General features: G+C 28.5%; 6 protein-coding genes and 1 long non-coding RNA gene across 10 annotated transcripts; 5 read left to right on the top strand and 2 right to left on the bottom strand.

The window, feature by feature from the left end:
• Positions 1-8173: 8173 nt before the first annotated feature.
• Positions 8174-15818, bottom strand: LOC132926299 (homeobox-like protein HDP1). The gene is made up of 9 exons (XM_060990646.1): positions 14859-15818; positions 10920-11113; positions 10620-10775; positions 10412-10480; positions 10008-10184; positions 9696-9875; positions 9373-9626; positions 9136-9295; positions 8174-8384 (listed from the first exon to the last, which is right to left on the bottom strand). Exons 2-9 carry the CDS (start codon positions 11101-11103, stop codon positions 8233-8235), a joined length of 1332 nt encoding a protein of 443 aa, XP_060846629.1. The 5' UTR covers positions 11104-11113; positions 14859-15818; the 3' UTR covers positions 8174-8232.
• A 993-nt stretch (positions 15819-16811) lies between these two features.
• LOC132925765 (52 kDa repressor of the inhibitor of the protein kinase-like) lies at positions 16812-18256 on the top strand. The gene is made up of 2 exons (XM_060990131.1): positions 16812-16969; positions 17029-18256. Exons 1-2 carry the CDS (start codon positions 16812-16814, stop codon positions 18254-18256), a joined length of 1386 nt encoding a protein of 461 aa, XP_060846114.1.
• An 11659-nt stretch (positions 18257-29915) lies between these two features.
• Positions 29916-32265, top strand: LOC132925764 (general transcription factor II-I repeat domain-containing protein 2-like). Its single transcript, XM_060990130.1, has 2 exons — positions 29916-30072; positions 30566-32265. The coding sequence occupies exons 1-2, from the start codon at positions 29916-29918 to the stop codon at positions 32263-32265; spliced, it is 1857 nt and encodes a 618-aa protein (XP_060846113.1).
• A 580-nt stretch (positions 32266-32845) lies between these two features.
• On the bottom strand, positions 32846-39783 carry LOC132925763 (uncharacterized). The gene is given in 4 exon segments (XM_060990129.1): positions 32846-33213; positions 33216-33467; positions 33556-33717; positions 39636-39783. Coding segments are annotated over 4 exon segments (930 nt in total).
• A 9725-nt stretch (positions 39784-49508) lies between these two features.
• LOC132925762 (uncharacterized) lies at positions 49509-51031 on the top strand. Its single transcript, XM_060990128.1, has 2 exons — positions 49509-49589; positions 49700-51031. The coding sequence occupies exons 1-2, from the start codon at positions 49509-49511 to the stop codon at positions 51029-51031; spliced, it is 1413 nt and encodes a 470-aa protein (XP_060846111.1).
• A 9674-nt stretch (positions 51032-60705) lies between these two features.
• On the top strand, positions 60706-61467 carry LOC132925761 (uncharacterized). Its single transcript, XM_060990127.1, has 2 exons — positions 60706-61236; positions 61369-61467. The coding sequence occupies exons 1-2, from the start codon at positions 60706-60708 to the stop codon at positions 61465-61467; spliced, it is 630 nt and encodes a 209-aa protein (XP_060846110.1).
• A 1474-nt stretch (positions 61468-62941) lies between these two features.
• LOC132927511 (uncharacterized) lies at positions 62942-66614 on the top strand. 4 transcript variants are annotated; one of them, XR_009661750.1, is made up of 5 exons: positions 62943-63387; positions 64334-64618; positions 64866-65922; positions 66012-66172; positions 66260-66614. It is a non-coding gene; the product is annotated as an uncharacterized LOC132927511 (long non-coding RNA). The 4 variants fall into 4 exon arrangements; XR_009661752.1 differs by having other exon boundaries at positions 62945-63387; positions 64866-65107; positions 65483-66172; XR_009661751.1 differs by having other exon boundaries at positions 62958-63387; positions 64866-65107.
• The last annotated feature ends 5475 nt before the right edge of the window (positions 66615-72089 follow it).

Below are 72089 nucleotides of genomic sequence, written 5' to 3'. Positions count from 1 at the left end.
ATTATGTTATTATTACGATTAAAATATAAGAAATTCAGAACCTTATAATTCAATAAAGACTAATAACACTTACCTCAGAGTTATCAATATTCTTTCTTCGGCAGACACACATTCTCTCATATTTGTGTTTATTTTATGTATATTAGGAGTAACCAACTTTAACAATTCCCGGTATGAATCTTTTGACATTCTGTAGAACGCTATAAACTTGGTATCAGTTTGATTCAGTTGTTCTGCTGCTATAAACAGCCTGCATTTCATATTTTTCTCTATATATGGATGGGTCCAATATTCCCTTCGTACTAATTTTCGTTGTCTACGGTACTGATAGTAGTCGATTATATCATCTTCATCAGAACTACTCGACATATTGCAAAAGTTTAATGTTTAACTATAAAAAAACTTTGAAAAACTTTAAAAAAAACGCACGTTCTTTCCGAACATCAATTCGCATACAACTGCGTACACTGGTCGAAATTCGATCGAACTCGTGTGCGGAGTAATACATAAATTGATTGCAAACCAATTGCTCAACAATCGCTCACGCAACTGATTTGAGATTCTCGTTGCAAAACAGTTTTACCGTGTGCGGAAGGCCTAAGACTACTAATGGTGCAGAAAGTTATCACAAACATTATAACAGTCAGTTTTACACTGCTCACCCACAAATACATCAAGTAATTGACGTAATTATTGATATTCAAAGTGAAACTGATTTAAAAATTAATTCGATAAACAATAATATCATAAACTACAAGAAAAAAGAGACAATCAATAAGGAGATACAATTGGAAAATATTTGGAATGAATATAAAAATAAAATAATTGATCGCTTAACTTATATAAAGAAAATCGGACTTGTATGCCACCATACAAAATTAGTATAATTTTATAACTATAATATGCTATTATTACTACTTATTAATAGTATGATTTTATAACCAATATACTACTATAATATTACTTCTTATTAATAGTATAATTATATTTTTATTCAAAACAAAAACACACACATCATGCACATTTTTAATCACGCCTGTACAAAACAGATAGTCCTAAGCCTACATTAAAGTGAGAAGGAAAATGTGCTGTTGTACTCAAACGAATCGTAAAAAAATATGTGTGCGCAAACGAGTTGTACCTTTATTATTTAAACCTAAAATATGTGTGCGCAAACAAGTTGTGATTTTGTGCGAAAACGTGTCGTACAAAAGGCAAATGTGCGCAAACGAGTCGTACCCCGCCGAATACTATCATGTTATCACGCCGTATCGATAAGACATTTATATAAACATTGACCTACACGCATATGGTAGCTGACTTCAACATCTGATGTAGACAAGTTAGCTATCTAGTATTTTATATCTGTGTCATAATCATAGTAGGAGTTTCTACACCCCACGAACCTATGGTAACTGGAATGGTCTATTTATAATAATATACATATATATATTATATACCAAAAACTAACAAGGTGGGTAATTTCTATTATAATTATTATTAAACGATACGCTAACAACTGGTACCAGCTTAAAGGCTCATCATCCAACAAGATTGGTTTTACTTCAGAAGTAAATTTGGCGCAATCAGAAATTCAAAATTGTAAAATGGGAAGGAGCTGAATCTACGACCCCCCCCCCCCACCCACACATCAGAATATGTTTTTGCGATATTTTCGGAAGTAATTGTGCACAAACGACCGTACTTCGTGCACATACGATGCACAAACGATCTATCAAACAGAATTCAAATATTCTGAATCGGGGGGGGCGAAGAAATGGACCCCCGAATTTGATTTAAGGATAACCCCCCTGCTTTTGTGCACAAACGACCGGACTTCGTGCACATACGATGCACAAACGATCTGACAAAAAAAATTCAAAAATTCCAAATTGGGAGGGGGCGTAGAAATGGACCCCGTCTAAACGCGTATTTTCTACAGCCGGTAATATAATAACACCTAAGCAAAACAGAATGACGCCTCATCATTTGTCAGCTTTAGTATTTTTGAAAACCAACCTATAATAAGAATTATAAAAATATATAACTTTCATTATTTATTTATTTAAAAATCTTTTATTGATAACTTATTGGTTTTGTTATTTATTATTTATTTTGTATTGTGTATATTTTGTATTTTTATTATTTATACAAACTATACAAAACTATTATTTTTTGTTTCTTTATAGATAATTATTCTGATATCTATAAATTGTAATACTATTTTCATTTAATATTTATACTCTAATTATAACTTATAAATTTAGTTAAAAACCTTGAACTTATACCTTGTTACATTTTTGATATATTTTTTTTATTTTTTTAGTTGCCTGAAATAAAATTCTAGTTATAATTAGTGTTTATAGTAAATGCAGGTGACTTTGAACCAAACCTATCCATTGTCTTACGAATTTTGCTAACATTACCAGTATCAGTGGCAACTGGTGAAAGAAGTTTTTCGAAATTGATACTTACCAAGACATACCTACTTACGCTCAGCAATGAATAACGAACGACTTTGTGGTCTAGCTATGATCTCAATTAAACACGAAGTTGGTCAAGAATTAACAAAAAAAAGTTAGTCGATGATTTTGTAAAGTTAATAATGGTGTTCGTTTTGCGATTTCAGAATAGTTTTCATTTGTGGTTTGAGGTATTCCGGTTATAACGATGTAGTTATTTAGATTGTTCGATATTGTCGATTTTAAGTTTGAGTAGGTAACGAAACTTCACTTGATAAATATTTATTTTCTTTTGTAATTTTGTAATTTTCGAATGATACAGCGTGTATCGGTTGATGGTCACTCGTAATGGCTGGTAGTCAGCCAGTGGCGCAAATAGGAAAAATGTTTAGGGGGGGGGCTCAAGCCCCAACACATTTTTTTTTAAATTATTTATAAGTACATACTTTTAAGAATGGTATCTGTATTTATTCAATTCTAAAAGTAGTTTAGTATCATACATGGTACATTTATATATGTCGCATCCACTTAGTGTAATCGTATTTTTCATGAAATGGATATCCATTTCATGAACAACGATCATATCGTGTAAGTCAAATTTTAGTTCATGAAATGGAAACTCTTATTTTACACTTTGTGTAATATTTTTAATTAATTACATCAATAGGTAACTTTTTGTGAAATCGAAATAATAACATTGATACGAGTACATTTTATTACATTTATTCATGATTATTATAATTATGTAATATTGTATTATATAAATAATAAATTATTACTTATTTTTACAAATACTAGAGCTATGGCAACGACTGTTGCATTTTACCGAAGCTTTAAAACAAGCACAACGTTTTGATTCACATTGGCGTTTACAAATGCAACTTAAAAAACCTTGTCCCCCAGAAATATGAGAAACTGTTTCACGTAATGTAAGTTCTTTATCATTATTAACTTGGGTAATTTTTAAAAAATTAGATGTCGCGGGTTTTAAACTTGCTGAATTGTACCACCCTTTTACTAAGCCATACTGAGTTCCGAGTTGGTGTGTTTAGTTTTGTAATATTATTTCATCATTTTAATATTTGTATGATGTATTATGGTTCTTTATTTTTTTCATCGCACTCCTAATAAAAGCATAAGAGGACATACCCGCATTTGTTGTCTCTGTCTTACTAACGTACATCATAAAAAATTTTCGTTCAGAAGAATACATTTTGTGATGTTAGCTTTAATATTAGAGTGAATTTACCTATTATCAAATTTAAAGGTAAGAATAATATCTAGACAATGACATATGCTTTTAATGATATTATTATTTTAAAGTGAGTTACAGCTATGTGAAATATTACAACTTTAAAATGTTCATAACTCACTTTAAAATAATAATATCTTAAAAGCATATGTCATTGTCTATATAATATTCTTACCTTTAAATTTTATCATAGGTAAATTTACTCTAATATTAAAGCTAACATCACAAAATGTATTCTACTGAATGAAAATTTTTTATGATGTACGTTAGTAAGACAGAGACAACACTGCGGGTATAGCGTTCTCTTAATTCCAAATAACATAAAACAAAATAGTTTTTTGAAATACAAGCCCTGATGGCTGATTGTTATAATTTTATTTGAAGTGTAAATATTTTGTATATTTTAACAATTACTTACATTTTTATTTTGGCCGCTAATATTTCTTCAATTATTAATTGAACCTCATTTTTGGTGGGTGGTTTTTTCCCGGGTTTGCCTACATAGTAGGCATTTAATTTTTCGGCTGTAGCCCATTTGCGCCCAAGAGCAGCCCATTTGCGCCCAAAATAAAAAACTTAAAATAAACTGATTTATAGCCCAAATGCGCCCATTTTGCATGCAATGTTGCCGTTGTTGTTTAAAAATATACAATTCTATGTAAAATCAAAATTAAAAAAAGTAATAATTTTAAAAATAATGTTAAATACTAAACAGTATACATATTATATATACATATATATTATTTATATTGCATCAAAAATTTATTATTTTGTCAAAAATAATCAAAATTAATAATATAGGTACATTAGTCAATAATAAGAATGTTAATAACACAAAAAATAATTAAATTATAATTATATTAAAATAATCATACAGTTATTATAAATTGATTCCCCGAAATTTATAAGACATTTTTTTAAGTATTCTATTTTATTTAAGTGTTTTCCTCTGTACTCATTCCACGCTTCATAATATTATGTTGTATTTTTTCTTTTTCCTCTTTACGTCGTGGTTTTATTTTACCCTTCTTGATTTCATTTATTTTTAGATATGATTCTACTTGTATAAGTTTTAAATTTTAAATTACACTAGCCAATGGAGGATGAGGTGAATAAAATTGGGAGTTGAAGTGCTTGTGAAATGATTCAGCGCAATTTGTGGTGCGAAATGCGTCGAGGATTAGCTTGGGAAACGATCAAATATTATTTTAGTTTTTATAGTTACACGCCAATATACTCAATAAATGGCAAGGTTGCACGATTTTCACCTGATCTGAATCGGGCGCATATGGGCTATGATTTGGGGCGCAAATGGGCTACGATAAATGGGTTCGGGCGCAAATGGGTTGCGCCGTAATTTTTCATAATATTCAGCAAATGAATCAAATTCCATTTTATAAATTGTATTCCTTGTAATGAACGTTAATATACGGCTCGCATCAAGTCAGAGAACGTACTGGCATCATATAAAAATAAAAATAAAAACTTTCCAGAGTGCTATTACACTCATACAATTGATGCGATTATTTATCGATAACAGGTGTCGATAACATATTACTTATTAGTATAGTACAGTAAGTTCTACAATAGGTACCTATTTAGTATCTTAATGCTTACAATTTAAAGATACTAGATTCGTGTACTCGTATCAATATTATTATTTCAATTTCACAAAATGTTACCCATTGATGTAATTAATTAAAAATATTACACAAAGTGTAAAATAAGAGTTTCCATTTCATGAAATGGATAAAATATATGTCCATTTGAACTAAAATTTGACTTACACGATATGATCGTTGTTCATGAAATGAATATCCATTTCATGAAAAATACGATTAAACTAAGTGGATGCGACATATATATATATTATATAACATGAAATATTTACTCAAATAAATAGATATATTTAATGTAATTGTATACGCCTCTCGGTTTTTTCAAAAATATTTAGTATGTCTTCATTATTGATAGGAATGTCTTTTTCTATATTCATAATACTTCTTATTAATTGGATACTCCTTTTTAAACATTTTTGAAAATCTTATTTATAATATTAATCAGGCGCGGATCCAGAGGGGGGTGCTAGGGTGCTATAGCACCCCCCTCGGCATGTTGCTACCTGGTTAAAAGTAAATATTTTACATTTACGTTATATGTACTTTTCAGTGGGTCGGGTACGTTATACTAAATTGATAACAAAATAAAACTAATATTTTTTTTTATATAAGTAATTTTTCCTCAACAATACTGATAAGTGATAACCAGAAGTGACTGGAACGATACGATATCACAACCCATGGGTATCAAACATGAATATTGTGTTTTGTGTCACACTGCTTAAAGCATAGATATTGTCCATGATGTAGATAATATTACCATTACCTATAAGTAGTTTTATAGTTATATATAATTATATATAGTTATTTATAGTTATATTTAGTTATAGTAGTTTACATTGAATACCGATTATATTATTTTAAATCCGCGGTATTATTTGTATATTGCTCTGTTATCATAAATTTGAAAATAATATTTTGTTAATTTGTTGTGTTATACTTATTATTTATTACTAACATTTGTAAATAACAGTATTAAAATTATTATATTAATTAGTAATTTTATTAAATTAATCATATTATAAATTATAATACAAAATTATTAATTAACAATGGAACAAAAGAAAAGAAAAAATCCTATACATTCTTATTTCCAAAAAAAACAAAGGAATAATGATAATGAACAGTTACAGAGTGAAGTAAGTTTGAAGTTAATTAATTTTTTTAATTTTTATATACTTCAATAAAATAAATTGCTTTGCATTTAACGCTTATGAAAATTTTCAAGCTGGTAAATGTTGAACCATTACAAAAAAATACACTCACAGTTGCTTTAGGATCAGAACACTCAGAACATAAAAACTCTAATAACATTTGTCCTTCGGTAATAACTTTAACTTTTGTAGTATTTTTAATGTATTATATTGATAAATTAATTCATTTTACATCAATATAATACATACAAATACAATAATTTAGTATTTGCATATTATGATTGTTATATTGCTTATAAAATATTAGGTACTAGTTTGTGAAAATAAAACTGCTTCTGTCAATATGAATGCAAGTGATATTGGTCTTGGTGTTGGTAAGAATATATTATCAGATGAAGAGAAATTTATGATTCTTAAAAATACATGGGCTCCAAATGTAGAGTATAGTTTTCCAGCTATTAAACAAGGGAATCAGACTAGATATTTTCAGCTTGATTGGCTTAGACGCTATAATTGGTTAGCTTACAGTGAACTACAAAATGGAGGATTTTGTAAATATTGTGTGTGCTTTGCTCCAAGTAGTGTTTCTAAAGCACATCAGGTAACATTATTCTTTGCTATAATTTCTAATGTACATTACATTAAAAATAAAATCTGTTTAATGAAAATACTACTAATACAATTTTAGGAATATAAATTTGAAAAAAATTATACTGTACTTAACTAAGTCGAGATGTATTTTAATTTTCAGAAATTAAGTACATTTATCACAACACCTTTTGTTAATTATAGAAAGGCTACTGAACTATTAAACAAACATGGAAATAATGAATACCACTTGTTGTCTGCTGAGAAAAGTAGCGCTTTCATTGACAACTATAATTCTAGTAAATCTGTTAAAACAATTTTAAATAAAAAATCCATGGCCATTATCGATAAAAATAAAAAACGTTTAGTACCTATAATAAAAAGTATTATATTTTGTGGTCATAATAACCTCCCTCTAAGACCCAGATAGCATAAAAACGTTATTTTAACATTTTTATATTATTATTTTTTTTATTTTATCAATAAGAAAACGTTTTTTTTTCATCAAATTTTGATCAGAAAAATGTTTTTAATATATCAATAAAACGCTATTTGGCCGTCAGAATTACATTATTAAATTATTTTAAATTTTATGACAAGTAAATAATATTTGAATAATATTAATAAAACATACTTTTTTTGATTTAAATTAAATATTATTTTACGGACAATTTATTATTGTTTTATTAGTATCATAAAAAAATCATTATTAAAGTTATACTAATTTAATATTAATTAGATACCATCATAAAAATATTAGTTTTTTAAAAATACCCATAATTTGTAATTCCCAATTTCATTAGATAGTTTACCAAATTTGATTTAATTATATTTTGATCAATTCTAGTAACTGCTCACTATATAATTATTTATTTGAAAAGTTATAAATACATATTCATACAAATTGTATATTTTAATTTCTCACCCCTATGGCTATTAATATACACTTGTATTCATTTTAGCTTTTTGTCTTTCTATAATAAAATCAATTCATTATACCAACTTATTATTACTATTACGGTTAAAGTAAACACATAGATATAGTTAGGACATTTTAATGAAAAATAGAAATAATAATACAAACAATTTAAACTATATTCTGTTTTATTTACTATATACTTATAGATTTAAAAAAGTATGTATAATAAATATATTTATTATATTGTTTGATTGCTTTCTGCATGATTGTGTCTGTTAGTTTTTAATTTACTTTGTTCTCGGAATTTTGCACCTGCAATAAAAATTTTTATTGATTGTTCTACATCTATTGTATTGTAATTTTTAAATTTTCCAATACTTTTAATTGATTCTGAAACAAATAAAATATAATACATTTATTAAATAATAAACATATTATTTAAGAGAAAATTATAACTATACATTTCTATCTGTTTTTAAATCTCACTAAGCAAAACATAAAAAATTAAATTAAAACTAACCACTGACAATTAAAAGAAATTTAATTTTAATAGAGTTAATTTATAAAGCTATTATATAGTTCAAAATTCTTAAGTTCATCACCATCAATTTTTTGGACAGTTAATTTTAGATTATGCTTTTTATAATAGTGAATCAAAAATTGTATTTAGTAAAACAACAATTTGAGATGACCTATTTATTTGATGATTTTGACAGTGGCAGAATTCATCAATACATTCATATTACAGAATTTATTTATCAACTTAAAATAATAGGTTCAATGTAAAGTAATTGTGTCTATACCTATATTTGGCAATGTTTACACTTAGATTGTACTAAATAACAATTTATGAATCAATATATTCATTTAACAAATCATTATATGTTTATACATACTTAATTAAAACTATTAATTTAATCAATTTACATAATTTTTTTTAAATGAATATTCTTATAGTAATAGATTGTTGTAAGGTAGATTGTAAGACAGCTCAAATGACTATTTTTCATAGTTTGGAAATAAGTGATATAATAAATGAAAATCTTAGAAAAAATTATAAATCTTAGAAAATTTGTAATCTATTACACATAAATTTGATTATTGATGGTTAACCTTACATTATAATAAAAAACATACATACCAAAAATCACTGAACAAAGGGCTAAAGTTGAAAATACTTTTTTTTGTTTTTGCCCCTTGTAACTATAGCTTTGTAAAAATGAATCATCAAATAAATATCTTAATATAGCACGAGTAGTACTTTGAATAGTACTCCTTACTAAACGCGATAACTCACACACCTAAAGAAAGCATTTTATTAATTTTAAAATATAATTATAGTTATAATAGTGATACATTTTTAAACACTAAAACTTACTATTTTTTTTTTAAAATTATTATCTAAAAGATTGTTTTCAAATGTTGTTAGACTTTCTTCATTTACTATGGGTAAAACAGACATCATAACTTCAAATGTATTCATAGATTCAAAAGAATTGTCATCAATATGTAGTTGCATACGGTTATTACTAATCATAAATAAATTATTCTCCAATTTTTCGATTTTTTCATTCATTGATTTTATTTCATACCATGTGTTTAAGGTTGTACGATTAATTTTGTTTACTTTATCTGCAAAAAATATTTTTTTACCCATTTTTTTAATTATAATTTTTATAAATTCAACACATTGGTACTTACCAATTAATGAATCACTTGTAAAAGATTGCAAACCAGCTGGTGTCAATGGCAGTGGAATATACGGTTCAGTTATTTCTATTGTCGTTGTATCATTAATATTTGTCACTTTAAAAGGTGAAGCCGTCGTTCTAATAATGTTATTTACTATGTCTTCAACATTTTGACTAACATCGGTGTTATCTTTAAAAATAAAAGATGCAAATTAATCACAAGTTCACAGAAAATATTTTTTCAGTTCACAGAAAATATTTTTTCGTATAAACCTAGATATGCAATAAGTATATAATAAATTAAAATAAAATAAAATTTTACCAGCAGCTACTACTATATTATTGTCAACAGATGCAGATTGAAACTCAATAGGCTCTGACATTATATTAAAGTTTGTTTGACTATTATTTGATTGATAATTATGAATAATAAGTGGTGGTGATTCATCAAAATTAAGTTTTCTTTTCGATGATTCGCCTAGACTTGTCTTTTCGATTCCTATAACATATTTGAATACTAAATCATCTACAATATTATTTTAAATTATTGTTGTATGACAAAAAAAAAATAAAAAATAAGCACAACTTATCTATAAGAATATGATTCATCTATTTTAAAGTAATACTTATTTTTACATAATATATTATTCACAAATCAATGACTACATGTCTTTATTTTTGCATACATTTATAACAATAACGTACAATATTACAAAGTATTTTTACCTGAAGGAACTGATGAAGATATATTTGGCATATGTACTTCATCATTATCAGTATCATCAGATGATGAATCTGAAAACAAAATAATTTTAATGCTAGCTAGTATATTACAATATATACAATTACATGAGCAAATATATGAAAATAATGTTTTAAATAAAATGAAAACATTAAAATTTGTAATATATTATTATGTAATACTGATACTCACGAGTGAGAGTAGAAGGACTCCACATGCAATTATCTTTCTTATTTGAAAATATTTTCTTTAATTTTCTTCGTTTTTTCACACTTTCATCAACATTGTCAGATAAGTTTGATGTATTTTCTCCTTTTTTTGCTCTATTTCTAGCATCAAGATAATTTTCTAGAAAAAATTTAAAATTGTATCTAATATCTATAAAACAGTGATAGCCTGTGTATAATTAAATTATTATATAATAAATGTTTGTTTCATACTAATTACATTTTAATTTTTGCTATTTTAAATTATCTACTACTAAGTTCTTACCAACATCTTTCCCAATTTTACGAGCTCTTAAAAAATAAAAATCTGTTTTGTTTGGTATAACTTGTTTTTCAATATATTTTTTTTGATTTTTTTTTGGCCACGCGCATGTATTTTTACGATACCAAACTGATGGAACTGCTTCAATAGAGTTATCATTTTCAAAAATAATTACTGACCACATCATGGAATTATATCTATTATAAAAATGAATAGGTGATTAAGTTTATACATATCAATATAACATTATTACATATTACAAATTATAATATTTCATTAATATCCCCTTTAATATCTGAATGTAACACACCTTAAAATGTGTTTCTCATTACCTATAAATATCATATTAAAGATATAATTGAAGGTTTCCTCATGTATGGTAGTGGTTTTCATTTTGGTGGTCACAAATGATAGGTTTAGAGGTTGTCAAAAATAATAGATAAAATGATTTTTCCATATTATTTAAAAATAAAATAAAGAAATTTTTTTTTCTATATTTATACAATAACATGCCAAGGAGTGTGTGTAATCTTAGCTCAAGTATCCCATTAACACATTAATAACAAGTTAAATCGTACATTGTTAAAATTTTATTGATGTATTTTATACTTAAATTTACTGTGAATGCTTAACAATACGTTTTAAAATAATGTTGTATTATAAATTAATCAAAATTGTATACCATATAAATATTTTATCAATAATTAATCAAATTTTGATGAATAAAACAGCGTTATTTTTTTAAGGGTGTCGCATTACAAAAAAATAAAAATTGGAGGGGGTTGCGATCCAAATAAGGTTGAAAACCACTGATGTATGATATAGTTATCTAAAACAATTTTAGTAGTATAGTTCATTTGAATGAGATTGGGTAAAGGGATTGATGGATTATTTAGCCCGTATTCGATTAACAAAACCCTTTATTAACTTCTAAATATTTATTTTACAAAGAATAATAAGCAAATAAATAAAAAAAAAAAAAAAAGATACAGAGTATTTTTATTATAATTGTATAATATAATTAAAAGTATTAAACTGGTTGAAGTGTATTGTATACATATATATAATTTATAATAATAAATAATAATTATATAATTCAAATTACATTTTAGAGTTTAACATATTTTATAGTTTAAAAATGTATCTAGATTTTACAGAGTTTAGAACTGCACTTATTATTTATAACAAGAATGTAATAATGGAAAAACAATTAAATTTTCACCAGAAGGGAAAACACAAACTTTTTTTTTTATATCTTTAATATTAAATAAAATTAATTCATCATTTAATTTATTAACCACATAAATATTTAAACGTGTTGACTCAATTGGTTTTTTAAATAAGGGGAAAGGATTTATAAATTGTTTACATATTATAATAGCTTCATTTTCATTTCCAACTTGAATAATGTTAAAAACTTTAACTATATTGTTATATTTGGTTAAAACATAAGAATCTGCTTCAATATGCGTTTTAAGTGTAAACCTATCGCATTTATAAGTGGTGAATTGTGAATTTATAGTAGTTGCACTATCCAATAATGGACCTTTATTATGGGGCCCGGAAAAATAAAAATCTTTTTTCTCTGTATTATAAGGGATTGAAGCCATTTCATTATATCTATTAATAATTTGTTCCAGTGGCTTATCTGGTTTTCTCAACATTCTTTTCAAAGTACCCATATAGTTTTCAAATGGAAAGGTTGAACATTGATCTAGTTGACCAAAATTAATGTAATCATCACATATATGTGTTAAGCCATGTATATTATGTGAAATTAAATAACTACCATATAAGATTTGAAAGTTTTCAACAAAAGATTCTAATAATTTACGAGCATAATTTATATATTCACTGAAATCTGGGCTTAGTAATATGATCATAGATATACTTAAATTGAGAAAATGTTTCCAATGAGAATCAGATATAACTGGTTTTGTAACTATAGCACCTACATACAACAAAAAAGTACGGAATTCTGTGGCCTTCCACCTATTAACTTGATCAAAACCTCTAGTTTTACGGGCAATTTCACAAGGGATATTAATTTTTAAATTGTTCATTAAAATCGACATTTCATTTATCTTCCATGAAGGATAACGCACTTTAATTGGGCCTTTGATCCATAAATTAATTAGTTTACGGACTGTACCTAGACAAACTAAATGGAGATAGTCCATAGAAAACCCATAAACAACATCAAAATTAGGCAATGTAGCAATTATTGAATTATTTTTAATATGATGATCCTCATTTAACCGTATTATATAATTTTGATGAGTACGTTTGGGGGGACATCTTTCTGGTTTTAAGTATGGAAAACAAACTCTATTTTGAATGTATTCTCCTTCGTGTTCACACCTGGAGCATGAAGAAAAACCAGAATGACCTTTAGTCCTTAAAACATACGATTTTGCGGGGGCGTCGCAACATAATACACTAACACGGAAATCATACATTTTTCCGTTTATTTTAACACCATTTTGCATTAATAATTTAGCTTCTTCAACAAAATCTAAGATAAATTTGTTGCTATCTGACGGTTTATCTTTCCCATGATAAATTCCTACCGGAAAGACACGACCATTTGGACGAATGTAGGCAAGAATTGGCCAAAATTGGTCAGAACTCGATTTGTATAACGGTAAACCATCAATCCCTACAGCAATTTCAATAACAGATGCATTTCTAACATTATCAACCATATTTAATTTTATACCATTTTCAATACCAAAATGGTAGTAAGAACCTGGTTCTATAGTTTTTAATTTAGAAATACCCAAATGTTTATTATTATTTTGCATCAAAGTTCTGGAGTCAAGAGGTAAAGAATCAATAAAACATTTATGTCGTTTTAAAATCTTCAATAACATATTTAAGGCAATTTGAGGTATATTAAATTCTATGGCCCATTTTTTAATTAAACATTTAATATCATCAGATGGCAGGTCTGATGGTTCAAAATTTATATTTTCATCAATTAAATGAGATTTATTATGTTTTTCAGAATGATACATGCTTAAGTTATTTGGTATGATTTGACTATCATTTAAATCATGATGAATAATTATATGACTTGCATTTAATTGATTACTGGAATTTTGGGTTGGTTGGTTGGATAGTAAAAATAATATATTGTCTGAATTAGAATTTAAATGTGAAGTGGTAGTGACATTATCCGATGTACTAGATGTTGACAAAACAGGGTCAACCAAATTTATTGGAACACTATTTTTTAATTCTTCTGCTACCCGCCTTCTTTTGGATCGAACACTCAGATTAAAATTTTTTTGATGAAATGGCATGTTTAAATAATATAAGAGCCGCAAACTGAAAAAAGTATTTTAGAATCAAAACTATTTAATGTTTATTTATTGTTTTAAAAATTCTAAATATGCATAGGGAACAGTTGTTACAGAATTATTAATTTATGTTTTTATTATAGATATTTTTATAATTATTCATTAGGTGTAAATAATAATAAAAAAAAGTCTAATCAAATATCAGTTAGGTAGGTGTTTAATAGTGGGTATTATACAAGAGTACATAATTTATTCTTAAAATAAATAAGCCAAAATTAAAGATAACACCTAAATGATATTAGTAATTGCCAATTGGAACTATTTAGTTATTTTAAAACAATATTACAGTATAATAGGTATCTAGCATGTTTAAAGAGGATGCCAATATTTTACATATGGTAGTCAGTAACTTGATAAACATTAGATATTAACAATAATAACTTTTAAAAACGAGCTTGGGCCATAAACTAGAATTATACCTTTATTATTTTTAATCATTTATAATATATTTAAGAAAAACATTTAATGAAAAAGGTGCCTATGCCAAATTGTTAACGTAAAAATTGAATAAATATAACTGGTACCTATAATACCGTACATTACAAACACGTGGGTAGTAAAATGTAAAGCGGATACTTACAATTTATAAACTTCGGGTTTTTCGAAAATATGTACACATAGACACCGCAATAAGTGCCAATTAATACTGCCAAAGTGCCAACAGTGCACACGAGAAACGAAATGTTATAAATCGTCTGTAGCAAGATCATAGACAACACTATAGTAAGTAATACTAAGTATTATACGGTAAAATAATCGTCACTCAAGCTGGAGACAATAAAACAAAACTTACAGTCACACTAGATAATATAATAATGGTAGGTTATGTTGAAATGTCGAATCATAAAAATAATGATATAAATAATATACGTACCGCCGATACCGGTTTGTTTATCGCAACCGCCACGCTCCGTTCAATTTTCCAACAAAATTTAAAATCCTTAACTAAAAATAGAAAAGTGAATAATAAACACACTGCACTACTGATAATGATCGTTCGTCGCGCTCAGAACCGCAAGAACGGACGAAGATAGAATTATCGTTTCCACTGTTTCCAGTCAATTCTATCGTAGTCCGTGGTCGCGCGAGAACGGCTCAAATGGCCCTTATACGAAAACAAACTATAAGTACATATTATATTCCCAAGGTCATCAGCGAAAACATTCGTCGATCACAACTAAATAGTAAATTATTGCTATAATAAATACGCTATTATATTTTATTAAAAGACGTATAATATTATACAATATAGTCAATATAGCCCAGACTGGTGGTTTTGGGTGTTCAAAAATAGTTATTGTAGGCTGTAGCTATATTGTTATATGTATTACGATTACGACTGTGTATGTGTGTAATGCCTCGAGTCCCTGTCAATGTATACACAATGCCCTATTTCAATGACTGCAATATGGACAATTATATACTTTACATAATGACTAAAACACAGTGGGAAATTATTACGATTTAAAAGATATAAAACAGTTTTTGTTTTCTCAATAATTTACAATTCAATACGAGCACACACACACACACACATATATGTATATATACATAATATATAATGTATATTATATTATTTATATATAATTCAGATTTCAGGTACAATTAAAAATCATATTTTATAATTAGTTTAGTTTTATAATAACATAAAAATCATATGTTCAGAATAATATTTTATTATTTCAATTATTATACCATAATATTAATAAATTCAAAATGAGATTTAGACATTAAGTTTTTGATAGCAAAATAATCATATTTTTAGAATTCTAGTTTATTATTTCAATTATGATATTATAATATTAATAATTTCAAAATATAATTTAGATATTTCGGTTTTGATACTATATTAAACATATTTACAGACTATAATATTATTATTGCTGTTATAATGTCATAATATTATAATATTCAAAATATATTTTAAACAATTCGTTTTTAACAACATAATGATAATTAATTCAGATTATCAATTTATCATCTTGTTTATGATGTTATATTATTAATATTTTTATAATATTATCTTTCAAAATAATTATTTGAAATTTTATTAATATTTTTTTGATATTATTATTTTTGTAATGAAGATATGATATTAATTGGATATTATCATTAGAAAAATGCTATCTGGGGAGGTCATCGTGACGATGGACAATTAGAAATTAACTCTGCTATAACTGGAGATCAAGGTGTTTTTCGCAGTCTATTGGCTTTTCGATTAGATTCTGGAGATGAAATTTTACGTGAACATTTAGAAAATTGTACAAAAAATGCTACAATGATTAGCAAAACTGTGCAAAATGAAATAATTGAAGTTATTCATGAAGTTCTTGTTAATAATATTGTAACAAATGTTAAAAAATCAAAATATTTTTCTATACTATGCGATGAAACAACCGATATTAGTACCAAAGAGCAAATAACATTTTCTGTCAGGTAAATAATGTTTTAATGTTTTTATATATTGTGTAATTTTTTATAAAAATTAAATTCTAAAAAATAACATTCATTTATAAAATGTAGGTATGTAGATATGGAAAAATATGTAATTAAAGAAGATTTTTTAGGGTTCACAGAATTATTTTCCACAACAGGCATATCTATTAAACAAGTTATATTGAAAAAGTTAAATGATTTTGGTTTAAGTTTGGCTAATCTGAGAGGCCAGGGTTATGACGGTGGCTCTAATATGTCAGTATGTTTTATTATAAAAGTATGTTATTAAAGTATATAAATACTGTTCTTATTAGTTGTTACTTATGGATTATAGGTGTGCATAACGGTGTGCAAGCACTAATATTAGAAGAACAACCACTTGCTCTTTATACCCATTGCTTTAGCCATGGGTTAAATTTAGCGATTTCAAAAGCATGCGAAATACCAGCAATTAGAAATATGTTTGGAATAGTAGGTTCCGTATCAGTATTTTTATCTTTATCTGCGAAACGCAATAACACATTAATCAGGGTAATATCTAATGATAGCACTGAATCTCATCCAAATAAAATCAAACTTAAAGCATTGTGTGCAACTCGCTGGGTAGAAAGACATAACTCTATCATTATGTTTCATGATTTGTATAAATTTATTTTAATCGCACTTGAAGAATTAGAAAAAGATTCTAATAGAGAAACATCCTATAAGGCAGCAAATTTTAATTCTAGTGTAAGAAGAAGTGAATTTCTTGTGTCTCTTGAGATAGTAGCAAACTTATTTGCATACACCAAGACCTTAAGCATTCAACTGCAAAGTTCTAAACAAGATTTATCTATGGCTCAAAAAAATATTAAAAATATAATAGCTCTTTTTAATAGCATACGGGAAAACCCTGAAGATACATTTAATTCTTTATTTGAGAATGCAGCCAAAAAAGCTCAAATGTTTGGAGAAAAAATAAAAATCCCTCGACTTTGTGGTCAGCAAACTCAAAGAAGTAACATAGTTGTTCGTGAGCCTATGGATTGGTTTAAAGTTACTATATTTATACCATTTTTAGATCATATTATACATGAACTTGATTCTAGATTCAATGAAAAGTTTAATAATATTATTGCACTAGAAGGTCTAATCCCTTCAAATATTAACTTTTATGATACTAAAAGTATATTGGAATCCGCTAAATTTTATTGTGATGATATTGAGGGTTCAGATTTAGAATTGAAAGCGGAAATACATTTGTGGAAAAATAAGTGGACAAACGTTCAAAATAATCCACAAACTGCAGTTGAGGCATTAGAATACTGCAATGAATTTTTCCCCAACATAAAAATATTATTACAAATTTTTGCCACGTTGCCAGTTTCCACAGCTACAGCAGAAAGATCTTTCTCGACATTGAGAAGGTTGAAAAATTATTTACGGTCCACTATGTCTGAAGTACGTCTTAATGGTTCAGCCATGTTAAACATTCATAAAGAGATAGATATAAAACAAGTAGTTGACACCTTCGCTCAGAAAAAAAAAGGAGGATGGAATTAGAAGATTGGTCAAAATGACCTAAAAATTGTTATTTTATTTTTATTATTTGATTATAAATAAATTAAGAATACAATAAGTGGATGTGAATGATGTGATATAATTTGTTTAAATTGTTATTTGTTTTATTTTTTTTTTTTTATTACAAAGAAGATTTATTTTTTAAATAAAGGTATTTGTTTTAGATGTATTTTTAAAGTTGTCAGTTATGTTTATCCATTTAAATATTAAGGACATAATTAGGACTAAAAAGGGCCATGTCATCAGGATATAGTATACAGAATACAATTATACCTTAACCCAAGCACCCCCCATAAAAAAATCCTAGATCCGCCACTGATATTAATATACATAGAAGTTGTAATTAAAAGTCTACTTACCTTTAATATTGGCTGACGCGGTCCTGAACTTAAATTACCCAAATCAAGTTCATCATCTATAGGCACATCATTTAAATCGTTTTCTTCATAGTTTTTATCTACAATTATACTTTCAGTATTTATTGCAGACGAAGGCGTAGGCGAATGTTCTAACACATTTAGTTGATCATTAAAGTTTTTTTTTTTATTAAAAATACTAAACATTTTCTTTTATATACTAATATAAATAATATAAGTATTATACTAGGTATACAATTATATAATAGATCACACGATATTACGAGGTACGGTACGTTACGTGCCTATGTGAAACACTGAAAAGTTCAAAAGTGAAATGACTGAAATGGTTAGATTGAAATGTGAACTGGACAATATTTAACTGGGTCTGTGTGCCGACTATGCGGGTAATCACTAATCAGTATGAACATGATACACGAACAAACCAGTATAATATTCATTAGGAGCTATTTAAAAATGTTTTTGGTTTTCCCTATTATTAGCGATTTATCTACTTGACTTATCAGACGTCACCGTCACTATAGTTGTACCGTTCATATTTTGTTTAATAATAACTATATTATATAATATTATTTAGACATTATTATATAATACATTAATACTGCTGTAGTACTGTCTAGTAATATTGTTTATTGTAATATTATTTTATTTTATAAAAGCAATTGTCTTATTAGTGTTAAGAAAAAAATTTTAATAACAAAGTAAAAAAATAAAACCGGTAAAAATAACTTATTAAGAATAACATACAGGTATTATACTATTATTTTTTGAGGGGGCTTTGAGTTATTTCGGGGGGGGCTAAGCCCCCAAGCCACCCCCCTTATTTGCGCCACTGTGGTCAGCGTACCAGCTGGTTTCTGTATGTTGAACGGTTGTTGGATCTGTGGACTAGATATGACGATTGATGGATCAGCACGATGATAAGTGATCCGTGACGCTCCAACCTGTTGAACTACCCTGGTAGTTACCTCTTCAACTTTGATATAATTGGTTATTTTTTCGTATTTGTGGTGGGTACGGGAGAAAAGTTATTGGTATATTGTTATGATGTAGTATGTTTTCAAATTATATTACTAGGCTCTATTTAGCAGCGTGGTGGTTTGTTTTATTAGTAAACCAATATTACAGCACACTACTCGTCGAAGCTCGAAAGGTAGTCGTTCGCTCTTATAATAATTGCTGTATGGCGGTGTGTTTAGTACCGTCCGGTTTATTCCGCAGGCGGACTATGGGAGTCCTGAGAAGATAGGTGTTTTAGTGCGTTAATCGGGGCTAGTTGTAAAAAGTGACCCGGCTTCCTCTGGGTGATACTTTAATAATTACTTTTTTGAGGTTTTCTGTTTTCTGATTTGTTTCTACGGTAATTTTGATATTTTGATATTTTTCTATGAAGTGTTCTGATATTTATGGTGGTTTGAATTGTTGATTTATGTTGAGTTGATGATAGGTAATTAATTTAGGAAAAAGTGAATAATGATGACGATCAAAAACACGGCGGCGCACAGAGCGCGCTCTATGTAGTGTGTTTGACGTTAGACAATTGGTGTGTCGCGACGAAAATATGCATTGATGCATGTAAACGGGACAAGAGCGCGCCATCTATTTCGTTGACTGTCTTGTCCCGTTACAATACTGAAATGAAGTGAACATACAACAGCTAATATTAACATAAAATAAATTAATAAGTAGTAGTCATAAATTTATAAATTAAATAAAAACCTGAATCAAATTGTTGTTGCTATATTTCACGCATTTGAGTGTCTCTAGGAAACTTATGTTTCATGGGGCAGGGACGGATTGGGAGATAAATTCAGGCCAGGAAAATTTATTACCCAGGCCACAAATCAATGTTTACCTGATAGGCGTTACTTTAGTGTGTGTGTGTGTGGGGGGGGGGGGGGTAGGGGATGGCTAAGCTTATTTTCTACCCCCTCCCCACCATCACTACCCAATTTATTTTATAATTATTTATTTATCTAATATTTTAGTTATTATTATATGAAAGAGGATATAAAAAAATAGACATTTAATCAGTACCAAAATTTTCGTAAGACTGGTTCATCTCAACTGAATTTGAAGCCTTAAGGCCTAGTTACACCTATCTCTATGACAATATATTCTCTTTAAACAATTGAACAAAAAGTTCAATTAGCCACTATATGATTGAATTTTTTATTACAAAATATATTTTATAAACGCTAATAAACAAACCAAAAAGAATATACATTAAATTAAGCTTTTATAATTAATTTTATATTATAAATATAAATAATAAGTTATGACATTTTAAAGACATGTTGAAAGAAGCTACTCTTTTATGACAATAAATCAATTATTTGATAATTATCAATATTTATTAAATTTATTTTTCAACTAACATTAGTCAGAGGCGGACTGGGGATAGATCAGCCCAGGGAGATTTGAAAAAGTAGCAGCCCATTGCCCACGTGTTCTTTAATACACGAACTTGTAATAACAACACTCCTATACAATTCTGGTCTATATAATTTTTTAAAACAATGATTCAAGTAATTTAACTTATCTCTGTATATTAACGTATTATTGACAATTGGTAGAAATCAAGGGAGATTTTGAGAACCAAAGCTCTTCAACATGTTCACTAAGCCCTTGGTAAACAGCAGCTATAATATAGGTATATACATGGTAAAAACTGAATTAGTTTATATTATCAAATATTTTTTTTTATTTCTTTATTTAATTAACTTTATAATTTGCACATTAACGAGGAACTTTGCTTCACATATTGTAATATTTCTTGAAAATCTACTTCTTCTAACAACTCTTTCTCTACACTCATCAACATAAATGCCTCTAATTTTCCATTTCCAATTGATGAACGCAATCTACTTTTAATAATTTTTAGCTTACTGAAACTTCTCTCACAGTTCACCCGAGTAAAAGACAAAGTTAAAATGAATTCATATGCTAAGTATAAATTAGTAAATGCCACCGAATGCATATTAAATTTAAATAATAGCTTAAAACAACAAATTAAACAACCAGAACATTTGCTTTGTTTTCCAGTAGCTGACTTTTTTTTATGCATAGTAAACTTGTAGCTTAACCCATTATCGACATCTGTTGAATAAAGTAAACACAAATAAAAATATATCAAGTTATTAATTAAATATTGCTAACTTCACATACCTAAATTATCCATAGTTGCATTTGGAGTTGTGTCATTTGCTTCATCAATTGATCAATCGTCAACTAAATTACTTTCATATATTTCTTCAGCTCTTTGAGAAAGAGTTCCATTCATTGATGGATATATTTTAGAAAATGCTACAAGTTCCTCTACCAATGTATTGTGAGGAATATTTACTAAATTAGCTATCTTTAGTAAACAATTTTTCGGAAAGTTTGTAAGATTTTCGTCAAAACTAGATGGATGTAATAACTGTGCATCGGTAATCAAATTTATATTGGATGAAAACCTTTCATTTAAACTCATGTTTATTTGATCGATTATTGTCTGGAAAGTTTCTACCCTGTAATGATCAATCGGTGTTGTTAATGCTTCGTCCTCAGTTGTTTCATCAAATTTTTTTTTTTCTTAAACGACGACCTTCTGGAAGTTTTTCTTCCACTAAAATATGTTCAGGCAATTTTGAGTTATTAAGTTTTTCATTAGTTTCAATTGCAAATTGTTTTGCTTTTATAATGATCTGTTCAAATGATATTTGTTTTATATCATTCTTAGTGTTTTCCACCATTCTCCAAGCTGATAAAAAATCTAACTGTTTTGTTTGTAAGTAATCGGAAGTTGGTCGTACATAACTAAAAATGTTCAAAAAAAATATGTGCAGTTAATATAACTTTGAACTCACATAAATTTTTTAGTAATGAAAGTGCTTCAGATGTAGAATTATTATCAAATGAACTATCAGTTGAAATAATATGCAATGCACTGTAGGAAATAAACAATCTGTTCCTTTAAACACCCATTCTAATGCCTTATGTCTCGACCACCATCTTGTATTAGATTCAGCTACCTTATGTAATTTTCTCAACTTATCTTGTCCAATTTTGCTGTTTTTAGTATTTTTACTTGTCCAAGTATTCATTCTCTTATAAAAACTACCAAAAAACGTTGCTAAACGGTTTAAAAGACCAAACAAAGATTTTGAATCAATGTTTTTACATATATCAACCATACATAAATTTAAGATATGGCTGTAACACCATATGAAGATGCTATTCTCATTTTAAAATTTTATAAAAGACTGAAGACCAGAAAATTGACCACTCATGTTATTGGCTCCATCAAATAACTCACTAATTATATTACTAAATTTAAGCCCATGTTCAAAAAAACAATCTTTTAGTAATTTATAAAGTTCTTCACCTTTAGAACTCTTTACTTGGACAACTGCAAAAAGTCTTTCTTTTATATCACCATCATTGATATAGCGAACACAAATAGATGCTTGGTCTATAACACCAACATCTTGGGTGCTATCCATTTGTATACTGAAGTTTTGATCACCAAGTTCATTTTTAATTTTATTTCTTATAGCCTTTAAAATTCCTGAAATTACTTTATTAACAGTTGTTTTCGATAAAAATGTAACAAGTGAACCTCGCCCTTTTGAATTCAAATTTTTATTTTTCTCTAACCTCTCCTTCCTTAGTTTACTATTTTTAATAGCTTGACGTAAATATTCATACAAAATGGTATCTTTTTTGGATGCAAATTGAACCATTTCCAGAAAATTACCTTTATTTATTAAAATATCATCAAAGTTTGATAATGTTTCATTGGAAGCAGATCCCCTGTACGGTAAATTTTGACGGCCGAGGAACTTGATAATTTCAAAAACTTCTTTAAGCACATGAATATTATTTTCTGTTTCTTGCCTTTTAACAGCCATCATATTTTTATTTATAAGATAATCCATAGACATTTCTTTAGAAGCTTGAAAATAGTTCTCAACTGCATTAGTATGTATATTTGATTTTTCATGTCGTTCAATAGCTGAGTACATTGATTTTAAATTTGTACAGCCACTGCTACTTGAAAAATTACTTATTCCAGAACCAAATGCAATACAAATTGAACAAAACATTGACTTGAAATCATTGTCTTCGACTAAAATAGATAACCAAGTTCTATGAATTTTTTTCCCAGAAACGATTCTATAGTAAATTTTATTAACATCATAGTTTATATTTCCAGTGTGGGTCGGTTGAATTGGATGTTTTTTAATAAAATCTAACTTTTAAGTTACAGTTGCATTATAATTTAGATTAAAATTAGAATTTGCATTAGTACTCTCAAAGCATTGTTCACCAATAATATCACTAGCATCTTCTGAGGTTTTTGAATGATTTAAGTTAATCTAATTTAAATAAATGCAAATTAATAAGAATTAAGTGTTTAATTTATAGAAAAATTTCAGTTTAAAAATTATTAAAATTAAAAATCATGCAATTATAATAAAATTACAAACACATTTATATCAATTTTAAATAACAATGCATTATCATGCAATGGTTAATATAATACCTTTGAACATAAATCACATAGAGACGGCCCCGTGCGAATTTTAGAGACCACACTAATGTGATGATAACTAGCTAAATAGTTAAATTAAAAAAAAATACATTATAAAGAATTTACCTACTAAATCTGTTAAAAAAAACTGTATAATTTAAAAATTTTCAGTACCAACATCTTTGACTAGGATAATTTCTAAATTATAATGAGTATAATTAATGTAGTACCTAGGAAAACTATAAAAATGGGCATTAACTTCTTAAAAAGTTAAAGTTAAGTTAAGAAGTTATATTTTTTTTTAACTTTTAAACTTAATTAGTTAATTATTTTTGTTTTAACTTATTAACTAATGCAGTTAAATTAATTTTTTTTCTCATCATGCAGAACAGCAGAACCAACTGACAAATGTTTGTGTAAATCAAAATACTAGGCCAATTTATAACTCATGAATATTGTTGCTTGAAAAAAATTTAATTTCACTTTATTTAATATACTTTTGTAAGTTTGTAACTATTACAATTATTAAAATGACTGATTTAGATACCAAATTAATTACATATTCCAATGCTAATGTTACTGATTCTTAAGTAAAAGTATAAAACAAGATTAGTCAACACAATACAACATAAATATATATTAGGAAATAACTAGTTACTTAAATATTTTAAAGTACTCACAGTAGTCACAATATTTAAATGGTCTGAATGATCATATTTATTATTAGAATCTGAGTAATCTGACTGTTTAAGATTATCTTCTTTGTGCTATAATTAATAAAAAAATTTAAAAAAATAATATAAAAATTGAATATAATAGTTAACTTTAACACAGATTAAACATTTTTTACTTCATTAAAACCATCATCTTCATTCTTTAAACATACAATTTGTTGCTATAATTTATTATTTATAAAGAAACTTTAAATAATACTAGATGATAGTTGAAATTAGTTTTTAAATTAAATTATAGTATTATGAAATATTCACATTATGTAATATTTTATTAACAAATGAATCATCTTCATTATTTAACTTTGGGCATGGGTTATCCTCATCCTTTAAAAATTATAAAGGTTACTATTTATCAAATAAAATATATAAATTACATTTAAATGTTTATTACTCCTGATAATGTTGTTTGATGTTGTTCAAATCCTTGTTCCTGTTCATTATGTATATCTAAGCTAGGTTTATTAATCTAAAATGAAATATATATATAATTACAATTATTATATTGCATTAATAATTACTTTATGTTGCTATATTGCATTTAATATGATTTTTTTAAATATCCAAATAGTTTTTTAATATTAAGTAGGATATTAAAATATACTTATTTTAGTAAAACTATTTAATAATATGATATGACCTTATAATTTGTATATTTGCTGATGTACCCCATTTAATGAAATTAGTTAGGAATCATTTAATTGATAGTGGATTTGTTTTGCCAAATAATAAGTACATTGGAAAACAAGTAATACAAGAGGTGGTTAGTCTAAATAAAGGGGATTTAAGCTGTGTACACAAAATTACTGATCGACATCTAAATGCTATTGGATCACAGCGACAAAATGTAAAATTGGCAACACAAGTTTTGTCAAATTCAATGGCAAAAGCAATATCTTATTTAGACCAAAAACATTTATTGCAGTTCACTAATTGGAAAGAAGTAAATATATACTAATTAACTATTAATATTCCTTCTATTTTCTAGAGATTTAAGTTGGAAAATGTTTGAATAAAATAAGAATATAAGACAATTATTCTGTATATCTTTTCAGAAATATTTAATTAAAATAATAATTATACTGTACTATAAAATTTAATAATATCTATCTAATTAATACATAGGCATCAACAGTGATTAAACTTTTTAATGATTGGTTTGATTTGTTAAACACACAACTACCTAAAGATAAATTTACATTAGCCTATGGACTTGACATTGAAAATCAAAATAAAATATTATCCGTAATGAATATGTTGATAGAAAATATGGGAGTTCACTCCAGAGGTAAACAAACTTCAAGTTTAAAGCCATTTCAAAAAGGTAATTATTGAATACATTTGTCCATATTATATACAAACACCAATTAAATATTATACATAAATAATAAATACAAAAATTAAAAAAAAATTATAGGAATATTAATAACAAACAAATCATTGAAGCTCATGTTTGAAGATTTGAAAGAAAGGTATCCTGACATTAAATTTATACTTACCAGAAGAATAAATCAGGATGTCCTTGAAAATTTATTTAGTGCTTTAAAAAGTATGATGGCATCAGCATATTGCATAACCCCTATAGAGTTCAAGTATTGGTTAGTATAACTTTAATTATCATTGAGTAATCAACTATACAACCTAAATAAAAACATGTATTAGTTTACGATGGTATATCTTGGGATAGTATTCTGACTCTATAATCATAGAAAATCGAAATACTGACTGTCCGAACAGTCTGTATTTTTTCTTCACGTGAAAAAAATATATATTTTTAAGAAAAAATGTTAAGCTAACGGCCGGATGTAGGTATTGTACACGCATTTATAGTTTTATACATATGAACAGATGGTATGCATTATTATTTCGTATGTTCGAAAATCGACCAACACGGCAACACAATAGGGTGTTATTTCAACACCAATATACTATAAGGAACATATTTTGGCGAAGTCTGCAGTGGCGTCGCAGAGACGACGTCTTTGTTAACATTCTGTATAGACGCCAATGGACATATTATTACAATTTATATAACAATAATAAGTAGGCGGGTGTCTTCTAATGTATTTTTTCGGTCAAAAATAATCAATAATGGACTTAATATAATACAATACGTACGAATGTGGTATCTTTTAAATCGCATGCCCTTATATGGTGAAAAAGAAAATGTACATTCGATTATATTATAAAGAGCGGAAATGCCTTCGTTTATTATACATAAAGTGTGGTTCGATGGGTACCACTATACCTACCCATATTGTAACAATTGTGGAATTATAATTTACCGCTCAGTCAGGGGTGATATATTTCGGGTAGGCATTCTTTTCTCACCAAAGGCGACCGCCAATTTCAACTGCGCATTTAAACTTTTGTGTATTATGTTTTGATGTAAAGAATACAGGTGCCCGCTGTTATAGGAATCCCGCGCACAATGATTGTGGTGTGGGGTGGTGTTTGTCACAGTCGGCCCCGTGTGTGTTTGTTCAAAATAAAAATAAATTTTTACGCTTATAATATACATACATATATACAACACTAATAATATCATATACGACGCAGTTTTTCGATTGAATTTCGAATTCCTATATTTTATAATTTTATATTTTATCTTATACCCGCGAGTACTTGTGTATCTGACATCTAAAGCATATAATTATTAAAATTAGTGACAAGATGATGCGATTCAAGCTAGGTATTAAACGTTATCGATAGTTTTTATTTCTTCATGTACGAAATATGTACCTATTATAATTACTTAACATTAAGATTTAGGAAAAAAACACTAAAAATATTTAGTATCAAAAAAGATGAAAACAGAAATATCATTAAAAAATATTTATAACAATTATTTAGCAAGCCATAATTAATAAAAAAACTACGGGTGACGTCATAATTTCGTTGCCTCCATATACTAAGTATACAATACACTTTATTACGTGAATATTACAATTCTCAGTTATAACTCAACTAAATAATTTATTAGTTTAGACCTATTTAACAATTTAAGGTTTGCAATATTACAATATCTTATTCATTGTTTTTGCGCTGTGCGCAATAAGCGCAAATCAAAATATTATTATAATTATTTTCATTAAACTAATATTATTATTAAATTATTATTTATCACATTATTCAAATGATGCGCTCATCGGGGATTGCATGTCTAGGGTTTCGTGCGTATGGTCAGTAACAGAACACGGCACCGGACGCGTACGGTCAGTCACAGAACACGGCACCGGCCGCCTGGTAATAATAACTAATAAGTCGAAGAATGAGAGCAATACGTGAGATTCGAACATTTTCTTGGCTTTACAGAAAAATAACCACCGTAACTCACTGCAGGCGACGAATGACGACCCATCTCAATATAAATTTCCTGCAGTTATAGTTTCATTTCAAAAACAACCGGTCAGTCACGAATTCTTAAGGGACCGTACGACACTGTAGAAAACATTGAAAGCAACAATAACACCTAAAATGCAATACGTATAAGAGCTATGGTACAAATACCACGCACAAAGAAAACGGTCACACGTCGTAGAATGAATATTGTTAAGTAGGACCTGCCTACCATTTTAAAAAGTTTCCATAAGAACGCATGTCGTCCAATGTTCACCGTAGAAAAAATCATTGTTGCCATCGTCTGAATACTGTAAAAGGTAAATTACAAAAATGGCATTTGTAGGTACATTGTTATTGTTGTACTTGGCGGGTCTACATAACATCGGGCACCAAGATTCTGTCGGTATACTGCACCATACAATATATTATTTAATATATGAGGTGTTTCTATACTTACCCACTGGAATAAAAGGACTGTTTTTGTATTTCTGCGGTAGTGATATTGTGTCATATGGTACTTAATACCATACTAAAAATTATACTAAATTTGCACATTTTGTTTAGCACTCAATTAAAAACTAAAAACGTTTGTAAATACACGTAAACACTTTATTAGTTCACAGTATATTACACATGCATTTATGTACTGTACACTAAAATAGGGACTGATTACGAACAAGCAAAACATATTAATACTTATGATATTTTATTAATACAATTAGTTTAATTTCTGGTATAAAACTTTTTATGGGTAAATAAATGTTTTGGATATTTTGAATGTGATATTAATATATTATTATAAACCAGTGGCGGTCAAATTTTTTTGGCCGCAATCTGTGTAACCGTGTATGTATATACGTATATAATAATAATTTAACATAATCCTATTATATAATATAATATATAATATTATAAACTAGAAAATTCGTGTGAACGCTGTACAGTCAGACGTCGAGAAGGGGTAAACGCGTTCCATTTTACGAAATATTATTGAAATATATGATTTCGAATACATCGTAAATTTTTATATTTGATATAGGTAGGTACTAGAGATCAGCACGGGCCGGGCCAGCCCGTGCCCGGCCCGACCTATACCGGGCTTGGTTCCGGCCGGGCCATAATTTAAATATTACGGGTTGGTTATAGGTGGGATCGTAATATTATTTATTGGGCCGGGTCGGGTCCGGGTCGGTCAAAAATAAAACTTATTAATTTAATTTGTAACACTATGTGATCTAGGTTATCTAAATTAATAATAATAATTGTATTCCCAGACTGTATGATATTTATAAATAGATCACTGTTAAAAACCAATAATACTATATACTAATACTTATCGCTATTGATGTGCGATTATGTTTTAATATTAATATATTACTAATATTTATCATGGTATGGCTTTATTTTTGTGCCCACCATTCAAAAAGCTGAGAATGGTCGAAAATATAGACGAAAGACAAAGTTATAATGTTAAACCTTAATGGTTTTTGGTGAATCCAGTTAATGAGTTAACTGAATTAGAAAAAGACTGCATTGAATATGTAACAAGTTATGTTGCAAGTCGTTATGTATATCCATGACTATGTAGTAAAGAAGTTTGTAGTTCTTCATGGATACAACATATTTCAAGAGGAAATTTAACAACTTCATCGCCAATCTTGTTAAAATGTTCAATGATTTTAGAGCATCTCTTCGACGATTTTCATGGCAAAGATTCTATAAATAAAGAACCAAAAGTAATGACCAAAGTCAACAATTTATTGGTGCATGAACTTCAAAAAGAAAATTTGCATTTACCAGTAAAAGTAGTCGAATGTTTAGTGAGAACACGTACTTTTATTAGATTGAATTATTTAAATAAAATTATTCTTTCATGGATGGCCAAACTGCGGCACGCGTGCCATTTGTGGCACATTTGTTGTTATGGAATGGCACACTAGAGTCAGATAAAATAATATATAATTTTTAAAAATAAGTATTATTAAATTAGACTATATTGCGATTATATTATCGCAGTGGAATTTTCCAATTATTATTCCGATACGAGAATTGTTACGGTACGTGTGTACTAGATTACTGCAATAAAGTTAGTCGTATTAGAATCGCCCGTGCCCGTGCGTTAACGAGTAGTTTGTACCGTTGTGTGTGTGTGATCGTGAAATGGCATCTAATAAACCAGGAACTTCAGGTTTAGGCGTCAAACGAAGTTATAAAGATGATATTTCTTCGCGAATTTTTAATACAGAATGGATAGAAAAATTTTGAGGTATAGAAGGGAAAAAATCTAGACCGACATGTTTAGTATGTAACTCTGTAATTGCAGTTCCAAAAAAATTCAATGTTCAACGGCACTATAATAATCACAATGATATTATTGAAAAATACCCCGAGGGTTCTGTAAAGAGGACAGAATATATTAAAAAGAAGACTAATTCATTTTTAACTCAGCAATCAATTTTTACTAAACAATCAAATGAAAAAAAAGACATGGTGTTAACTTCTTATGAAATCGCATTTTTGCTAGCCAAGTCTGGAAAACCTTATTCTGATGGCGAAATCATTAAAAAAAGTTTCGATATTTTTGCAAAAAATGCAAATGATTCAAAAATTTCTACGTACGTAAATGACATTTCTTTATCACGTAATACAATTATGAGAAGAATTGACGAAATTTCCTCAGATATTTCAAAACAAATTTCGTGTAGTACCACTAATTCTAAATATTTTTCTCTTGCGCTTGATGAAAGCTGTGATATTACGGACAATCCGCAATTAAGTATATTTATTCGGAGTGTGAATTCTAAGTTTGAAGTGACGGAAGAACTTTTAAGACTTGAAGTACTCGAAACATCGACAAAAGGTACAGATATAATTAATAAACTAAAATGTTGTGTCGAAACTTTGTTGTTAAAAAGTGACGATTTAATCTGGTCAAAACTTGAAAGTGTATTCACAGACGGTGCTCCATGTATGATAGGTAAAAATATTGGTTGTGTAACACTACTGGAGGAGTTTTTGAAAAGAAATTTAAATAAATATAACTGTATTATACACCTAGAAGCCTTATGCGCCAAAATTTTAAAATTTGATCATGTATTAAAACCAGTATCTCGATGTATAAACAAAATAAAAGCTCGGCCTTTAAATCATCGATTATTCAGAACTCTATTTGAAGACGCCATTAACGAATCTGGTGAACTATTATTATTTTGTGAAGTAAGATGGCTTGCAAAAGGAAAAGCATTAGAAAGATTTTGGAATCTAAAAGACGAAGTTATTGAATTTTTAGAAAAAAATAATGAATTGCCTGATGAATGTGAACTACTGAAAGATAAAAATTGGTTAATAAACCTTGCATTTTTAACTGATATTCTCGGACATTTAAATATTCTCAATAAACGACTCCAAGGTGAAGGAAATTTATTTCCAGCCCTTGTAGGTTCTATAAATTCTGTCATGTCTCGACTTTGTCTTTTCGAAAGTAATTTAGGAATGGAAAATTTATATCACTTTGTACGGTTAAAATCTATTTATCTACCGACATATATTCCATTGACGATTTTTAAAAATCATATTTCATCACTATATGATAATTTTCGAGAAAGATTCAGAAAATTTAAAGAAGAAGAAGATTCAAATAACTTATTTATTAATCCATTTATCATAGAGACACACGATCTCCAAAAATATAACCCTAATATGCAATTGGAAATTATTGAACTTCAAAGTTCAACAGTTTTAAAATGCAAATATAAAGAGTCATCTGAGATAATAGAATTTTGGAAATGCCTACCCGAGGAAGATTTTCCCGAATTACATAATGTAGCGGTGAAATTGGTTTGCAGATTTGGTTCTACATATTATATATGTGAGAAAAGTTTTTCACGGATGACTTTCATTAAAAATAAGTATAGAACCAAACTAACAAATTCTCATTTAAAAAATTTAATGCTTCTATCTTCAACTAAACTTAAACCAAATTATGAAGAGATAATATCCATGAAGCAAATTCAACATACCTAATCATTAAAAAAAACATTGCAATTGAACTGTAATAAATAAAAATAGTACCTATGAAAAAAATCTAAAATTTATATTTATGTAAACATTGTAAACTGTAAAGAAATAAATATTTTTTAAGGCACATTCTCAATTTTGTATACATTATTTGGCACAATATAAAAAAAGGTTGGCCACCCCTACACTGTAGACGAAGAAAAAATAAAGCTCAAAGAAGCATTACAGTTAGCGAATACAGTTAGGCGCAGCGCCCACCAAAGTAACATGACATGTGATATTACGAGTGACAAGACACGTGATGTGACGAGTGATATAACTTATGACACAAGTGCACTAATCGAAATGATAGTACAACTGATGTGATATTTTTCTTGCATGATATTTTTGCACTTTTTGCGCACACCAATAGTTCACTACTCAAGATGAGTTCAGACGAAGAAGACGCGTTATGTAAAAACTTGTTTTAAATTAGCAAATAATAAAAAAAATTTTCTTTTTTTTTTAAATAATAAAATAACTTTTTTTAGATTTTAAAAAATAATAGAAAATACTGTCTTAAAATAACATTAACTATATTTGTTCTTTATTGATACGACCAATTTTGGGAGTTGTTTTGATTCAACTGTAGACTGTTTGACTGTTGTACTAAATCCAGTGGAGGCGATACGGGCATTGATGTTGAAGGAGAGGATAAACTTGATGGAGTTATAGAGTAAATAATTCGATTTTCCATGTTCTGATATTCTCTATTAAATCCGGTATGGTAATAATTTTGTTCAGTCTGTATACGTCTAGGTTCAGTGTGTTCATCAAGCATGTTTCCCATTAAATTTAACACTCCAACTTTAAAACGCCTTTTTTGTTCGGGATTCATAAGTTTCATGTCTGGTATTAAACTTTTAAAAAAACACAAATCCACATCCTCTACAGGATGATCTGACTTCTTTTTTTAGAGAAAAAATCTAAAGCTGCCTTATTTACTTCATCTAATCCGGTTGTACGTTGTTTTTTTTGAAAAGAAGAACTTTTTGTATTTGAGGTCCATTGTTGTGGGTTTGGTTTAATGAAACTTGAACTTGTATAATTTGCGCTATTTTCAATTTGGTTATTGTCAGTGTTTTCTTCTTCACTTTCGGAAACATTACCAATACTTTCGTTTTGCTCACTACATTCATTATTTGGGAGCACTGAATCTGGCATATTACCTACAAAAAAAGATAAATCTTTTATTTTTAAATTGATCTTACAAATCATAATTTTAAATTATTATTATACTATGAAAAAATTATTAACCTGACTGTTTTCGTGATTTTGTAAAAGGTTCAAGAAAATGTAAAAACTCTGCTAAATAATAAGGTTTTTTGAACTTGGCAGCTGATCCCGACGGAGGTTTGGCTTTTAAATGTCTTGTAAAACAAGCTCTCAAATTTTTCCAGCGTTCTTTACAATCAGTCTCTATTTAAATACATAATAATTGAATAATATATTAATAAAATATATACGGTATATATAGGGTGTACTAGAAAGACCTGATGAAAACAAAAAAAAATTAATACTAATTAAGCGTAAATAATAAAAAGGTAAGTGGATAAAATGAATAATTACAATAAAATAACTTGGTTATTCTTGGTTATTCAATGTGTAATTTTTTTAAATTTTAACTTGAAATAATTATAAAAGAAATCTGCTGTTATGAATGTTTTTTAAATTTTTTGGCTATATAATTAAGCTCATATAGTGCTTTAAAAACTATTAAAAAAAAAAATGTTTAAATATTGATTATAACAAACGTTATTTAATTTTTCATGTTATTATAAAATATAAAACGTTGAATCTAAAGTTTTCTTTTTGCATAGATTTTTTTCTGGAGAAGCTTCAATGAGATCAATTTCATATTACTTTTTAAGAGGAGAAACTACCGTTCGTAATATCATAGAAACCACATCCAAAGCCTTATGGGAAGTTTTACAGTCTCTATACATGCCCATACCTGATCAAATAATCTGGAAAACTATTGCTGATCGATATAATGAACGATGGAATTTGCCAAACTGTGTTGGTAGCATAGATGGCAAGCATATACGAATTAAGGCACCAGCAAATTCAGGATCGTCATTTTTCAATTACAAAGGGTACTTCTCAATTGTTTTAATGGCTACAGCAGACGCCGATGGAAAGTTTATCACTATTGATGTAGGAGAATATGGTCGGGACAGTGACGGAAGAGTTTTTAAAGAATCTGCATTTGGACAATTATTATTAAAAAAAAACTCAATCTACCTGAAAATTCATGTTTGCCACACGAAGAAAACGATCCAGCATTTCCCTATTACTTCGTTGCAGACGAGGCATTTCCACTACTCGACAACGTTATGAGATCCTATCCAAGACGTTCACTGACAAATAGAAAACGAATTTTTAATTACAGGTAATTTATTATTTTAAAGCAATTGATTATCTTTTCTGAGAATAATTATAAACAACATCGTTTTTTATCCTATCATTTTACCATTTCTGATAATTATTTATTAAATCAAATCCAAGATTAAAATACAAGTAATTTTCATATTTTTATATTATTAGATTATCAAGAGGTCGTAAGTCAGTGGAGTGTGCTTTTGGAATGATGGCATCTAAATTTAAAATATTGGAAAGACCCATCAATTTTAAAACCGAAAAAATTGAAATTGTGGTAAAAGCTATATGCGTTTGGTATAACTTTATTCGCGTGCATGATGGTACATATTCAATTCCACAAGAAATTCAGCAAAATAATGTTGACATATTATATGAAGATATTGAGGAAAATGTAGAAAACAATAGAACGAGACCTTCTTACTCATCGATGGAAATAAGGGAAAGACTTTGCCAGTATTTTGTGAAACCATACGCAGCATTACCTTGGCAAAATAAGTATATAATTTAAGAATTATTGTTTAATAGTAATCAGTAATCTAATTAATTAATAAAACTTACCTAAGCTTAATTTAACTTTTAACTTTTAAAATAAAGAAAATTTGTTTTATCATGTAATTAAATTTACCTATTCACTATATTACCTATACTGTAATATTACTTTATTATTATTTTTCAGTATTTCATTACAAGTTGATGCAAACGGTCGTCGATCGTCTGTGTTGTTCTCTTATCTATATTTCATACTAGTGATTTATTAATTAATTAAATTATGTTGGTGTGCTCCGTTTGTAATGAAGATGTATTCGATAATGAAGATATCAAATGCAGTAAATGTAAAATGTTTTTTCATTTTGCATGCGCCGGTTTTAGAGAAGTCAATTTCAGGAAAATGAGTGCTTCAAACAAAATGAAATGGTTTTGTGTAAATTGTAAAGATTTTAATTCTGAATCAGGTGCTGTAGTAAATCAAGTAAAAAACTGTTCACATTCTGATAAAATATTATCGGATCTGAAAGATTCGGTTAACTTCTTGAGTGAGAAATTTGACGATTTTAAATCGCAATTGAGTGATATTATCAAGTCGATTAATGATGTTAGATTAGAAAATAAACAGCTAAAAGAACAAAATCAAAAGTTAATAAATGAAATGAGTGTGGTCAATAAAAAAATTAATTTTGTGGAACAAAAAATATTTGAAAATCATATTGAAATAGTCGGTGTTCCAGAACAAGAAAATGAAGATTGTTGCAAAATAGTTGAAGAAATGTCATTGGCATTAGGAGAAGCTGTATCAGTTACATCTGCATATCGCTACCGGTCCAAAGTGCCAAATAAAATTGGAAAAATTGTTGCTGTCTTAAGCAGCTATAAAAATAAAAAATCGTTGATGGAGATGTCAAGAAAGAAAAAACTTAAAGCAAAAAATGTCAATGCAAACTGGAATGATGAAGGTATATACATAAACAACTATTTAACACAAGCAAATAATAATTTATTTTACAAAACTAGATTGTTTGCAAAGGCTCATAATTATAAATATGTGTGGTTCAGAGATAGTAAATTATTCTTAAGAAAAGATGAAAATAATAAAGTCATTCTCATAGAAGACGAAAATAGTTTAAAAATATTATACAATAATTGATCTCTGTACCTTTAAATTGTATTCATTTTTTTTTGTTAGATAATGCATGTTGTAGATACTGTTGAAAAAAACCTGTTATATAATACTAATTATTTCCTTACAATATCTGAATTTATGAAAAAATATAATATTTGTAATAATCTATCAATTACAATAATATGTGTTAATATTAGGAGCATAAATGCTAATTTAGATGAGTTACTACTATTTTTGCAAAATGATTCAGATTTCCATTTAGACGTAATTGTGTTAACGGAAACCTGGCACGATCCTAAAAATTGTATTTATTCTTTACCTGGGTATAAAACATTATACTCTACCACGAAAAGAAACCAGAATGATGGCATAATTGTCTTTGCAAAACAACATTTAGATATTGATTTTCATGAATTCAATTTTTGTGAAGCAAATATTATTAAGTTAATTATCAATAATATTGTTGTACCGTTAAATCTAATATGTATATACAGGTCACCCTCGGATATAATTAATGAATTTTTGACTCGTTTAGAAGCTATATTAATGTCAGATAAAGACATTGTTGATAGCACTATGACTATCTTATTAGGTGATATTAACATAAATATAATAGGTAATGATAATGTTGAGAATAATTACCTTGACTTATTATCATCTAATGGTTTTAGTTCTCTTATTAACGTATATACGAGAATTCCTGCAGGTATTAGTAAAAACTCTTGTATCGATCATATATTTGTCAAATCAAATAAAAAAAAAAAATGCCTTGATAACATTGAAGCTGGTGTACTTCAAACCGTTTTTTCAGATCATTATTCTACCATTATATCTATTCCAAATGTAATTAAAGAGAAAAATAAATCAACCACATTTGAGTTTATTAATTTTAAAAAGCTAATTGATACTTTTAATAATGTTAAATGGACGGATTTATATAGTATTTGTGATGTAAATGAGGCAATGGATTTAGTATATACACGTATTTTTGATGCTATAAATATTTCAAAGAGTCTTAGAAAACTTAATTCTAAAACTAATCGTTTAAAAAATTGGATGACATCAGGTTTGTTATGCTCGGTGCGTAAAAAACAAGAATTATCTTTAAAAACAAAAAAACATCCAAACAATATTAAATTAATTCAGTACTTTAAAAAGTACAGAAATAAACTAAACTATGTTATTAAAATGGCAAAAATAAATTATTACAATGACCAATTTCAGCGTGTTTCTGGAGACCCTAAAAACACATGGAAATTAATAAAAAATCTAACTAATAAACCAAATACTGATAATGATATCATAAAACGCCTTAACTATAACGGGAACATTATTGATGCACAAAAAGAACCTTTAACTGCGTCCAATCATTTAAATATGTTTTTTTCCACTATTGGACAAAATCTAGCAAATAAAATAGATAAATGTTTTGATGAAGTTTCTGATGAGCGTACACCAGTGATCAATTTCAACAATTTTTTCTCGGTAAAAATTCACTCGATGGAAATCATGAATATAATAAATCATTTTAAAGACGATGTGGCCTGTGGTTTTGATAAAATTAATGTCAAAATTTTAAAAAACTTAGCACCGTATATAATAAATCCTTTAACACACATATTCAATTTAAGTCTGAGACTTGGTATTTTTCCAGATAAATTAAAAGTAGCAATAATTAAACCTCTACATAAAGGTGGTGATAAAGAAAATATGAACAATTACCGACCAATCTCTATGTTGAGTAGTTTTTCAAAAATTTTTGAAAAAATTATCAAAGCTCGTTTGATAGATTATCTGGAAAATAACAGTCTTCTTTCTAAAAATCAATATGGATTCAGACCTAGGAGAAGTACCGAAGATGCTTTATATGCTGTCACAACATTTATTTCTAAAGCACTCGATAAAGGTGATAAAGCATTAGGTATATTTCTAGATTTAGCGAAAGCTTTCGATACTGTAGATCATAGTTTATTAATTAAAGTTTTCAGTAGTTATGGTATAAATGGTATTTGTTTAAACTGGTTCAAAAGCTATCTAAATAAGAGGAAACAAATTACAAATATGAATGGAGTTTTGGGACAGGTAAATGAAGTTATGTATGGTGTACCTCAAGGTAGTATTCTAGGTCCAATTTTGTTTATTATGTACATTAATAGTCTATGTGATATGAGAGTTGATGGAAAAATAGTTGTATATGCGGATGATACATGTCTGTTATTATCAAGTAGTAATTGGGAAACTCTTAGACAAAAAACGGAATTAAATTTCAAGAAAATAATAAAGTGGTTAAATATTAAAAAACTTTCTTTAAATTTCAACAAAACAATGTTCATGGTTTTTTCAATAAATTATACTTTACCACCGTTTGAAGAAATTACTTTACATGACTGTTCAATTGTATCAAACTGTAACTGCCCGAAAATCAATATAGTAAAAAGAATTAAATATTTAGGACTAATATTCGATTGTAACCTCAAATGGAATATTCACATCAATAGTTTAATAGTAAAATTGCGATCGTTAATGTTCAAATTTCATATATTAAAACATATAACATCATCTCATACATTGAGAATAGTTTATCTTTCTCTATACCAATCTATATTGCAATATGGCATGGTAATTTGGGGAGGTGCATCCATAAATGTTCTTAAGCCATTAAGGGTTCAGCAAAATAGTTTAATTCGTATATGTCTGAAAAAGGACAATCTTATTGGGTCTACCTCGTTAAACTATATAGAGTTTAATGTGCTTCCGCTTGAATTACTTTACAAAAAATCCGCAATCATGTTTGTACATAAAAAATCAGACTTTTTCTTTATTAAACAGAATGACAAGCCTTTGGGGGAAGATAGACTATGTAATATTAAAGTCTTATTTACTAATACGAGTTTTGGTCAAAAATTTATTAATTATATGGGTCCTGTCATTTTTAACGCCTTGCCAATTGATGTGAAAAAAAATATTTTTAATGATCAAATTAACATAAAAAAATGTATAAACAACATTTTATCTAGTGAACTAAGGAAATGTCTATTATAAGAAAATTGTATATTTTAGTATCTCTTAATTATTTTAATTATTTTACAATGTTGGTTATTATTTGTTAAATTAAGTAATTAATTAAATCATATATATATGTACTGTTACTCCCTACACCACCACAAGCCTAGCTTAAAGGTGTAGGTAATTTTTATTAAAAAAAAAAAAAAAAAAAAAAAAAAAAAAAAAAAAAAATTATACATACTACAGTACTATACTAAGGACTTAAAAAAAACATCTCAATAATTTATGACAATTAATAATGATTAAAAATAATAATAATTTTTTTTCTTACTGCTGGCGTCAAATTTCTTTACAATTTCACCCCAAGCCTTATCTTGTGCATTTCTATTTGAATATTCTTTTGTTGTATGATCATACAAACAAGGAAACATTTGTACGGTTTGTACAAATTGTACATTTGTATCTGGGTCGTCTTTCATACTTCTATACATTTTTAATACATGAATATATTAATACATTTTACTAAATTTTACATTATACAATAATGTTTTTGGTTCTACAGCACTTAAGATAGGTATAGCATAAATAAATTGTATTATGTTGTAAAGTTATAAAATAATAATGTGTATATTTTAACGATTGATATTTAATATTAATTTATATTATATTATATAATATAAATAAAATAAATAATAAATAATAAATAATAAAATAGTAATTAATAAAAATAAAGTTTTATAATACATTAAATATAATTAAATACGTAATATATTATATTATATAGGTAAAAAAAAACTACTTACTTTTATGTACCTTGTATTACTCAAAATATATCTTTTTGAAATTAAATAACTAAATAAATATTAAATATTAAATATTAAATATGTATAATAACTTTGACTAGTAAATAACGAATGACAAAAGTAGTGCAAGCACCACTTTTGTCATTGACAAAAATCCAGACATGATTCAAAACTGACTCATGCTCTGACATGTTTGATCGGTGTACGGACATGCGTGATTTTTCCTATACTTCAATAACAAATTTTGGGAGTAACATGTTACTATAAAATCACTTGTCATATCACGTGTCAGATCATGCGTCATGTTACTTTGGTGGGCGCTGCGCCTTAGGCTGAAGACGTTATGTCTCAATAAGAATGACGCAGTTTCATTGTCACTAGTTAATCAACTCCAGTCCAATTTTGAGGCAATTGCAATACAAGAAAAAAAACAAACTAAAATTTCAGATTTTTTTTTCAATAAGTAATTTTGTATAACATATTTTATTACGTCTAGTTATAATAAATTATGTAATGATAAATAAATGTTTAAAAAGTCAATAATATTTAAATTTTCAGACATAAATACATACATTTTATTTTATCAATTTTTCCCAATAGTGGACAATTTGGTCGGTCCCGTGAGTGTCCGCTATTCAAAGGTTTTACTGTATTTATAATATGTAGGTATCTATATTGTTCACTAATACTTATAGAAAGTAATACTACTCTAAAATTATTATATTTTTTTTCTCAAATATATTTATAAAATAATATATTAATATTATCATAACCTCCATTGATAAGACCTAAACGCATGTTTAATTTAAATAATATTTCCATATTATTTACACCAGTGGCGTCATTTGTGGGATGCAAAGGTGTGCAAATGCATCCCAAGATCAAAATTATTGTTATTTATTTTGTTTTATACTATAATTTCTATAAAATAATCTACATTTACACAAGAAATGTGTTGAAAAAAAATCATGGAATGACTAGACCATGCGAATGACTGTTATTAGTAATATAAATGTAAATTGATATTTTATTTTATTATTATAAAACAAATAATAAACAGAGTGGTATTGAGGTTAAACATTAAAATATAAATGAAACTATGAGTTCAATTTAACATATTAAATATGTTGACAATGTTAATTTTTCTAGTCTTTTTAACCAAGAATTATTTTTTAAATTGTTGTAAGTCACAGACATAAGATCAACTATCAACTTTATTTCAGGTATTATTTTAATATAACCAAATTTAAAAAGTTGGTAATAGTCATTTATATGACTTCAATTCTATAATGTGCCTAAGTCTTGTCCGTTATTTTTATTAGATTTAGAAATAGCTACACAAATTCGACAAAATGCACCATTTTTCTTTTTTCGAGTATATCAACCAAGGGAATCTTAATAGCCATGAATATTAGAACTTTAAATATTGTATTATACATATGAGTATAAGGTTTATTATAATATTTATAATTAAACATATTATAACATAAACTTAAATTATTTTTTTAAATATAATTTTATACCAACTACCAACTAGTTTATTAGTACTCTAATAATATAATTTATAGTATTAATTATTATTTAGATGTATTAATTTGAAATCTGATCGGAATACATGTATAAAAAGTTGTATGCATGTATATATGCATTTTCTGTTTTAATAGATTTTCAAAATCGTGGAGAACTGATAAAATGCTCAATAGATGGTTAGGTTAGTATTTTAATATTTATTATACTTCTTTTCAGATTACTCTTGATTGAAATTGTTACCACAGTTTTATAGACACCAGAGCGCGCTCCTTTCCTATGAAGGCCGATGTTTTCATACTGTTAAATGTATAATGCCTTAGAAACGTTTAACTATGAATTAAAATGTTATTTTTCTTGGAGTTGGCTTATAATATTTAAAACATATATTAATATTTATAATAATTGGAGCCTGTAATTATAATTTACATTTGCATTTTTGTTTTAAATATTTTGTATCAAGTAGGTACACATCAATTATAAAATATAATGATATATACAATTTAGTCACTTTCTGGATACTTGCATCCTATTTGAAATCTTTAAATTAAAGAAAGAATAAGTTCAACTTTCAAGAAATTATACGTGTGTCGACGTGTCGTACAATATACAAGTGATACTTATCGAACACATATCGGACTCAGTCTTCGATACGAGTCAATATGTAACTATTCCAAACCGATACTGTAACGTAAGATGCATATTAAATAATTATAATAAATAAAAGTTAAACTCTAATCCTAGCATGTCGCGCCGCGCGCCTACAGTTACTCTGTTGATGCCGTTATCAAGCGCGAAGCCCTACGCGCGACGTGGCTGCTGGCAACTGCCGATATATTTAGAAAAAAAACCACTCCCGTTCCTTTGCTCTGACTAGATGGTCAGCAAGTACGCCCAATCTCAAATTCCAATCTAGGATTCCCGGCGGATATGCCGAGTAGGCAACAACGATGAGTGACGTGGTGTTCGTGTTTTTTGTTTGTAAATATATGTATTTTTATATCCGGCCGGTATGTGAGTACTACATTTTTCTATATAATAATAAAAAATTATACGTAATGAGTTATGATTGTAAATGTGTACCCTCGACGTCTACGAGCGTCGGGGCCTTCATGAGGTTTCTTAGAAATTATAAAATTATTATTAACATTATATGTTGCTAATATTATTATTTTTTAACTGTAACACTGAAAGCATCATGTATGGTAATTTAGTGAATTATCTCATACATTTTTTTGTAATAGGAAATTTAGAAATAATTGGAACAAATCTAGTTTACGGCCCAAGCTCGTTATTAAACTATAAATAATTGTATTTGAAAAAAGAAAGTATCTAAATTATTTAGTAATTTAATTTATTTGAGTTTTGTAAAAAAACAATTTACTGCTATATTAAAAAAATACAATACAATTTGAAGGAATACATTTTATTTTACTTAAGATTGATAACACATTAGTTATTATTAATAACTTATTAACAATATTTTATTTGTAATTACAAGAAAAAAGAATGTTATTTAGTACAATGTATAATAGGTACTATCTCGATTGAATTATATTTATTGATACTGTAACATGATTATTTATGGAAACATCCCCAATTCCTATATAAAACATTTTAAAAATCTCACCAAATAAATTTATTTTGTAATTTATATAAGATTAATTTATGTATATTTAAATAATAAACAAGCATATTAATTTATCATACCATCCGTAAATAATTATTACAGTGCAATTTATAAATTGAATATTTATTGTTAACAATGTTAACTGATGTATTAATAAAATATATTCCTACATTAAATCTGTATAACCTATATTGTTGTTTCACTATATACAAATAAAGTAGCATATTAACCTAAAGTATGTGTTACTTACAGTACTCGCATTTACGGTAATACTAACTTATAACTAAGTTGATATTAATTTATATATTAACCTAACCTTGGTATAAATTGTTATTATTATTATTCTTACTACAGTTACTAACATTGTTCACATGGAAATATTAAGTAGGACAAAATAATTTCATTCCACAATTTAATTCCATAAGTAATATATCAGGTATTATACATCATAACTCTATGAAAAATGTCTAACAAAAAAAAGTACCCGAAACATTAAAACATATTGTACAGAGTACAGAAACATATTTTTTATTTAACATAAATAGAGATTGGATATAGAAAATGTATATTAAACTAAAAAGAATAAATTAATTAAAAAGCATTGTGTTAAAGGCTTTTTACTAAAGTACTTAATATAAATACATTTAGTTACTAGTGTGAAAAAAAAGTATTTGATACTTTTACTCTAGGTAGTGCTTCATAAGACATTTTATAGTTAATAATGAAGTGTAATAAATTTAGAATTTTAATCATATAAATTATAAATTATTAATATTATTCAGTGACAAAAGTTCACCTCACATTCGATTATTTAAATACATAACAATATATCAGAATAATAGAATTGGGAGACTTATTGTGTCTTGTGCATAAAAAAAGTTATAAAATTATATATGTACAAAATAACTTATATTTTTTGTAAACGTTTTTGTTTATATTAGATTACATCTGGAAACTTGAATGTAATATTTTTGCTACAGGAACATTCCAACTAACCGATTAATTCACCAATGTACTTCAAGAATCAACTTGTCAGAGAGTTACCTACACAGAATATACAAAAAGTCAATATTATGCTATTTACACAAATAGTAGGTTTTTGAAATACAATTTAAGTAACCCTACATTTTTTTTCACATTATTTATGATGATGGCATCCATATTATACATACCTATATTGTATTGCTATATTTACATATTTTTTTTTCAGAAAATTAATTAATTAAATTTTTTTATAAATAATAAAGTATTTATATAGTACTCATACAGACAATTTATTAGGAATGGACATATCAGTTTGGCTATACAATGAAGCCGCATTCACAGTATTCAAAACTACATGGAATTCAGAAAATATTGTAGACTAAAAGACATATAAAATATACAACATTTATCCCAGATCATAATGAAAAGAGTAAATTAAAAAAACATTTGAAACATAAAAAAAATATACTTTCGACCGTACTGATACCGTAACTTTCTACTGATAATTTTGATAATTTAATTTTAATTCTATATCAATTGTATTACGAATAATTAAATATTTATAATATGAATAATATGTACTAATATAGATAACAATTGCTCTAAGATTAATCTATTTTATAAATTTTACCATTCTGGTGGTTGGCCCACATAAAAATTAAAATCTTCTGGCATTTCAGTTGTTGTTGTTGTTGTAGTTGTGGTTGTTGTTATTGCATTCTTCTTATCACTGTAAAATACATTATAATAAAATTGATTTTTAGACAATGAAAATAAAGATACCTATGTGTTATTTGAATACTATGTACATTCTGATAATAAAATGTTATATATATATTTCATTTATAAATTCCCAGTACTCATAGTGATTGTTTAATATTATAATTATTAATACTAATCAGAGAATCCCTCTACTATGTAAAAAGTATTACATGTACCTCGTTATTGTCTATTTAATTGCAATAGGTGTGTTAAATCTTTTAAATAGTTTCTTAATAAGAAGAAACATAAGTGGACAAATTATTATAATAAAACATTATAATTACTTATAAAAATAAACGTGATATCGAACTAATTTTTAATTTTTAGTAAAGAAACACAAGAAATTTTGAATTCAATTTTGAATTTTTTTACTCAAAAATTGTACAATACATAAATCGGAAATTTCAATGTAAAATCAACACATTAATCGCTCCGTTCAGAATCTAAAAAATGTATATACCTAACTGTCAAAAAAATTTAAAATTATGGTTTAAAAAAACTGAATATTTTAAAACAAACATTATACTATTTGGCAGTTGAGACATTTTACAAATTTGCAATTTAACTAAATTATATTAAATTGTTAAAATAGTATTATAACCATTATTTAATATACCTTGAAGTTATTATAGGTTTCGTTGTAGTTGTTTGACGACTGGAAGGGTATTTAACGATTACGTCTTTCTTTTTAGGGGGTTCATCACGGGGTGGCTTTCCAACCAAATACAAATACATAGACCCATCAGGCCAAGTTCGCCGCCCCTCTGGAATCTCTGGTAGGTCATATTTTCCCATAGTTTTTGATAGACTTTGGCATTGACTTTTGTTAAATTGGCCTCGGCTTGGCGCGCTGATCGCCATCCGAATTATTTTTACTCCCTCAGCACGACCATCATGCACATCGTACACCTGTAGGCCGAACCGTAAAATATAATTAGAGAAATGTATAGTAAATCAATCGTAACTTAAAATATATTTAAATTCAGGTACACTGAAATTCATCCTCATCAACAGTTATCGACGAAGCTGAAATTTTGACCTACAGATTGGACAGTAATATTAAAGCTAAATACGAATAATATTAGTGTAAAGACAGCGATGAATAATTATCAAGATACCATTGGAATTTATCATTCCGTTTAAAATTTATTTTCTAAAAGGCATAGGGATAGTTATTGGTTGATGTTTGTTGACGATTATATGTATATCATATTAAACTTAACATATTATAATTATTTTGTATCTAAAAAAAACTAAACATAATTATTGTGTCGATGATGAAACCCGTGAATAGCATTTGTTTCATTTTTATGTAGGTATATATTATCCTATTAATTTCAAAAATTATAAATTAAAACATTTCAACAATGTTCATAGTTATTGTTTGCTAGTGGTACACATTTCTACTATTTTGATATATCCGGCTTCACTTTTTAAGTGAATTATAATAATATTATTATAATATTATTTTGCTTGTTTGTATCTATTTCTGTAATAATTTTGTACTCGCTGAAAAAATAAAATATATTTCTAACAATACGTATTATATCACGAATCACCCGTGAATAAATGAATAACCTACGTGATAAAAATGATCTCCGCATGTTCACCCCCAAGCCATTAATTAATAAATACAATTTACAAATAATATACTCACTGCACATCTGTATACCAGGTCGTTGTAATTTTTATTTGAGTTGGAATTAGTATGATCTAACAGAATTATATAAGTCCAGCCTTTATCAATCTCGTCATTCGTAGTCGGTACCCTTTTTGATACACACTCAAAAAGAAAGTGGTCCATATCTGATGGAGTACAAACACATTAGTTTGATAAATATTTTATTCAGAAATTATTATAGTTATGTTTATGTTTAACCTGTGTAGAGCAGTGAGCGCGATATCGCGCGTGTGTACATCCCACACGAGACGTATTACTGCCTAAGTGGTTTTGTATACGGGAGGATTATTGAGGATTATAATATTATAAGAGAAAGTTTATAAAAAAGCAACAATATTTTGATATTTGATATCGTTTAACTTATAACAACATTTTTGTGATTTAAAAATTATCTCTAGTTATATCTAGTTATGATAGTTATAATTGTCCGTAAGTGAGTAGTGGAGCGGGACGTTATCTATCTTGAGAGTACATTATTTCTCAAAATTTAGTAAGTAACATATTATATCTCTACAAATATTGGTATATCTTAAATCACGATTGTTATAAGTATCTTTAAAAAAACAATATAATATAGATATATAATAATTGTCAAGGACTTCATTGACGAAATTGCTTGCATCAATAATAATAATTCGTTATACGTACTATTAACATTTTTACAATGTCCATGTTTGCCGATTATCACAGGACGTTCAAGCCACAAATTAAATATTGGAGCTGAGCTTATACTCGTATTGCGCTCTAAGTAAGTGCATCCGAACAATTTCTTCGCTGCTTGTATAATAGCAATTTCAAATGGTACCCTTAATCCAAGTGGAGGACATAGATTGCCATTTAAACTGTTCTGGGCTGCAACACATATAAAGACAATTAATTCATTTAAGCGTGTTATACTTTTGTTTTCGTTTATTTTACATGCATATATAATTGTGTTAGTGAGATAATGTCACCACCTATGTTGTTACAATGATCAAAAAGTAGGTTATAACCAAAGTAGTAAAGTTATAATACATGGTAGTGTCACTTCACTATCGAAATAAAATGGTGAAACCAACCAGATAGGTTTATTATATTAGAAGCCAGTTAATATGCTTATCAAATTTTCAAAATCCCCCACCAAATCCTTTTTATACCCTTTATATTGTATACTATATTATCCGTATTATTATTATTATATGTTTGAGGATTAAAATTGTAAGATATTAATCAAATAATAATGAATTATAACAATCATGGTAGTAATAATTGTAAGTTAATTAATTTGGAACAAATCTATAGTTTACGCCCAATATCGTTTTCTAATTTTTTTTATTTCAAAATGTGTGTTTTAAGAGACTGAATTTGAATGTGTTTGAAAGAATTGTCGCTCTTTTATTACTGAAGTTATACCAAACTGGAAAACAATTGATTTTTTGAAGCAATCACATTTTGGCTATTGTACTTACTATTCATGATATACCAAAAATACAGGAAAACAATTGATTCTTTTTAAATATCGTGGTATCCTCGATTTTTTCCACATTTTTAAATTGTTGATTATTGAAAAAAAATTCCAGTATATTTCTGTGTTTTGAATACTCATACAGACAATCGTGTTGTTCACTGTTTAAAAAAAAAAAATTTTCCTCGATTTGCTATGCAAAACCACCTAAAATAAGTTACTGGGTAAAATCAAATGCATTTTGAGCGCATCTCGAAACTGTATTGAGTCAATCGCTCATTGCGATTACTCGCAAACAAATAAATTGTTTTCCTTCAAAAACTTCAGCGTACAAAAACACACTTTTTCCACAAAAAAATCAGTGAAAAATTTAGCTTTATATTATTTTTATCGAGTATACTACGATATTTAAAAAATTCAATTGTTTTCCAGTATTTTTGGTATATCATAAAAAGTAAGTACATTATCCAAAATGTGCAGATTGCTTCAAAAATTTCAACGTACAAAAACACACTTTAAAAAAAGTAGTTTTTTATTATTTTTATTGAGAATACCATGATATTTCAAAAAAAACATTGGTTTTCCGGTTTTTTGGTATAACTTCCGTAATAAAAAAGAGCGACAATTTTTTCAAACATATTCAAATTCGGTGCCTTAAAACACACATTTCGAAAAAAAAAATTGAAAACGAGCTTGGGCCGTAAACTAGATTTATAGCATAATTGTTATGATAAATTAAAACAAATATAAAATAATAATTATAATAATTAACATTTTTTTTTCGTTACAAATCTACGACGCCACGGAGTCTGAGTAATTATTATTTAATTGATACACATTGATTATTACTCACCTTCCTGTTTTATGTTCTCTGACAAAGGATCTTCGATCATCTCGACTGCTACCAAAGAGAATGTGATGAAAAAAAAAAATGCACAATGATTTTTTTATGGACTTCATGATAACGCACAACGCAAAAGTGAATCGAAAAACGAACCGTGGTACACTGAGGGCGTGCCGCGCTCTTACATGCGTTTTATAAGCCACCTATAAAGTCTATACCACGAGAGAACGCATACGGCGGCCGACCAAAACTCGTCGTTTTCACGCATGAGCGTCCCCCTCCCTTAAGCAGTCTAAAGCCGAAACTCGTCGTTCGCTATCGGAGCTATTCGGTTTTCAGTTGGCGCACATGTATACAGACTGGTTGTTGTCAACAACGTAACTGACAACTGTTGATTCGTCGTTTACGCTACTGTCTTGTTTCTTTTTTACCGAGAATCTTGAATTATTTTAATTTTTTTTTTACGCCAGTGTTTGCATTCTGTTTTATTTTGACTGTCCGTTGTCTATTTTAATTTATTTTATGCAAAATGAGTCAACAAGGTAGTGATAACACGGCCATTCAAGGGGGAACTGCAGATTCACCAAAGAAAAGAAACCCCCGTGGAAAAGTAAGAATCATTTTAATTATTATGACTGTATTATATTATATTTTACTATTTTTTTTTATATATAATATACTATTCTATATTATATTATACTAATGCAACTGTTATTTTAGTTTGTTGGCTCTGGTCAAAAAATGATGATTGTCAATTTGTATAAAACCAAAATGGCGCAACAATCAACTGGACATGGGCCAAAATTGACGGCAAAAGAAGTCATAAAAAATATATCCGAAGAAAGTGGTGTCGGACAACGGACTGTGAGCGTTACTCTGTCAGAATATCGCAACAAAGGAATTGTAACATCACCAAACAAGACCAAAATCAGACCGAAGGTAACAGATAAAATTGACGAGTTCAACCAAAATGCTATCAGGCAAAAAGTGCATCAGTTTTGGCACAGCCGTGAAATCCCGACTTTAAATAAAATGTTAACAGTAATAAACGAAGATGACAGTTTACCGAATTTTTCAAAAATGTCCTTGTACAGAATTCTAAAACATCTGAATTTCGAGTATGTTCGTAAGTCTCGGAATAGCGCGTTAATTGAACGTAATGATATTGTCTGTTGGCGTCGAAGATATTTAGAAACTATTAAACATTACCGTCTGTTAGGTAGACCAATCTATTACTTAGATGAGACATGGGTAAATGCAGGCGAAACTACTACACGAACATGGGTGGACAAAACAGTCAAATCGACAAGGGACGCATTTCTTCGGGGCCTTTCAACTGGACAAAAGGAACCGTCTGGTAAGGGGAAGCGGCTCATTGTTGTGCACATCGGGTCATCAGACGGCTTTGTTGCTGGCGGTTTCTTTTGCTTCGAGTCAAAAAAAAATACCCAAGATTACCATGACGAAATGAACGGTGCCAATTTTTACGAGTGGTTCAACAATATTTTACCATTATTGAACGAAAATGCTGTGATCGTCATGGATAATGCGTCTTATCATTCGGTGAAGATGGATCCATGCCCTGTCATATCCTGGAAGAAGGTAGATATTATCAACTGGCTCGAAAATAAAGGTGAGATAGTTGATCACACAAAAGTCAAAGCTCAATTATTGGAACGTGTTCAAGAGTTAAAGCCACAGCACGATCTATATGTAATAGATGAATTAGCAAAGGCTGCCAATAAAACTGTGTTACGTTTACCCCCATATCATTGTGAATTAAACCCTATAGAGCTCGCGTGGGCATCTGTAAAAAATTATGTCCGTACGAATAATACGACAAACAAATTACAAGATGTTCGTAAACTATTGGAAGAAGGCGTAGAACAGGTTACTCCAGATATGTGGAAAAATTTTGTTGCCCATGTAATAAAAGAAGAAGATAAATTTTGTCAAATTGATGTTATATCTGATCAACTTCTGGACGATGAACAAGGATCACACGTCTTAACGATTACAGGTGACACAAGTTCAGACTTCGATTCCGATTAAATCATTTGACAATAAAAAACATTTATTGTAAAATGATTTAATTTTAATTTAATTTAATTTAGTTAATATTTTTTTTAAATTATGACTATGGCTTAAGTTGTAACCTATAGTACGATTTTGTACATTTATATTTTTTAATTATTATTTTTGACTATATTACTGCAGTATTATTTATTATTTGTATTTTTTATTGTTGTACATATTGTTTTGACAATGCAATTAATAAAATACTTATTTGCAATTTTATAACCGAAAAAATGTTTTTTTTATTGCTCGCGATAATAATATGAACCAATATTTTGTAATACGCATCAATTAATATGCGTGAATCCGTGATTGCACGAGCACGTAATATTTTAATTATTTGAGCCGCTGTATACACTAATCAGCTGATTGCCGTATGCGTTCTCTGGTGGTATGGTAGGGGAAATTTGGCCTTGGTACGACGGAGCGCAATCATTTGGATGCGCCAGCCGTATGCGTTCTCTCGTGGTACGGACTATAGTTGCTATGGCGGCGGTGGTGTTGGTTCTTACCACCGGTCGAAGGCATTACGACAATGCCTTATTATACTAACGTGGAATGCATATATATACAATATAGATGAGTGGCGAACGTACCTACACTGTTCAACGTTCAATGTTATCGTACGAAATTGGATTCTATCTGTAATAAATCTTACTCTTTTGCTTTTACTACACGTATTAACTCAAACACCCCATTGATCGTGGCTAAAACGACGTATGCGATCGGTGAAGGCACATACTTCGTATAGTGTACACCGTTATAAGTACTAGGGCCGCAATTAAGTATTTATCGATAGGTAGTCAGCATATATTGTATGCGATTCTAGTGAAAATATAATAATTTATAAATAATCAGTTTTAGATATTGTTCAACAATATAATATAATATTATGATATTTCGTGTGTTCTGAAATCAACTCTGTGGCATGCGGTAATTTCCTATGGAATGGGGAAATAATAAATAGATTTTAATCTTCAAAGTCGACATTCAACAAGATAGTTTATAAGTACGGTATCTAGCATACTATAAATCGTGCCTTTTCCTCTGTCCATTGTGTAAACGAGTAAACCCTATATTATTTACACTTTACAGGTACACATACTCCTAGCGTTGTCTAAAATGTGCTCGGTACCTATTCTTTAACAAAAATTAAATTTCTATTAGATTACAAAAGAAGGACTCCGTGTATATATATAGTGATTAGTTCTTGGGCCGAAATTACTATAATATGTCCATTATAATTTATTAAAACAATCGACAGCATAATGATAATGTAATGTGTAATGGCAGATTTACATAACAACATTTATAATTATATAAATCTATTTGCGTAATTAAGATGACCATAGAAGCGCGATGGTGACTGCAAGTTAGGAATTGTTTACCTTCTTGATAAACACCTAAATATAATTTTTTTTATTAAGTGTTTTAGGCAGTAAAAAATATGTACAACGTAACTTTACCGTCTATTTCTATGTAAGGAAACTGTTGGCGCCCGATACCTATTATTTTTGTAAATCATGGTAATACGTCGCCACCACCAATACACACACACATTCACTGTCAAGTGCCAATATTCAATTCGTTTTAATATTTTTGTTATAATTATTAGTGTTTAACGTGAGTTATATAATATGCGGCTTACGTATCGGCACGTTATCTATCGCCGCTGGCTCATCGTGCGCGCAGATTAACACAGCCACCATATTTGTCGTTGCGTCACCGTTTTAAAAAAGTCCATTAAATATTATATTTGTCATATTACATACAGGAATCGCTGTATTTTCTTAACTAATTGTTTATGTTATATTGTGTGGGTGTTAATCGCCATATTTTGTTGGTTATTTATATTTTATATACGTGTGAATGAAACGCAATGTTCATATTATATTATTATATATATATATATTTTACGTCACAATTATTTGTCTTGTTTTATTATTGATTTATATCATTGTAATTAATAATTATATATTTATTGAGTGTATAAGCATACTGCATAGGTAGCAGCTAGCCAGCAGTGCACCAACAAAGCTGTGAGTTTATTGCTATTTATTTTTATTTCTATTTATTCTGCAAGAAGATAATGGGCGCCACTATAAATGTGTTAGCTGCACGGCCCTTCTGGCCCAACAATACATCAAATAAATAAGTAACAGAAAGTAAATAAAAACTCCTAATTTTGTGGAGCGTAGTCTGGCTAGCTAGCGTTCTCCTATCCTAAATAATGTATAATTTCACATACACACACAATACACGAATTAAATAATAATATGAAGGTTGTAAATAAATAACAGTGGCGATTCACGCACACAATAATAATAATAATAGAATAAATAGCAATGGCGATTCGCACACAAAATAAAATAATAGAATAGCGGCGATTAGGGCTTTCGATATGGCAAAAAAAATATAATATAATAGCCCAAAAACAGCGATTCGTATAAACGTAATATTATTCGCAACGACAGGCGGAGAAAGACAAAATTACGACGGCCGTGTTACTTTACTTGCATCAGCGAGCTGGTGGCGGTAGATGACACACCGATACGTATTTCACATATCATTAACACAATAAAAAAATAAAAACAATAATATGAATTTACAACGATAATGTGTTTTGTGCGTGTGCCGGTTAGTGGCGGCGGAATGGTACGAGGGCGTTTACTAATATCCATTGCTTGGCTCGGACAATAATATTTATTAAATTATCATTTTTATTCGTCCCGTGAACAGTATTATACATTATTGTGTTATGTTCGACGATGTAGCCGTTTATTTTCAGATACCAAACAAAAGAAGAGAAATGATAGTCGGACGATCCGTGCAGGTGCAGACACAATATATTGTATACATACACACATGTGACCTTAGTATTGTGTAGGTAATAAAAATTATTTTTGTTCACAAAATCTAAGAATCTGGGTCCGAGCCACCCAACACCTGCTGTTTCGAATTCAACAGTTCGGCATTCCAAACGCGTTCACTTTAGGCGACCAGCTGCTATCGGCCGCCCTTGCTGCAAAACTAAATGTTTGTATTTGATTTATTTGGTTGTACTCGTGTTGTAATATCATTGATACCAACTGTTCACTTAATGGACTAATATTTTTATATGCGTTGTTTGCTTTTGGAAAATTTAATGTACAATGCACACTATAGCTGTAATCGAAAAATGTATGTATCTACTGAAATTTATCTAGTTCTTCTTCGTACATCAGTACTGTGCTTGAGTGTTTCCAAACTTTAAAGCCATATGTTGTAGTTAATAACGTCGTCAAATGGCAGGCCCATGGTAGATTCATCTTTTTTTAATTACAATTTGCTGGTAAAAGTAGTTTTTAGAATACACCAATAGTTAATATTTCAAAAAAATGAAAATACAATTATAAACAGTACACAAATAACAATTTTTTTGAATTATTGAGATAGACATTAGTGTCAATAAGTAATAGTATAAAAATATAATTATTACACTATACATTATAATAATATGGTATTGGCAGTCGACTCGATGTTATACAACATATTATTAATATGTAGCAACAAAAAATTCCCATGTATTAGATGAAGGTAATTTCTCTCATTATTTCGTGCTCGGATGAGTGCGACACTGCGGAGTGCGGACAGTTTCGACGGTGACTTTTTTTTTACGTTTTTTCTCTTTCAGCACTCAATGTATCTTGTGTTTATGTGCATGAAAGAGGGTGCGTGTGCTCTGACTATGCTACGGCAACCACCGGTGTAGTTGCACCCCCTGGCAATATATAGCAGGTGCAAAGATATGCGTTTGCACCGGCCGCGTATGGTTAGTAACAAAACACGGCACTGAGCGCGTGAGACACCGGCTGCATAATATATGTCAGTCACAGAACACGGCACCGGCCGCGTATGATCAGTAACAGAACACGGCACCGGCCGCGTAAAATTGGTAACAGATCGACCCGGTGTAATCGCTGATAAACCAGTTATAAAAGGCGTGGTGAACCCCCCCCCCACCACTGTTATTTATTCCCAGTCTTTCCGACTTCGTATAGTAAGACCCGCCCCGGGCAGACTTACCGGAATAGGAAAGACAACTTACCGGCGCACAATTTATTGGACGGTTTGTGAATCGGTCAATGTTGTAGTAGTCTGAATTATTGTGGCATTGCATCGATCAGTTCACCTGCCCTGTGGTGCAATAGCTAGAGTAATTCCGGTATTGCATTGGTTGACACACCATTTGATAAGTACCCTTCCCTGTCGTCTTGTCAGTGCACCTCATAAAACCTTTGTACACTTTGTGTAACATTATAAATTAAAGTTTTTTTCACTGTTCTAAATAAACTTGATATATCAAAAAATCTTAGTCGTCTTTTCATTCATCGTTTCGTCAATAATCCGTGTTAAATTTTATTTAAAATCATCATACTTCTATGATTTTATTGTCTACGGTTTTCTATAAAAAAAATCTAACAAAGTATTATAGTTTATTCAATGGGGTTTTATTATTATATGAATTATTACAAATAACAAAAAATCATAAATACACATTTACTACATTTATCTTTAATATTTTTAATTTTTTAACGTATATCTACGATATATTATATATAACTACATAAAAATCTTTGTACAGGGTAAACTCTGGAACTACTTTATCAAATATTTTTTTTAAACTAAAAAGTGAGTATATCACGGAAAAGGTTTCTATTGCAATAGCATTTCTCTAAGTTAAAAAACCTCAGAGTTATCTACTAATTAAAATAAACGTGTACATTTTATAAATTGTATACCTATAATTACACATATACATGTTTTCGATGCATTCCGAAACTACTCAACTGATTTTGATGAAATTATGATCAATGTGTGTAATTTTATCTCCGTCATAAGATAGAATAGTTTTTATCCCGATTAATGACCTCAATATATTACAGGTAGGGCTGTGCGATTATTTAATCGATTATTCGAATAATATATTATTTTTATAGCATCGTCGTGCAACCCCCGTATTTACGCCACTTGACACATTTTTATAAAATAAACGTAAAATATATTTTATTTTTTAGGGGGTTTTGTTCGATTTTGCGACCTAAACAATCTTGTCATTTACACGACATTGGCGTTGGACCATATTTCAATTTTGTGAAATTCCGTAATCCTATTGTCAGTGGCGACAGAAGGTACGTTTACTGAAATATATTTATACACTAAACTCCAAAATCGATTTATCTTACTATTATACTAACGAATGGAGATTTATCCGTTGATATTAATGTGTAGTTTTGTCGTACGGCCGTCCGGGTGTGCTATTGCAAGGCGTGTCAAATAAGTACTCGGAAAAGTAATGTTTATTATGTTTGCTTTAATAATACAAACGCAACAATAAGAAGAAATACAATTTCGTACAGCTGTAAGTTATTTCACATTTTATACGGAAAAAATAAACAAATAAGAACAGGGCGATATTATTTAAATTCGGTATGTCTGGACGAGTGAAATACGAACTAAATTTAAACAAGGTAGCTCAAACATTTGGAAACTGTATTTTTTCTTTTTTCCTAATGAACATTGTTGAATTTTAATTTTGGAATTTTGGAAACGTATACTTGAGAATAATTTTCAAAAACCTACCTCTCCTTCCTTATTATTTTACGTGTTTGGATATCAACTTGATTTTGTTCATTTGGATTTGTATGAAATAGTTTTAAGGTAAAATTACTGAACTCGTATAGTTGTATAGACAATATATATTAAACATATTATATTAGATTAGGTTTAATATGTAAATACCTATATATTTTTTATTACCTAAATGTTGTTACTTGTTTACAAAATTTGAATGTTGTTTTTATACATATTAAAAAACAAAAACCAGAATTTAGAATTCCCATTATTATTATACACTTTTATGACGGCGGGGAATAACATAACGTGTTTGCTATCAGAGTTATCAGACGCAGCCGCGGCCGCTGTGACTGTTGTATGTGCTATAACTGTTGTGTTCTCATTATCGGAGCGACTTACGTTACCGTTATTATTATTCGTTGATGTCGTCGTATTATTTGTATTTTCTCCGCTGTCTTTGCTTAAATTTAAATGTAGCATTGTATTATGGGCTTTATGGCATTTGAAACATTTCTTACCAAAACATTTTTTGTCGTTATGTGGACGTATACATATATTTTGCACAATTTTAATGCATTTACTTTTATTATTCTATCGGGTACCGCTAATGCTAAGAACGAAGGGTGTCCAGTAAAGTGCGCAACTTTTGAATCTTCCGCCATTTTTTAAATATTGTGTTTGCAGCCCTGTTTTATCGTTTCTAGTATCTATTTTTACTCCGATTTAATAATCAGTTGTTGTTTTCTGTATTGGTTCAGTCATCATGGAGCGGTTTACAAATAAACAACGTATTCAGATCGTGAAAACTTATTATCAAAATTATGAAAGTGGGACTGAGACGGTAAGGCGACTTCAGGCGATTTTCGGAAGAAATGAAGCACCCAATAAGTCTACAGTTTTGCGACTGATAAAAAAGTTCGAAACAACTGGTTCTGTTGCTACTGTGAAGTCACCTGGGCGAAATCGCACTCAACGCAATGCACAACAAATCGCAGTTGTGCAACAAAGTGTAACAGTGAGTCCAGGAAAATCAATTCGCCGACGGTCATAACAGTTGAGTATTCCACGCAGTTCATTGCAAAGAATATTAACTAAAGACCTCTGTATTTTTGGGGAACGAGAAATTAAGTATACAAAAATTGTTTTGTTTATTTCGTACGTTCGCACTTTTATAATTATATATAAAAATCCTTTGTTTATTACAAATTCCTTTATGGTGTAAAGGACTATTTATTATAATTAATAATAAATAAAGAGAATTATACAAATTAACAATTTAAGTGATATATATAATCAATTTAATACACTTTGATTCTGAGTATAAATTACGTCAATTTTGACGACGATTATTGACCGTTGATCGTCGCGGTCTCACGTATAACTGAAATTAAATCGAGATATCGACGAACAACGGCCGTATCGCATTTTGTTGTTATAATATGATATCTTAAATTTAATATTAGTTATCGGTGTTCCGAACATACCGCCCGACATTTTACACTCAATGTAAAATCACAAATACATAATTATAAATAAGAATATACATTTAAAATAAAAGTTAATAATAATAATAATTTACAAAAACATGATAATTATGTAAATACAATATAAGTACCATAAATATATTTATTTTTAATTTGTTAATCATATATAGGTAATGGGCATAGCATCCTTCCGGCTGGCTGTAATACTCCACGATCTGTCCTAACTTTAGCGACTCGAACGACTCCATCTTTGCCTGTGGATACCTCCATAACTCGCCCTAATTGCCAACGTAATGGTGGTAAATTGTCTTCCTTAAAAAGAACCAAAGCACCCACTTCTATTTTCGGACCTTTGGATTTAGGCCATCTTTGTCTGCCCTGTAGTTGTGAGAGGTACTCTTTACTCCAGCGCTGCCAAATTTGTTGAAACAACTGAGTGCTTCTTTGCCATCGATGGAGACGATTAGTCGGCATGTCTACTAAGTCAGGTTCCGGTAAACTTGTCAGTGATCTTCCGATAATGAAGTGACCTGGGGTAAGAGCACTTAGATCGGATGGATCGTTTGACAAAGGTGTAATAGGCCGCGAATTTAGACATGCCTCGATTCGAACTAATATTGTGTTCATTTCTTCATAAGTAAGAGATGCTGTTCCTAAAGTCTTTTGCAATTGCCCTTTTATAGATTTCACCGCTGCCTCCCATAACCCTCCAAAATGGGGAAAGAGAGGGGGGATGAATTTCCATTCTACTCCCACTTCGGCGGCGCACTGGTAAATCATATTTTTGTGTATTTCAGATGTAAATAAATCACGTAACTCTTTTAACCGTCTATTTGCTCCTACAAAATTTGTTCCGTTGTCAGAGTATATTATTTTACCAATACTACGCCTGGCCCAAAATCGCCGGAGTGCCGCCAAAAACGAGTTCGTTGTTAAGTCACCAACCAACTCAATGTGCACGGCTTTCGAGAACAACAGACAAACACGCATATATAACACTTCGACGTCGGTGCATTTCGTCTTAAACTATTTTTAATTAATGTCGGCCCAGCGAAGTCTACTCCACTCGTTAAAAAGGCGTGATTTGCCACTTCTATTCGCGGGGCAGGCAGATTGCCTAGGATAGGTTGATATGTAGCTGGCTTAGTGCGAAAACACGAGATACATTTATGCACTGTTGTTTTTGCAACATTTCGTCCACCTAACAGCCAATATTTTTCGCGTACGGATGCTAATAGTGCTTGTGGTCCCGCATGAAGTAATTTTATGTGTTCATGACTAAATACTAATTTTGTGAAATGAGTGTTGGCTGGAAGTACTATCGGATTTTTTTTATCCCGTTGCATATTTTCTGCATTATTTAATCTTCCACCAACTCTTATTATTTCATCTTGATCTAAAAAAGGGTTTAATAAATACAACTTGCTTTTATTTGATATACCTTTACCATTTTTTAAACATTTTATTTCGTTCGCGAAAAATTTCGATTGTACTATTTGATGTATTTTCGTTCGCGCGTACTCAAGTTCATTGACCGATATTATCGCGGCCGCATATAGGCCCGTACGTAATATTTTGGTTGCATCCAAAAACCGCACACTTTTGATTTTGACCCTAAAAAGGTCGATAGCCAAAAACCGCACAGCTTATCGGTCATTGTATACAAATTGCCGTACATTTATAGTGGGTTAAAACCGCACACTATTTTTAGTTATAATAGTGAAAAGATAAGATTATAAGATATGTACTATTCAATAATCAAGTATTTAGTTGTCACTCGTTATTAGGCGGTCTCGATTCGATTAGTGTACCTACGTCTATAATTTAGTATTAAAACGTTGATATCTTAAATTTGTATAATGGATTTTAAAATTATTGAAAGTAATAAAGGGGGAAAGTGCTTATTACTTGACGATTTTAAATACCGAAAATTTCGAGTTAATATTAGTGGAAATGTTGTTTGGCGGTGTTTTATTAAAAATTGTACATCCTCAGTTACAACATGCAGTCAATTGAAGAATATATTAAAAATAAATAACACACACAAACATGAACAGGTGGATACTGTGAAAATTCAAATTCAAGAGGTACGTAATGTATGTAAACGCAAGGCTTGTAATGACATTTATGAAAGACCGCGAAAAATAATACGGAAAGAGGTATTATCCATAGACAATAATGCAGTTATAGGAAGCAATGACATAAACTTAATAAGGAAGTCGATATATAATGAACGAAGGAAACTTTTACCAAATTTACCGAAAAATTTGGAGGACGCTCTAAACTTTGTTTTAAATAGCGATATTTTAACCTGCCAAAATGAAAAAATGACCTTCGTGTATAAACAAGATGAAATGATTATTGTTACGTGTAAAAAAAATATTGAATTTTTATGTAATCATTGTGATGAATACTTGGCTGACGGTACTTTTACATACAAACCAAAGTATTTTTATCAACTGTATACTATACACGGATGGAGCAGAAATTATTATTTTCCTTTAGTACATTGTTTTTTTACCTTCTAAAACTGAATCGTGTTACTTAAAAATGTGGGTCAATATTAAAAATATATGTTTGGAGTTAAGACAAGTTTTAAATATAAACATTATCCATCTCGATTTTGAGATAGCTGCTCATACGGCTGTGCAAAGCACATTTTCTGGAGTAACAGTTAAAGGCTGTAGATTCCACTTTGGTCAAGCTTTATGGCGGAAAATCCAATCAAAGAATAACCTTCGACAATCATATAATGCTAAGCAAAATGAAACTGGTGAGTGGCTAAAAATGTTTTTTGGATTACCATTTTTACCAGTACATGAAGTCACTGATGCATTCGTTGATTTAATGTCCATATGTCCACAAGATGCATGTTCTGAATTTGGAGACTACATTCTTAACACCTACATTGAAGGACAATTCCCAATGGAAATTTGGACCCATCCAATCAATGCAAATATAACTACAAGGACTACGAATGGAGCTGAAAGATTTCACCAAGGGTTTAATTCTGAATTTTATTCTCCGAATCCATCTGTATTTATGGTTATTGATGTTTTAAGAAATATTCATATCGATACAGTGACACGTATGAACCAGTACCATAAGGGAATTCAAAATATAATCCGTCCAATTGAAAAACAAAAACAAGTTAGTAAATAGGTACATAATAATAATATTTTTGATTTTTAATTAAATTGTATTTATTTTTAGGAGTATTTGTTTCAATTTTGGGAAGTATTTTTACGTGACGGAGATCGTATGCAGTTTTTAAAAAACGTCGGCAGTCGGTTTCAGCCTATCAAACTTTGAAAGTTTTAAATTTTTTTTAAATTAATATTTTAAATTTTTGAAATTCCTATAAATTTTTAGTTTTACATTTTTTTTTTTTTTAATTAATATTTTAAATTATTTAATATACACATGTTTAAGTTGACATTAATTCATAATATTAGAGGTATACAATTTTTAAATAAATACATTTTTTTGAACTATGAGATTATAAATATGAATTATTGATTTAAATTATGAATTACAAATTATGAATTATACATATACATATGCGTTTTTTGTTTATCGACCTTTTTGGGGTCAAAGTCATAACTGTGCGGTTTTTGGATACGACAATTTTTATAATTGTGCGGTTTTAACCTATTAAATGTGTGCGGTTTTAACCTACCAAAAATGTGCGGTTTTGTCCTGTATTTTATCAAAAGTGTGCGGTTTTTGGAGTCAACGAGTATACTCAGTAGACTCATAATATACCTAACACAGGTAATATTTAAATATTTACATAAAAATATCATGTATAAAATAAATAATATAAAAAAACATACTGTATAACATATACTATTTTATATATAACAAACTATAATTACTACTCTACTACATTATTATCCCTTGATATTCCATTGTAAATGTTCTGCACAATGGGCAATTATTCATGTTTTCTTGAATGAGTCGAATTACACAGGTATTACAAAATTGATGAGCACAAGGTCTTAATATGACAGTTGTCTCATCATTGAAACATATAATGCACAATTCTACAGTAATTTCTGAAAAATAAAATAGTTATATTTCAATTGTTTGTATATTATATTCAAATTGACACTAATGATAACTGATAATATATATAACAATAACAATTTCCCCTTTTCACCATGTTGATACTTTTTATATAATACCTACACTATAAATATATAAATCAAAATTATTTCACCTTTATAAACACATATTAAACAAAACTAAGTTTAATAACATTAAGATATCATCTTGTTTAAAGTTATACAGCTTTCTTAGTAATAATATAATTAAAAAAAAATTGATGATTAGAACATAGTACCCATCATCTCTATATTATATCCTATTGTTTTTGCCTTACTAACACAGAACATAGCAAATGTTATGTAAAGAATTCGTTTTACTATTATAGTGAGCCGAATAAAATTATTGTATTTAAATTGAATATAGATCAATAACTCTACTAGTAGTCTCTAGTATTAAAAATAACTAAGTATAATTGATTTTTCTAAACATACTACATATACAACTTGTTATGTTATGCGTTACTTAGAAGAAAGGTATAATAAATGTGGACACAACTTTTTCTCAATATTTATATTTTCAGATACTAAGTTTGTATCAATTTTGTATCTGAATAGTTAATATAGTTCCTAAGACAAGTCTATTTTGTGTCTTGAATCTATTGCATCCAATTAAAGATAAAAATTATTTTTTTACCTTCATTGTCATTATTTATAGGTGTTGGTGTGTCTGTAGAAATAGTTGCAAGTACTGCTGGTGCTGGTAGTTCTTGAATAACATCAATTACTTCAACATCTAAAATTTAAATCTAGATAAAAATCCAATTCATTTTTATTATATAATATAGTTAAACACTACTATACCATCCTCATTTTCCAGTTCTCTGTAAAATTCTCTCCATACTTCTGCCATATTATATCTAGGCCTTTGTATCTGTTGTGTTGCATTTTCATTTCCTACATCATATTTTGAAAATAACTACAATTATCATAACTTAGTAGCAATAGCGAAAGTATTTTGAAAAATTATTTTCAAAATGAAACTTGTGCCTATCATACTAAATTAAATTTTTTTTTAACTGTTTACCTGTAGGGTCCTCAACAGCAGGTGCTATAATAGCTACTGGCAGTTCCTGAAGTACTGGAACATCAACCAATGGTTCAGGAAAAACTGGAGCATCTAAAGGTAAAGTATCATAAATATTTTCTAAGTTTTGTACATGCAAAATAAAAAATATTTTTATTTTTTTATTAAAACTCAATGTTAGTTTTATTCTTAAATCTTAATTATTTGTTATTGGTTTTAAGTTAAACCAATAAATCAACAGTGTAAACTGCAATTATTATTTTTTATTAATTCAAATACAATGCAATGTAGTTGACTGACACAATAAGTAGTTGTGAAAATGATTAAAAATACATGTTAAAAAAACCTATATAATATATTGATACCTATTGGTGGGTAATCCACATCAACATTGTGGACATCATGGCCTAAGGTGTTATTTATATAGCTTTCATTGACTGATGCAACTCGTCTTAAAAACATCATTGTATCACCTCCATTTAAAATGTCTTGTAATGCGTTCTCTATAACGATATTGTTTCTATTTCTAGATGAAACAAATCTTCTTCGTACCTGTACAAACATAGTTAAATATATTGAATTTTATAAAGTTTTATTTACTATTTTAAATTCCGAGTGAAGCAATGAATGTATTTAACTTTACAATGATGGTTTTTTTTATCAAAAGTTTATATTGGCCAATATTTTTTAAATTATCGGAAAAAACCAAGAGCTAGACCATTTCCACTCAGAATCTTTTTTCATTATATTTAATCATTTATCATTGAATTTAAATTGTACACATTCATTTGACCTACTCAATGACTAGGTATACTAGACACACTTAGAAGAAAGTTATTAGTTTATTATTATGATTATAGTTAATTTTATTTGATCTTATTAAAATATATTTATTACCATGTTTTAAACTTACTTGTTGGCCATTTAGTATTTGGCTCAGCTCCAACCTTGTTGTGTTCTCCACACTTCGGATTAGATCTAATATTTATAGTATAATATATCAATATATTAAATATACCAATATTATTTATGATTTTTTTATAAGTGCTTCAAAAAAATTTACCATAAAATGTCCATAATGGTGGATGAACTCCCAAGTACCCAAGTAATGACGCATGGAATGACTCCACAAAATTATTTGTCCGATGATTAAATCCGTGGACAGAAAATCCTTCTGGACCAACCACACCCATCCAATAACGATCAAAGTAATTAAAAACTGGCCGTAGTTCTTCAAATACTTGCTGCTCTATCGCAATCGCCTTGATCATCATCAACCCATCAGCAATTGAAAATCCTCTAATATTGGGATATCTGTGTCCATTTGCCGGTAGGTGTGGAATAGCTAATAACTAAAATAATATAATATATAGTATAATTTAATCATATTATATTTCTTATAATATTTCCATTACCAAGCGTACTATATTTCTACTAGTAATATTTGTTCTAATAGCATTCCTTAAACCAATTTGATGTATGTGTCTTAAAACAGCCTGTATAAAAATAGTATAAAATTCTGCTATAATATAGGTACCTTATTTATGAACATAAATAATACAATGGAAGTATTTCAGATTATTACCTGATTGAAATGAAAAGAACAACCCACTTGTTGCCATTCAGGAAATACTATTCTTATGGCGTTCCGAAGACCACTTTCAAAATCTGTTATGACTTGAACTGGTACTTCATTTGAATTGGGTAAATGAAGACTTAAAACGTACTGCATAACACATGCATACGCTGCTTGTGTGTGACGAGTTAAGCATGCATAAACCACTGGGAAACTCTATAAACATTATTATAAATTTTCCAAGTATGTTAATTTAAAATAATTAAGCCCACAAAAATGTTTAAAACAAAATATATTATTACCATATTATTAAATATAATGTGTACTGTAAGTAGTTGACGCAAATCAGAGGGATGATTGGGAAGACATTTAAAAGTACCGTCTATTGCCACATTTGTTATTGTTATGCTATTTTGCCTTAATGTTGTTACTATTTCAGTATTGAAGAATATAATACCATAAAACAAACCTTCAGTAATTAATTCACCTTGATAAAACCTAGTCTCTAATAATAAATAATATACATGTTATAATTAATTAAAAATGTTTAATTCATTCATTTTTATTTTTACAAATTGTCAATAATTAATAAAATATAATTCTTACGGTTTCCAATAGTATTCAAATATCTCTGCCTCCATTCTTCAGAGTTTATCATACCACCCCATTCTCTCGTTGTACTTGGTATTGATGGTTGGTGCCCACGTCTCGCTCTGTGCATCATCCTTGCTGCTTGCAAAAAAGTATATGCCACTGCTGCTCTTGGAAACCTAATTATTGAATATTATGTATAGTATACAGGTTAAAATATGTTAACATTTCTTTAAAGTAGATACCTCTGAATCTCGTCATTATAAATTGAACGTATATTAGTTTGTTCTCTCGTAGATCTCCGCCTTAATGAACGAATTAAAGCCGTTTGGTTGTCATTATTTTCTACATGTCGTAGTGGAGCACATGTATGAGGTCTTAATAGCTTGAAATCACTATTGTCTAGTTTTGTGCTGCCTCTACCTCGACATTGTGAATTGAAATAATTTGTGCATCTCAATTGTCTGGTAATAGTAAAATATCAATAATTATATACTTAAATTACCCCAATGTATTATTTTATATTTTATGATTAAATTTAACCTTCTGTTTGCAGTTTCATTATGGCTGTAGTATTGAAAATTTAAGTTATCAATATAAATGTTTGATCGCTCGTGAACTCCTGGCTCCATACGAACAACATTCCGATTAGCTAAAGTTTAAAAATAAACATAACCTAGGTTAAAGTATACATAAGTGGCGAATACTGACTCCGAAGTATGAGCATAATTATTTACTACAATTTATTATAGTTCTATTTGGTTTATAATTAAAACAATAACATACATATTTGTATTTATGTAGGTAAAACACCGTTAGGAAGACTAAGAAAGTGGTGGGAAGATGTTATAAAAAGGGATGTAGAAGAGATGGAAATGATGCCGATTGAAGAAATCTAATGACGAACAGAAAATAATAGAAGTTTGTTTGTGAGACGAGATGGTCTTATAGGCACATTAACCCAAGTTGAAAAAGATTATGTATATTTGAACCAAATTATTAACTTTGTATAATTATGCGAGAATTTATTATATAATATAGCTGAACAAGGCTTCGGTTTTGTGTTAAATAATTGATTCATAAATAAATTTTTTTTTTTATTATAATTAAACTCGTATTTAAACCCTATGCAAATATATAATATTTTTTTATAATTTAACTTAATTTATGATATTTTTAACTGAAATTACAAATAAAATTGAATTGGTAATAATAAGTCATTTACTCGTAGGCTTATTTGGTAAAATCTTGTGAAAAAAAAATGTTAAATAATTTAAATGACACGCTAAAAAAACCGTAACCTTTAAATACAAACTCCCTCTCCCTTCCCTCAGATAAAAAAAAAATGAAAAATCGGGCGACGTGGTGACACTTAGGAAGAGTATTTGGAACATCTCTGTGAAAAAAAAATTGGAAAAAAGTTAGTGTCGTCACAAAATTGGAACGTAAAAAAAATCCTGTTCTTCTTTTATATATACTTATGAGGATTTAAAAATATATACTAATTGAACACAGTTATTGCAATTGGAATATTTTTATTCCATAAATAAATAAATAAAAACATAATATATTTACAATTTTTAAGTACATACCCTGAATATTAGCGAGTCTTTCCATTATTTTAAAATAGAAAATTAACTGAAAAATTGCAATTAATCTAGGACAATTGGTTCTAAAGTTCTACACAGGTAACAGTTGTCAATATGTCTTCTAGAACGCGAATGAAAGCTAAGACGTCTAAATGAATTATGAAGAATCCGAATAAAATTGTATTTGTTATATATTTTATCAATTTAGTTACCTATCTATAAGGTAAAGATACGTAAGTATAAGAATTCCTAGAGAAGCGAAAATTATATGATCATTTTATATGATTCTTGTAAATTATTATTATCTGTATAAATACTAAATACCAATTAGGTATACCTACATAAAAGATGTAAAATAGATTAGTTATATCGAAATCGATAATAATTTGTTATTATTTATTGCTTATTTGTAATAACTACATACTTTCAACAATGTTAGTGAACTGCTAATTACTTGCAGTTTTTATAAAGGTTTAGTTATAGTTGAATTATAGAAATAATATTTTATAACTATATTATTACTATTTACAAATTACATTGCGAAGTAATATGGGTCTATAATCTAAAATTTCAGAAATTGAGATGCTCACAAAAAAATTTAATGGATGGCCTGGTAAACTTTTTTCTTTGCTATAGAAAGAAAAATTTATGAGAAACCTCTCAAATTGGAGTCAACTTTGGTGTATTTAATATAAAACATTAATAATTAAGTACCTACACATTTAAAATGTAAGACGGTTTTATAAAGCGGTGTCAACAATAAAATTATTTAACACTATAATTTTTGCTTTTGAAACTTATTATTAGTTGTTACAATACGAATTTGAGTAAAATAGTAATTTTCATAAGTATATATGTGTGGCTAATTGCAGTTTTGTCTTTACTTTTTACCCTAAGGGTGGGTCGTCAACATTTTGATATTTTCAATGCATTAAAAATGCATGGTATTCGTTTTTTTGATTCTAAAAAGGCCCCAAAACTCTGTGTACTCATGCAAAGGTCCACGTATAGCCACGAACGGATCTGCAGGATGTATATAAACAACATCAGACGTCCAAATCATTAAATCAAAACATTTTATTATTATTATTTAGTTATTAGTTTTTGTCAACAAAATAAAATATACAAATAATCAATTTATAATACAATAGATACTATGGTATAGCAATTAAGTTCTCACTCGATTTTTTCGATTTTTTTCTTCCCAAAATGTGTGTTTTAAAGCACCAAATACAAAAGTCTAATTCAAAAATTCTCGCAAATCATTATTTTGGAAGTTCTCTCTTTCCAAAGTTTACGATTTTACGCATTTATAACGCATGTGCATCATGCGCGAAACGCTGTATACTTTACTCTCCTAAGTTTTCATATTAATATTAATGATTATTAATACATATTTTAGATTTTACCCTGTGACCTACATGAGGTGGTTTTGCGTAACAAGTCGAGGGATATTTTTGATTTGCGGAGCGGAACGACGAGTGCCGATACACGCGTAGTCACTGCCTATAGGGATATTGGATATTGTGATATCGAGTTGTTTTATTGTGTTAATTTGTTTTTAATTTTAAAGTTCAATATTTTTAACATTTTTTAAACTAAAAATTTACAAATTATTTTGTATACAAAAAACCTAAAAAATATGTAAACAATTTTTTTATAGTTAATTTAAGTTTAAATTTGAACGAAATTACATATTAAATAACCAAGAATAACGATTTTAGTTATTTTGTTGCTGTAATTTAAAAATATTATTCATTTGTACTTGAAACTTCTAAATTGTATTATTAAATGAAAATAATATTAAATATTAATTCAACTTCAAAAGCGTATTTACGATTTTGGCGCCCTAGATGCATAAATAAATTGGTGCCTTTTTTCCCCTAAAAAAAACTTAGGCCCTTAACCCTATAAAAATTTAACTTCTAGTGCGGCGCCTCTTAAAAACTTGCAATTTGGAAGTCGAGGCGATTGCCCCCCTTCGCCCACATTAATAAATACCGTCAAACAAGTAGTATCGATATTTGCGGTTAGCGCTTACTCAAAATTCCTTTGGTGACCACGATAACGAGTACTGGATGTTTGAGAGTGAGATCTCTTAAAATCGGTAAATTATACTTTTATTGCGAAAAAAATATAGTATTATACCTATATTATCTATTCATTTAATGCTCTCCACAGCAGCTGTCACCCGCTACGAAATAGTGTACTTGGTGTATGTATCAAAATGTGATAGTAAACGAACAATTCCTCCCGATTAATTTTATTGATAATTTATTATATAATATAATTCATTTATTTTAATAGTGTAATGGACATTTCCCCATATGACATATTTTCATGATTTGTACATTATAGGTATGTTTTTAATTACATTTTATGTTAAAGAAAATACGTAAATTATTAGTTTAGTACAATAATCATTAATTATATACCAAATAAAATCAGTAAATAATATGTTTATTGTTTAAACTTACGTATTTATTCGTAATAACGTAGAAAAATAATAACATAAATTCTTACTTAATGTAATGATGAGTCATCAATACAATAAAAATAAATTTAATTAAATATTAAGTCTAATCCTGGATAATATGAACGACCGTGTGGTTTTAAAATATAAAGTATAATAAATAATTATTGTCACAATTCTACAGTTTTTCAAGATGATATCAAATATTATATAATTATATTTTAGAGCACACGAACGTGGTAAATCTAGAAGAGAAGAACTCAGAGAATTGCCCCAGGTGCCAAATAAAGTTCCATAAAGAGGACCCGATGGTTGAGGTTTAAAGTAGGTATAGATACTTATTACTTATCTACCTAATATCAATGATGAATTTTTATTTATACTATATACTATACGTCACGAATTTTCAAATTTTACAATTTAACTTATCTATTATTAAAATTATTGTGAAAATAAAATATATAAAGTAAGTAGGTATCAAAAGTAAACTATTGGCTGCATTTAATTGGGTTCCAAAGATAACTACTAATCTGAAACCAGGATCTGTGCCCTTTTAGTATGTTAGATATATTATCTGTGGCTAGAGCTGGATTAATATTTACCATTTTAACTTTCAAGATGTATCTATTATTACTCTATCTATTCATACTTCTATGATAGTCCATGTCTATATATTATTGTTATTGTTCCCCACATAATAATAACGGCAGTTAACACTCAAACATCATAATATTTAATATTTATAGGGGAACACGGGGCAAAACGGATACTGGGGTAAAACCGATATAGCTCATTACGCATTATTGTATGGATGAAAATTATCAGTTTTAAATTTATATTATTCCTTATCCTGAAAAATGTTAACAATGTATTACAACTAAATATTGTAAACAAGAAGTTACTTGATACAACTGTACAAATAGATTAAGTATATCTTAAAATCCTGAATAATTATGAAGGTTTTCATTTTTTCAGTCGGTTTTACCCCGTGTTCCCCTATAGGCTAAATATTTATAATATATTGTTAATTGTCATATTATAATAATTTCTTAATGTATTATATTTTTATTGTTCATTATTAAGACATGTTTAGGGCAGAGGTCAGAGGATGTATGCTAAGAAAACACTCAACTTTATTTTTTTTTTTTAAGGTATACTTAATAAATATTAATAACATTTTGATTGGTTGATTTTTATGTGATATTAACTTGACATTTTTTTCTTCAGTACGTTGTGTGCTAGTACCTGGTTATCACGAGGTAGTATGAAGCGGATTTGGTAAATTGAGTCCTATATTATTATTTTTAGGTAAACTGAGTCCCCTGTAAAAAAACGAAAGCGGTGAATTGAGTCCCCTGTAAAAAAGTTAAAGCGGTGAATTAAGTCCCTTGTGAAAAAATGAAAGCGGTGAATTGAGTACCTTATAAAATATTTATTCTAGTAAATTAATAATGCTTAGCCCACCCAGTTTTGTCTGTAGCCCACCCAATTTTATATGTTATCAATACTAGTGGTGTAGGGGCAAAGCCACCACGGGTTTCTGATATCAATTTAGCCTACCCAAAAATAGAGCTCTAGTTGCGCCTAATTTAGTGGGTAAGTGGATTAATCATGGTATTATGAGACTTATAACAGTTACTTATATACATAACAACTGAATTTGTATAGGCTGTATTTGTTATACAAATATTACAAATTTGTACTCAATTTAAATTCTAAAGTAAAGTTTTAAAAAGTTGGTACTTGATAAAGAGTAATTGGTATAATACAAATTTAACAATTATAATATATATTACATTTTCTATGCTTAAATGTTTTTATTATTTTAGTTTATAAAATTTTAAAGTCAAATAACCTATTGTTTATAGATAATTTAAGAGTGTCAATAGGGCAGTTTAAGAGGTATTTAAAATCACAACAGTATTTTAGTAATATGAATGGCCTACTCATACCCCTTAAAATAACGAATAAATGCGCGTCCAGATTTGTACCGTCCAGATTATTACGGATTTCAAAATTTTATACTCCAGATTTGTACAGTTCGGATTTGTACCGTCATTATTTATCTATACATATAAATACATTAAATTATAGGGAGGCAATGGAAGGGCAAAATTAAATGTTGGGGGGACACTTGCTCACCCTTGCTCCCGTGTAACGCCACCCCTGGTGGAGTGTCCTGAATTATTGTTTGATACCATTTGATATTTTGATTTACGCTCATGCACGTAAACAATTTTTTTGTTAGAACAGACAACAATGGGGGCGCGTATATATAAACCTGGACCACAGGTTTATGGTTGATCATACAAATCTGGACAGTAGAGTTCTGGACCACAGAATTGTATGGTTCAGATATGTATGTCCAGAACCCTATTACGGTCTAAATTTATAAGGTCCACATTTATATGGTCCAGATATGTACGTTCCTGATATGTATACAGTCCAGATTTATAAATTCTAGGTTTATACGTGGATCCATTTGGTACACGTATATACTTATTTTTTAAATTTTTTTGAAAGTATCTAACATTAGACAATTTGTTCTTGGTAGAGTTATTCATAATTTGAA

The sequence above is a fragment of the Rhopalosiphum padi genome, chromosome 3 (genome assembly GCF_020882245.1).
Source record: "Rhopalosiphum padi isolate XX-2018 chromosome 3, ASM2088224v1, whole genome shotgun sequence".
Lineage (NCBI taxonomy): Eukaryota > Metazoa > Arthropoda > Insecta > Hemiptera > Aphididae > Rhopalosiphum > Rhopalosiphum padi.
Note: the sequence above shows the minus strand (reverse complement) of the source record. Positions and strands in the feature narration are given on the sequence as shown.

Bases quoted from the DNA above. Each gene is read 5' to 3' on its own strand.
- LOC132926299 (XM_060990646.1), bottom strand. From the start codon at position 11,103: ATGATGTGGTCAGTAATTATTTTTGAAAATGATAACTCTATTGAAGCA. The intron at 10,481-10,619 runs GTGAGTATCAGT...TTTTGTTTTCAG, and splicing joins GAGTCCTTCTACTCTCACTC to ATTCATCATCTGATGATACT. The intron at 9,296-9,372 runs GTAAGTTTTAGT...TGCTTTCTTTAG, and splicing joins ATAATTTTAAAAAAAAAATA to GTGTGTGAGTTATCGCGTTT.
- LOC132925765 (XM_060990131.1), top strand. From the start codon at position 16,812: ATGGAAAAATATGTAATTAAAGAAGATTTTTTAGGGTTCACAGAATTA. The intron at 16,970-17,028 runs GTCAGTATGTTT...TGTTCTTATTAG, and splicing joins TATGACGGTGGCTCTAATAT to TTGTTACTTATGGATTATAG.
- LOC132925764 (XM_060990130.1), top strand. From the start codon at position 29,916: ATGATTTTAGAGCATCTCTTCGACGATTTTCATGGCAAAGATTCTATA. The intron at 30,073-30,565 runs GTACTTTTATTA...CTGTAATTGCAG, and splicing joins CGAATGTTTAGTGAGAACAC to TTCCAAAAAAATTCAATGTT.
- LOC132925762 (XM_060990128.1), top strand. From the start codon at position 49,509: ATGAGTCAACAAGGTAGTGATAACACGGCCATTCAAGGGGGAACTGCA. The intron at 49,590-49,699 runs GTAAGAATCATT...CTGTTATTTTAG, and splicing joins AAAGAAACCCCCGTGGAAAA to TTTGTTGGCTCTGGTCAAAA.
- LOC132925761 (XM_060990127.1), top strand. From the start codon at position 60,706: ATGTGGGTCAATATTAAAAATATATGTTTGGAGTTAAGACAAGTTTTA. The intron at 61,237-61,368 runs GTGACACGTATG...ATTTATTTTTAG, and splicing joins GAAATATTCATATCGATACA to GAGTATTTGTTTCAATTTTG.